General features: G+C 42.1%; 1 protein-coding gene across 2 annotated transcripts; it reads right to left on the bottom strand.

Moving 5' to 3' along the window:
- Positions 1-41,926: 41,926 nt before the first annotated feature.
- FCRL1 (Fc receptor like 1) lies at positions 41,927-56,853 on the bottom strand. 2 transcript variants are annotated; one of them, XM_041003370.1, is made up of 13 exons: positions 56,754-56,797; positions 52,490-52,510; positions 51,879-51,956; positions 49,972-50,061; positions 49,424-49,705; positions 47,634-47,927; positions 47,192-47,470; positions 46,775-46,891; positions 45,844-45,871; positions 44,443-44,525; positions 44,158-44,229; positions 43,189-43,220; positions 41,927-42,297 (listed from the first exon to the last, which is right to left on the bottom strand). In XM_041003370.1, the coding sequence occupies exons 3-13, from the start codon at positions 51,895-51,897 to the stop codon at positions 42,226-42,228; spliced, it is 1,368 nt and encodes a 455-aa protein (XP_040859304.1). In that variant the 5' UTR covers positions 51,898-51,956; positions 52,490-52,510; positions 56,754-56,797; the 3' UTR covers positions 41,927-42,225. The 2 variants fall into 2 exon arrangements, with proteins under 2 accessions (XP_040859304.1, XP_040859305.1); XM_041003371.1 differs by lacking the exons at positions 49,972-50,061; positions 51,879-51,956 and having other exon boundaries at positions 56,754-56,853.
- Positions 56,854-72,089: the final 15,236 nt, after the last annotated feature.

Raw genomic sequence — 72,089 nt, 5'->3', positions numbered from 1 at the left:
TGACTCGTGACCCATGCTAAACTTATTTCCCCCTCATTTCTACAGATTTGGGCTCTACTTAGAAGCCTTAGGAGGGAGACAGCCTCCACGTCGGTACACAATAAAGATTATACTAATCAAAAAACTGAGATTATGGCCTGGAATTGGGAATTATTATGTTAATGGGCCAGTATGGAGAAAAAGGATAATTACCACGTTTGTATAGACTACTCATTATGATAATCAAACTAAATGTGCTTGCCAATGCACAATGAAGCCAGACAGAGTATGATTGGAATTCAAAAGGTCTTCACAGTTACATCTTGATTTATTTTAATAGCAAAATTTCCAAATTTCTTGACATGTAATTGTTATATTTCCTTTTTGCACTTTGACAACCTGTATTTTGTGTATCTGTAATTTCCTTTTTCATTTTTCTTACCCACTCTTATTAGATATTTGCTTATCTCGTTTGTCTTCTTACAGAAGCAGGCTTTGCTGGTATGGGTTTAGCTGATCCTTACTCTTTACCAGTTGCTTTTCATTTATTTTTTACTTTTATTGCAAAGTAATATATACAGAGAGGAGGAGAGACAGAGAAGAAGATCTCCCGACCGTTGATTCACTCCCCAAGCTGCTGCAACGGCTGGAGCTGAGCTGATCTGAAGCCAGAAGCCAAGAACCTCTTCCAGGTCTCCCACACAGGTGCAGGGTCCCAAGGCTTTGGGCCATCCTCGACGCTTTCCCATGTCACAAACAGGGAGCTGGATGGGAAACAGGGTTGCTGGGATTAGAACTGGCACATATATGGGATCCTGGCACTTGCAAGGTGAGAACTTTAGCCACTAGGCTACTGAGCTGGACCCCATTCTGTTACTTTTAATCTTCATACCATTTCTTCCCTCTTTGGAAAAGACAATTTTGTTGTTCCTTTTCCGAAATTATTGGTTTGAATGACAAATCTGTTGATATTAACATTTTTGTATTAATTTGATGAATAATTGCTAATGAATTTCCTGAAGCTTTGCTGAAGCTGTTTTATATTTTTTCACACCACACTTTCATTATCCCGTTGTGTTTTATGATTTCCTTTTTAATTATGGTGCTATTTAGAGTAAATTTGCTTGTCTACTTCAGATTCTAGATTACTTCTGTTATTTTCTTCAAATAAATTCTATTACATTAAAAATTTGAGGGCCTGGCATGGCAGCCTAATGTCTCAAGTCCTTGCCTTGCACACCTAGGGTCCAATATGGGGACTGGTTCTAATTTAAATCAACCTTTTTCCCATCCAGCTCCCTGCTTGTGGCCAGGGAGAGCAGTTGAGGATTGACAAAAACCTCGGAACTCTGCACTTCCATGGTGGACCTGGAAGAAGTTCTTGCCTCCTGGCTTCGGATCGGCTCAGTTCCTGCCATTGTGGACACTTGAGGAGTAAACCAGTGGACAGAAGATCTTCCTGTTTCTTCTCCTTTCTGTACACTGATTTTCTAATAAAAATAAAATAAATAAACTTAAAAAATTTGAAACCTTGCATTGACTTCTTGTAGAATTTTGGATGAACTTATTTGAATATGCCATGTGCACTCTCCAGGACAGTTTTCAAATTTATGTATGCTTATGTATATTTAAAATCATTATCCAAATCTACAAGAGTTGGTCTAGTTTTCTCTGTTGGGTTCCAGAAGGATGCTGCTAAAAATCAGCAACCATTATTGCTGAATTATTTTTTTCTTTCCCCTTATTTCTCATATGTATTTTGAAAGCATATTGTCACATGAGTATGTGAGCATGAAACTAATGATATCACTATAATCTTGATTTTTAACCAGTCTTTAGTTTGAGTGTTTCCTAATTCTTTTTTGCATTTTTTCCGATTTATTTTAAATATGTAACTGATTGTTAAAAATGCAAGTTATGGCTAGTCTTGTGATTAAATAGCTGCAAAGTTCTAAAATTAGATGTCAAGCAGTCATATGTAACTTTGAAAGTGAATGCAGAGCTGTTGGAGGAGAGAGAGTAGGAAGGTTGGTGAGCTTCCTGTTTCAGGCAACCTCAGTGGAGGTTTCTCCTTATTAAAGGTGGATGGGCTTAAAGCCTACTTTTTTTGGCCTTGGCGCTGACAAGCGAGGTGTTTAAATTTTCAATTATTCGAGATCTCTCAGAGAACTTGAGCAAATGTTGCCTACCTTCAGAGGGACACTGTAAATTCTGATCCTATTCCTCTGTGGGAAGTCTACAGGAAAAGATAGAGAGAAAACTGCTTTGATGGTGAGCCTGGGAGAGAGATTTCTAGAGCTTTCTGGTATCCAAGATGAATGTTTCAGCAGAGTGACTTCATAGATCTGGGAAATAAAATCAAAAGGAACCAGGTGCTGTGGTCATTAAGTGTCTTGTCCAATAGACCAAAAGATTTGGAAAGACTGTAGGGATGAAAACAATTGCAGGTAAATATCCTGAATTGACAAAAGGATCACAAGTTATCAGCTACATTGCAGATTCCTTGATATGGGTCAAGGAAATTGAAAAGGGAAGGACTCAGCAGGCGATTTCTGCATGACTTACAATTATCTACCACAGCATTGGAGGTTTCTTGTGCTGCTCTGAAGGCTGTACCTTATACTCTTGTCTGGTTTTAACATATTTGCTTATTTATTTGAGAGGACGGGAGAGAGAGAGAGAGAGACAGAGAGAGAGAGACAGAGGGAGAGTACTTCAACCTACTGGTTCACTCCCCAAATGGCCAAATGGGCAGGACTGCGCCAAACTGAAGGCAAGAGTCTGGACCTCCAACTGTGTCACTCACGTGGTGGCAGGGACACAGGGACAAAAACACGCAGACTATCCTCTGACACTTTCCCAGGCACATTAACGGGTAGGTGGATTGGAGTTGAGCAGCCAGTATTCAAACCAGCACTCACATGGCTTGCCTGTGTTGCAAACGGCAACTTAGCTGACTGCATCAAAACATCATGTTCTTTGGTGGCAATTACTAACTTCCCGAGATGAGTAAGAACATTGATTTACATTTCTTCAAGACAACTCTTTCCTCATCCTTCATTCACGATGTTTTATTCTTCAGTTGAAACAATAACCTTTTGTTTCTGTGCTCATTTTTTCTTTTTATATACCTTATCATTATTTAAACAGCAAAATCATATTATTGTGTTTACTTAAGCTCATTTTTTATATCTTGTAACATATTCCTGTATTTATTTTTCTTCTAACAAAATGACTTCCTATATTAGTGTCTTTAGTGGTGTGTGTGTAAGAGAGTTGCATGTGTGGTGCTAAAGTTCTGAGAACATTTTTATTCATTCTCACAATTAAATAGAAATCTACATAGATACACAATTGGAGGTTTGACTTTTCCTGTGAACATTTCTAAAATATAATTTGCCATTGACTTAAGGTTCTGCTTAAAATGCATATGAGAAATCTGATTCCTGTGACTTGCAAACAACATCTTTATCTTCTTGAATATTTTCTTTGGTCTTTAATATTAATGTATTTTACTTTTATGTTTATGGTTTCCTAGCTTTTGGTTTAGCAAGTGATGACATTTCCAATGTGAAATCATTTACCTCTCTATCTTTCTCTGCTTTTGTTCAGTCTTTGTTATTTTTTATATTAGTGTTTCCCTTTTTTTTCTGTACTGTACAAGTCCTACAGGTATGAACTTCCACTAATACATCCATATTTTTTGAAGATTTATTTTTATTGCAAAGTCAAATATACAGAGAGGAGGAGAGACAGAGAAGATCTTCCATCCTATGATCCAATCCCCTAGTGAACACAGTGGCCAGTGCTGTGCCAATCCTAAGTTAGGAGCCTGGACCTTTGTCCAGGTCTTCCACATGGGTGCAGGAACCCAAGGCTTTGGGCTGTCCTCGATTGCTTTCCCAGGCCACAAGCAGGGAGCTGGATGGGAAGCAGGGCTGCCGGGATTAGAACCGATGCCCATATGGGATCCAGGCACGTTCAAGGCAAGACTTTAGACACTAAGCTACCACACTGGGCCCACATTCATATTTTCAACTTTTCTAATGTTCCTCTCCTCACTTGTTCTTGATAAGCTTCGAAGAGTCTTTGCTGAGCTTCAGCTCACTAGCTTTTCTGTAGTACCATCCTTTCTGCCAGTCAGGTATTTTTATTGATCAGTGTGATTTTTATACTTATGTTCTGTAGTTGACTCTATGTAAAATTGTTGCAGTATGAGGTATGTCTGGAAGAATGGACTAGTCCTCTTAGAACAAAGCCTCTGGAGCTCTCCAGGAAGATCTGCCCTGTTTATCCAGCCACTGGAAGAGTTCTGTGCACTCTGCTCGCCCCTGCTCTACTCTTTCCCAAGAAGTTTCTCTGCCTCCCTCAACAGTAATCTCTGAGTCTTTGGACTGGGGAGAGACTCTCGAGAGTTTTGCAGTACATTTGTTCTCATAATGGTTTGGTTCTGGTGCTTTCTTGATAGTTCTTTCACAAGTAGGACTAATCAGTTCAGAACAAAGTAAGAGAAGGAAACAATATCACCCAGAACGTCCTCCCATTTCTCAAATCCACCTGTTCTTCTCTGAGATGTGTTTGCTTCTGTAATTGTCTTCCACCCTATATATTTTTAGTAAGTTTTCACAAGGTTTTCGTAGCCTCCAACTGCTGTTGCTTATGTGGTTATTTCCCCAGTTTGGGAGGAAAAGGCTAAAGCCATCTTGTTCAGAGTCTCTGGAGTCAAGGATAGACAGCTGGTGACCATTAAAAAGCCAAGGAGAATCTATCTGCCAGAAAAATTTCTTTTTTTCTTTTCTTTTTCTTTTCTTTTTTTTTTTTTTAGCTGAAGCGCATGTGAAAACAGACCATCCTGGGCCTGAGGAAACAACTTAGTATTTGCATATCCTGCAGTCCTCAGCCTCATGTGTCTGAAACAGTGTCACCATCCTGAGCAGGTCATGACAAGATGAGTCAAGATTTCTGAGAAAGAAGTAGCAGGGAAACTTATCAAAGAGTTCGCTGAATGAAGCTGGAAGAGTGAGAAGAATGAGCTACGAGGATGAGGCGGTAGTCTCATCTCTTAGTTGTAATTCTGAGGACTTTCTTGGTGCTGGTCTACCACTTCCACATTTTCTTCAAATTTCTTATCCTGCAGCCCACATCTCCCCAAAGCCTCCAACACTGTCCCATACCTTGTTTTACTGCCACACGGAAGCTTCAAAACATGGTACACTGTGAGATGCATTTCTGAGAACTGTTCCCTCTTTCCCTGTCACAGATACCTTCACGTCTTCAAAGCCCTGAAATGGATTATGACTTATGATCAGAGAGAGAACCTGGAGAATAAAAGTCTCCTTTTCCCAACTGCAGGTCAAATTTCAGCTTAGGAATCCTACTTTTTTTTTCATTCCAAGTCAAATTCAAATATTTCCTAGTGCAGCAACAGTGAATGTTTCTTAGTACAATTCTTACCTTCCTTTGCCCACAGATTTTCAGCGCTATCATATCAGGGAATCTCATTGCCTACTATAAAATTTAACCTGTAATACAAATAGTATTGTTCATGATTCTTTATGGGAGAAAAGCAGGGCTTACTGCAATTTGACATTAAAATAAATCCTAAGTATATTATTTCTAAAGTTTTCTATGGGATAACCACAGAAATTCGTGGTAAAAAAAAAATAACAAAAAACTTTTTCTAATATAAAAAGAAAGGTACCACTTTTACACTTTCTTGGAAATATAAGACTTCTCATTTTTTCAATTCTCCAAATATCTCTAGATAGAAAAGGAAGTGAGAGCCAGCCTCTGGTGGGCATGACCAAAGATTTGGGTTTGGTGTCCCATGAAAGTCCTCAGCTGCTCTGAGTACTCAACCATTCAACCTTCTCTTGCCCTAGATTTCATTCCAAGTTGCTCATTCACCAACTGCCAGCAGCAATGACCATAGCACAGGAAGGGTCTGCCTCATTCAGCTATTTGAGCAGAGACTGTCTCAGCAGCTACCTGAGATCTGTCAACAAGTGGCAAGAAGCAAGAGTTAGAAATTGCTCTTCATATTCAGATGTGAGGATAGAGTGCAGTATGCATTTCTACTTCCAGACTGAGATGTTGGACTCTCTGCGATTGTCCATAGCCGCAATGATGGACTTATGTCTGTGTAATAAGAACTATATAGGGGAACTAAATGATGGGAGAGGGAATTGGGGAGGGGATAAGGGAAATCCAAGGGCCTATGGATCTGTATCATAGTAATAATAATAAGAAGAAGAAGAAGAAGAAGAAATAAAGTAAAAAAAAAACCAGAAATTGCTCTTCAGAATATTTTGTTTAAAAAAGAAAAGTGAGAAATTAAAAGCCTTCTCCATTGGTTGACCTCCAACCATTGTACAGGGGAAAGGGAGGTTACCTTTTTTTCAGTAAGTCTGTTTCTTTAGATAGAAATGTACCATAAGCTGATAAAAACTTCATAGAAACACTGGGACAGCTGAGGGAAAATGTAACCAAGTTGTTGTTTGAGTTTGTGTAGTATAGCAAACTTCTATTCCCCTAAATTAGTGGCACTATCCAAAAAATTGAATTGCATATGTGGACGCTCATTGTAACATTGTTTATCATAGTGAGTAATCATCAATTCTATACAGAACCTCAAGTAATTTGTAAAAATGAGTCACTGAATATTCAAGCATATCAAGTATTATGGTTCCCAAAAAGTCATCCATTGGAAAGGCATGCAGCAGTGTTGAAAGGTCAAATCCTTTTCCTCACTTGAAGGGATACCATGTGTTGCTCTGAAGTTGTTTTGGGTCTCCTGGACCAGTGTCCTATGCATGACTGAGTGTGAGAAATACACCAGGGAATAATCTAGATCAGCTAGACTTTCACACCTCTTGGTTCATGTGCCTTTCTCTAAATTGACAGTATTTGTCGTTCTAAATGTATATACTTGAAAATGTAAGTTTTGATATAAAGCAGTATTGGTATGTGGATGATCCCTCTGAGGAGACAAGGACCCGAGATGTGACAAATGCACAGAGAAACATTGGGACATAGGGGATGCAAAGTGAGTGAAGCAATGCACACTTTATTGAACTCAACAGGATATATATATACTAGGCAGGTCCCCTAGGCGACCACAGAAAGCCCCTCCAAAGATAGCAAACAAGAAAATAAAATAGCAATCACCATAGTGGTAAAGGAGTAGGGATACACTGGGTTACAAGCAACTAATGAGGAAGGAGGTACGGGGAGGCACCGCTCGTCCCCAGCCATGCTTGGCCAGTGAGGCAGCCACAGTCTCACACAAGAAGTCTGCTTCCTGCTAGCATTTTCAATCTGCTGAGAGTATACGAGTTCTGGGGTCCTTGGGCATCCAATGGACTGGTTCAGGAGGGACCACACTGGTATTTGCAATAAAACATTATATCTCTTTTGTAAGTATGCAAAATAAAATCTAAACTCCTGGATACATTATGTTATCATTGTTTTAAAAAGTTTGAGCATAAACAAAGATTCTTTTTTAGTTGCTATTTTTGCAGGGTTTTTTTGCTCCTTTCTCTCTGTGAATCCATGCTTTTATTTATTTGAAAACTGAAGTGCAAATTTGTTTATTTATGATCATCTTTTACTGTCTACACAAAAGTAGATTTGATTTTTATACAAAAGTTCTGTGATCATAAGACTCTGATTTTAGAACCATGCATGATGACTTAATAGCTAAATCCTCGCCTTGCAAATGCTGGGATGCCATATGGGTGCCAGTTTGTGTCTGGATGTTCCACTTCTCATCCAGCTCCCTGCTTGTAGCCTGTGAAAACAGTAGCGGACTCCTGGCTTTAGATCACCTCAGCTTTGGCTGTTGACACCAATTGAGAAGTGAACCAGTAGATAGAAGATCTTTCTTTGCTATCTGTTTTTTCTTCTCTCCATAAATCTGATCTACCTTTCCACTAAAACCAAATAAATCTTTTTACCGAAAAAAAATCAATAAATAAGGACTCTGGTTTAAAAACTTCTTCTGTGATGAATTATCTTTAGAATTATTGTAAATATACCACTGATGAACTACAGAAATATATTAAAGCTTCTACTTGTACATAGGTGGCCTCAGTGGGGCCCAGAGACTCAGGCTAGGGGTCAGCAGAGAAGAAAAGGACTGGGAAATCCCACACATGTTTGGGTCTCAGGCAGACAGGAAGAGAGGAGGCTGGCATGCTGGCATAGTATGCTGGTGGACTGTGCTTGGGGACTCATTACTATACTTGAGTCCTGAGTGGCCTGAGGGGTAGGGTCCTAGGTCAACATGTATGCTAGGACTAGATCTGGGGCCCCAGGTGCGTGGGCAGGGCTCCAGGCCAGCATTCCGTCCCACCAGAAACTGGCTAGGGAATTCATGTGCTTGTGGCTACAGCGGCTGTATACTGATCAGGGAAGGGGGTATAGGATGTTTGGGAGTGGGGACTGGTGAGACACTATATTACAGATGAAAAATGACTTCTGAGTGACTTCTTCAGACAAGGCTACTGTACTTACAGGTAAGCAAGGGGGCTAAGACCCATAGGTTTCAAGGAGGGAAACTGAAGGATCTTTCTGGATCAGACCAACAGATACCACACATAGGACACCAGAGCTGGGCTAGTTAGCATCAACCACTGCCCATGATTGCACAAGAAAGCTAAGGCTGGGGGCCTACCTGGCAGGGCTGGACCACAGTACCCACCAGTGAATGTCTGAGCAGGGGGTGGATTATGTTAGGCTGGGCCATGACACTAACCAGCAAGCAAAAGAACCAAGTTGGAGGGCGGGGGGGGCGCAAATTCTAAGAGGGATATGTGAAACTGCCATACCAGCTGGTTTGCTTGAGGGTTGGGAGTGGTGATAGGCTGAGCTAAGCATGACCATGGAACTCTCTGACATTCATGAGTACTGGGATTGGGAACAGGCCAGGCTGGTCCAGACCGCAGCATCCACAGGAGCACCCAAGAATTGGGAGTAGGGTAGGCTGTGCTGCAATGTCCACCAGCTTACACAAAGGCTGAGACAAGGGGATGGATTATGTTGTATAAGGGCCTAGCACCTGCTGGCATACATGACATCTGGGTCTGGGAGTGGGTCTGGTGGGGGAATTTGGGGAACTTCTCTATTGAACCATAGTTCCCATTGGTAAGCACGTGAGTCAGGGCTGGGTGTTGGTCAGGCTAGGTAGGGCTGTTTCACTTATCAGCAGGTGTGTGGGTTGGCTCTAGAGCAGTGGATCAGGCAGGGCTGTGCCAAACAGTAGCACTCTGGGACATGCAGGAGCCTGGATGGGATGTGGACCATTCTGGGCTAGGCTATCACACCTACCAGTTAGCATGAGAGTCAGCAATGGGGCCAGGCTGGATGCGGCCAGATTTTAGCACCCACCAGAGAGTTGGGACTGGGGGCTGGTTGGGCTAGGCCAAACTGCAGCATCTGAGCTGGGTTAGAGCCACCACCAACATGTGCAAGATCTGTGGCTGGGAGTGAGCCTGGTCGGGAAGCTAAGGGAACATCTAGGATGGGTTGAGGTTCCAACTAGAGAGAATGAAAGCAAGAATGGGGGCAGAGATGTGGGCTGCACATGGCTGAAGTATCCTTTAGCATGGGTGTGGACTGAGTATGGGATGTGCCAGACTGGGCTAGGCTCCAGCACCTGCTGGTGCTCACAAGAGTCAGGGTAGGTGTAGGATAGTCTTGGCTAGGTCTCTGTACCTGCTGGACCATGAGAGAGCTGGGTCTGGGGGTTAATCAGGCATGACTGGGCTATATTACCCAACAGTAAAAACCGGAATGGGTGTGGGCTGGTTGAGCAAGGCCACTGTTCCTGCCAGGACAGGAGGTTAACTAAGTCATTCTGGGCCAAGCACCCACTGGTGTGTGAGATCTGCTACTAGAAGAAGACCTGATAGAGGAGCTTGAAGAATTTCTTTGTCAGGACTCAGTTCCTGCAAGTGAGCACAAGAACTAAGGTTGGGAGCAGCCCAGACCAGGCCAATTTACAGTACCTGCTGCCATATACATGGGTCAAATCTGAGAATGGGATAGACCAGTTCATAGTACCCACTGACAAATGTGAGATCCAGAATGGGTATGGGACAGGCATCAGCCAGTTCATATTAGTGATCCAGGCTGCAGCACCTGCCAGCATGAGCTGCAACTTGGGGCAGACCGGGCTTGGCTAGGATGAAGCACCCATCAGTGAATGCCAAGGTGAGGCAAGCTATGCCAGACTGGGCCCACCAGTACATGTAAGACCTATGGTGAGGAATGGGCAATGAGCCTGGTAGGCAGCAGCAGGGGTTCCCTTGCTAGGTCACTGCTCCTGCTGGTGAGTATGAGAGCTGGGACTTGGGGCCAAGCAGCCTGGCAGGGCTACAACACCCATTGGTCTGCATGTGAGCTGGGTTAGAGGGAGAGTCAGGCTGGCCTAAGCAACCATATCCACTGGTGCATGCATGAGCCAGAGTAAGTGAAGACAACAAAGTGGTTGGGCAAAATAAGTTGGCAAATGATGGAACTAGGCAAATCATTTTTGGCTAGATTGTAGTCCCACCTGGGAAGTGGACCTAGGAAAGTGTGTACACCCCTCTGATGGACTGCAGTCCCACAGTGAGCATTTGAACGGAGCTGGAAGTGAGACCAGCTGGACAGGCAAGAGCATGCACTAGCAAAAGTGTAGGCTGGATATAGGGGCTGGTCTGGCTGAGCAAGGCTGCAGCACTCATTGATGTGCACAACCAAAAGGGGTACAAGACTGACTGGACTAGTCTGCTGCACATATTGGCAAGCTCAGGAACCAGGGTTGGGGGGGGGGCCTGGTGAGGGGATTTGGGGGTCACTTTGATTAGGCTGCAGTTCCCATTAGTGTATGTGAGGGCCAAGTATGAGTGGGCAGGGTTGGACTGGGCCACAGCATCCAATGGTTTGCATATTACATGAGGCTGGAGACAGAACTAATCGGGCAACTGCAACCACCTGTGTGTAGGCTGATTGGGTGACAGAGTAAGCTGGACATCTGGCACACACAAGAGTCTGGTCCTGGGTCACCTCAGGTGAGGTTTTTTGGGGGATTTCCCCGCAGCTGGACCAAGGGTCTCAAAACTACAATCACAGGGAAAATCACAGAATCTGTGATCTGTCTGTGGAGTAATTGACTCAAAATGAAGCTCCTCACTTACTGAAGCCTGTGCAGTGGACAGCATGCTCAGATGCACATGGGGGACATGACATATCATTGAAACCTGCAGAGAACATCTAGTACCATAGATGGCAGTACAAATTAGACATCTCTCCCAGCCAAACTTTGACAGCAAGTATTTGGAGGAGTGAAGCCTTTAGGTAGATTATGCTAGTCAATGGAAAGGAAAGGATTTCCTCAACCGTGGAACAACAAAATCAACAACACCTCAGAACTATTGAAACCACTTGGGCAGTACCCTCGGATCATGCTCCACACTGGAGACCCGAAGGTGACATTGAGTGTCCATCGCACATCCCTGGGTACTGATGCTGTTAGACTGCTGGAAATGGCCCTCTCCCCTTGTTTCTTCCCTTTCTCCAGATCCGGAGGGTGGGGTGGGGATAGAAACAATTGTCTCATCCACTTTCTCTCATTTCTTGTTCCTTCACACCCTAATCAGTGGTTCAAATGGGTGTCATCCTTCTCCACTATGTAAACATCATCAAAAATAATAAAATAAAATAAATATGTCACAGTTTTAATAAAAGTAGTAGGCATAAAAGTTTTGGAAATACATCCTTTAAGAAGATAAACATGGCTCCTTTAAGCATTTTTAAATTGGCTCCTTTGTCCAAGGATAAATGTTTTCAATTGATCTAAGAAATGCTTATTGACAAGCCCTGGAAACTGTGTACTGCCCTTACCAACAGGGATGTGGAGTACAAGCATGTAAAAAGTCAGCCTACAATTCTGCTTTTTTTCGTTTTTACAATGTCAACAATGAGAAACCTTCCATATAATATTTCGTATTACATATAAAATAAATATTATACGCACTATATAATAATTTTAACTACATATAAAATATATATTATACGTAATATAATATTAATTTTAATTATCCTCAAACTTGAAACTGTTACTCTTTTTCAGCATGATTGGAAATTAAGAATTAGAAATCACATAACTTTCAAAGCATTTATCATTAAATATTTAGTCACTCATCTTGCCTTCTTTGGCTTATTATAATGAAAATATTTTTCTAAAACTTGTGAATGATTATTATCTGTGCCTTTCCTCACTCTCTTATAGATATCTTGTTTAATCTGAAGTGCATAGGGAACAGTGGGCAGAATTTAATCAATTCAACCTACTTGACAGCCTTCCTACGAAGCTCACCTTGGGTCAGCATCTGCTTCTCTGGCTATGAATGTGACCCAATAAAGTCAGTGGGTGCTTGCTAGAGAACACTGTGTGGGTGGGCACCGTGTCACTCATGTTTTCATCCCTGTAGGAGTGAGATCACCCTAGGAGTGATGACAATCCCATGGGACAGAATGGCTTTCAGTCCCTGAGGCTAAAAGCTTGGCCAGGTGGTCTTGCCCAAGATACCACTCAAATTTAAATCTTAGGTGAGTCTTTCCTGGACATAAGCATAGATATTTCCACAGATTTTTGTTCTATGTGTATGCTGATAATACAAAAATTGATTTCAATTCCTTGGTTTCAATTCCTTTGTGTTATATCGCTGTAATACTTCTTGCTCACTGTCATGAGAATATTGTTTCTATAATTGAAATCTGGAGCCAGGTGTTATGGCTCAGTGGATAAATCCTTGCCTTACATGCACCAGCATCCCATATGGGTGCTGGTTCGTGCCCTGGCTGCTCCAATTCCATTGCAGCTCCATACTTGAGGCCTGGGAAAGCAGTAGAGGATGGCCCAAAGCCTTGGGACCCTGCATATGCGTAAAAGATCCAAAAGAAGCTCCTGGTTCCTGGCTTTGGATCTGCTCAGCTCCAGTTGACGCGGCCACTTAGAGCGTGGAACAGCAGATCGGAGATCTTTCTCTCTGTATGTCCTTTTCTCTATAAATCTGCCTTTCCAATTTAAACAAAAAGTCTTTTTAAAAAGAATTTGAAATGTATTATGACAGTATAGATTATACTCCACTAACCTGTGTTAAAAATAATATATGGTACCATAATTTTGAGGGGAAAAAAAGAATAAAATATAAAGAATGACCCTTTCCTGATGTTAACATTTACAATGAAGCTGCATTAATGAAGACAGGATGTTAAAGGCAGTTGTGAACAGAAATGTGTCAGAGTAACAGAATAGGGAACACAGATAGACCTATACTACATGCTCAAGGGATTTTTGCTAAGAAAGAAAATGAGTCTGAAAAATAGAAATGAAGCATTTTTCAGTAAATAGCACTTAAAAATTTGGACATCCATCTTTAAATTCAATGGTGGATAAATTTGCTAAATAAAACAGCACATTCCTTGAAATCATTTCTGTGTTCTTACTCTATACAAGATGCATTTAGGTGTTGTGGCAGAATTGGGTTATGCTTTGGCCCAAGACCAGATTTCCGTGTGAGAGCTTATTCGTTTTCCTGCTGCTCCACTTCTGATCCATCTCTCTGCTAATGCTCTTAGGAGGGCAGCAGAGAATGGCCCAAGTAATGGGTCCCTGAAACCTACCTGGAAATGGCTTTGGCCAAACTAGTTCTGTTCTTCGTGCCATTTGTGGAGTGAACCCGCAGGCGGAAGAGGGTCTTTGTCTCCTTCTCTCCCTCTGTAACTCTGTCTTTCTATTAAATAAAATAATATTTTTAAAATTATTAATGTCAAGAAGACATTAATACTTTTGTTAATTTATTTAAATTTATGCAAAGTTGAATGTTCAAAATCCTGGACAATGAAGCAAGTTCAGCTCAAGCTGCAGTTTATGCAAATCTAACCCCAAGTTCTCACAAAAGAGATTAAAATTTTTGAATTCTCTAGGAAACAAAAGACAACAGAATCCAATGGAGAAGGAATAATACAGACTGATTGATTCTGTTCCCATCACAGGACGGGTAAAGGTAAGGTCTTATTCATTCTCCTTTTTCTTCACTCTGCACATGAGAGCTGAAGAGAAAGCAACAAGAACAATAACATCTCTTGCAGCATGCCTGAGATGAGGAACAGTTCAGTGGATATTTAATGTGTAAAAGGAGGTTCTAAGGAAGGAAGATGACGAAAACCAAGTGAGGACGTGTGGTAGTCTGCAGGAGTCCTGGAACACATGCCTGCCACAATGATGGGCCTTGAGCATTTGCCCAAGATTTTATGGGATCTTTAGTGAGACTCCAATCTTTTTTATTTCCACTGGAAACTTGGAAAGTCAGATTTACAGAGAGAAGGAGAGACAGAGATAAAGATCTTCTGTCCACTAGCTCATTCCCCAAATGACCACAACAGGTGAAGCTGAGCTGATCCAAAGCCAGGAGCCAGGAGTCTCTTTGGGGTCTCCCAGGCTGGTGAAGTATACCAAGGCTGTAGACCATCAGGCCACAAGAAGGGAGCTCTATAGGAAATGGCACAGCCAAGACACAAACTGGCACCCATATGGGAACCTGGCACATGCAAGACGAGGTTTTTATCCACTGAGCTATCATGCCAAGATGAGGCTCCATTTTGCTGCTTATCTTCCTTCTGATTTTTCCAGGTACAAAGAGTTCTTCACAGAAGAGTTTGGGAGTTCTGGAGGCAACACACAGAAATAAAGGCCTGAGTGGAACTAGTGCAGTAGCCTAATGGCCAAAGTCGTCGCCTTGCATGTGCTGGGATTCCATATGGGCACCAGTTCTAATCCTGGCAGCCCTGCTTCCCATCTATCCCCCTGCTTGTAGCCTGGGAAAGCAGTAAAGGATGGCCCAAAGCCTTGGGACCCAACACCCATGTGAAAGACCTGAAAGAGGCTCCTGGCTCCTGGCTTTGGATCCACGCAGCTCCAGCGGTTGTGGCCACTTGGGGAGAGAAACTTCAGACAGAGGATCTTTCTCTGTCTCTCCTGCTCTGTGTATCTGACTTCCTAATAGAAATAAATCTTTAAAAAATAAATAAATAAAAGCCTGAGTGAGCATGAAATGCAGCACAGCCAAAAGGGGCAACATGGAGAACTTTTGAGGACTTCAGTTTCCTTGCTGTCCAGAAGTGTTCTTTCAGTATTTGCTGTAAAGGAAAAATAGGAGTGCTGAGCTCTTGAGTCCCCACGTAGACCTCACCCTCAGACTTGGTCCTGGGGCATAGAATTGCAATGCTTAATGCATGGAATTCCATTTTCCTCTTTCTCTTTCCAATGAAACAGTTGCTACTTTCTTTATAAGTTTTTGCCCTTATGGCTTTTCTGATACAACATTCTACCAGGATTCACTTTCCTGTCATTCCTTTATGTTGTTTAGATAACAACCAAGGGTGATTCCTCTTACCAAATGAAAGGAAATTGGAGCACAAATAATGTTATGGAGAACAAGAGAGATCATGCCAGACACAAGTGTAGGATGTAAAAAGGAGTCTTTATTAGCCAAGCTTGGCGGCAGTTCCTGCTACACTCCAGGAACCACTGCACTATGTAGCTGGAGTCAGAGGTTATTAAGCTCCCATTGGTGCACAACAGGCAATGATTTCTTTTCCCCTCAAACAATCCAATCAGCAGACCACATTCTGGTTGGATTGCAATGCAAATCATCCAATCAATTTTAACTTAAAACTCAGAATACACTTTAAGCCAATCAGCTAGCAAGCATGTGTAGAGAAGCACATAGCTGTGGTTTACTATGCCCAGCATTTGGCCAAGGCAAACACTTCCTGGAAATGACAGAATTGCTGAGAGATCAGTCCAAAATGGAGTCACATCTACTCATGGTAATAGGGTGTTGTTAGCTGGTTATACCTTGTCACAATAGTAGATGACTGATTCCAAGTCACATAGCAGTTTATCTTAGTTTGGGATGCCTAGCAATGCTCTCTCCACTTCCTCCAGTTTTGCGTAGTAGGGCTGAATCTATTTCCCTCCCCAGTTCTCAGCTGGGGAACGCTAGAAGATCCACAAGCACATCCCCAAATAGCAGCCAATTTGCTCATTTAATCACGTTAGTGGAATCAGCTTTGTTCAGAGCTGGAGGAAATCAGTGGCGAATATGTAGAGTTCAAAAACAGGAGCAAGTTGAAGAGGGAAAAAAAAAAAAAAACACTTACTAAGCTCTCTTCACCACACGATAAAAGGCAGAGGGATTCTGAAGATGAAATGGGACAGGTAGGTAGCTAGCTTAGGGTTAGGAACTGGAAGCCATTCTTCTCACCCCGTCCCGTTCTATGTCATCCACCTGCCAATCCAAGGACCTTTTCCCCAGCATGCTTCACCTGCAAATCGAAGGTGATGTCATGTAGCCACTCCCTTTTCCATGCTTTTAAGAAGCCTGGCAGTGGGCAGGGGTCATACTCTCTCTTCCTGGAGACAGAGCGGGCAGAAGGTAGAAACCTTTCTTTTTCACACCTCACCCTACCTGGACCTCTCTATCCCTGAACATGGTTCACATGTGTCTGTGATTTTTTTTTTTTTGCCTTTTAAACAAACATTATCACTTTATAAGCCATATTTGTGCCTGTACTTAAAACCCTTTTAAGTAAGAGGCAAGAATCCAGGAAAAATATAACCCAAACAGCCTGCAACAAACAGAGGGATTCAACTTAGAGAAACAGAGGTTTTGATTATTTTCATATGGGACCAATACACTAACCCAGAAGGACTCTTTGGTGACACTAATCATTTTTGTTGGTATTATTGTTTGCTTGAAATTGCTTAGGAATCAGTGGCCTGCAGATCAATGCCTATGTGGTCTGGAAGTTGAATAAATTCAGAGATTATTATACCCTTTGATTTTGCAGGGCTGTTCACAAAGAGTGGTAGAATACTCAGCTCCAGTGGATGCAACTCTAAGCAAGGCTAGCAGAGGACTTAACTTCAGAAACTCAGAACAGAATGGATTGGTGAACATCAGCCAGGAAAGCAGCCCAGCAGCCAAGGACCGCTGGCTCCATTGTAGAGAGCTGGGAGCACAGAGCAAAAGGAAGCATTTGTGATTGTAGTTTCAAAGGCTCTAGAGAAACAGTTAAAGGATATGACTCTGCAATGCTACAGTGTCATTGGGTCACTTCTTGCAAAGCTGCTGTTGAACTGGAAATTTACTAGATTAGGTTGATTAATTCAGTGACTTATCCCATCTCCTCCCCAAGGTTGCAAATCCTTAAAAAAAAAAAATAGTGCACTACTGAGTCTGATATTGTGGCTTAGCAAGTTAAACTACAGCTTGCAACACCAGCATTCTATGTGACTATTGGTTTCATGTTCTAGCTGTGCCACTTCTGATCCAAGTCCCTACCAATGTCTTTGGGAAAGCAGTGGAAGACAACCCAAGTATTTGGGACCCTGTCACCATGTGGGAGATCTAAATGAAGCTTCTGACCTCAAACTAGCCCAGAACTGGTCATTATGGCCATCTGTGGGCAGGGACGAACCAACAGATGGAAAAGCTTTCTCTCTGTGTGTATTTCTCTCTTTCTGAAACTCTGGTTTTCAAAATAAGTAAACAGGTAAATAGGTAATACAATGACCCTTTAATTAAGAAAATTCATCCTGGACTTCAGATATCAAGACTAAATAGTCTCAAGCTTCCCCAATTTTTTCTCTTTGCTTTATATCCCAGATTCTCCCTAACTGTTCAGTACTATTAAAGCAAAAAGTTGTTGGTCCCTCTTCCTGTTTTTGTTTTTAGCTCAGCTTCTACACAGCAACCTGCCTCTAGGTATATCTTACTCTTTCTAAGATCTACTGATTTCCTATCAAGGGAAAGTGTTTTGAGGCCTCCAGTTCACAAAAGATGCCACTTTCCTGGGACGATGCTTCTGATGAGAATCACTTCGAACCACATTACCTGAACCACATAGCTTCTGGATGTTGCAGATCTGGCAGTAAATGATATTCTCATCTATAGATCACACTGCAGGGACAAAACAATGTGCACAGGTGCGCATGGCCAAGTTCAAGCTTCATGTACACCTTCCAAGTCCTCTGCTTCATGACAGTATCCCATCCCCAGCATGATACCAAGGGAATCATCCCATTGCAAATACTGGGAGTAATGAGGTTGAAGTGGGAAAACTACTTCTTGTCTTCTTTTCTTTTGCTCTCTCTCTCTCTCCCTCCCTCTTTTTCTTTCTCATTCTCGCTCTCACTCTCACTCTCTTTCTCCCTGCTTCAACCCCAGAGACACCAACCTCAACAGGAAGACTAACCAGTGTTATACAGCGGCTGCTGCTCCTTGCTGGGATGTGTGCACACTGGGGTTTGGGCTGGAAGCATCTCTGTGAGAAAGTGAGTTAATGGAATGCTGATCCCAAGGCTTGTGAGAGAGAACAGAGAGAGTCTGGTGAGAAGGTGGGCAGAATCCAGGAAGTCACCGTTTCTGCTTGGGTATTGTTATGGCCCTTATGTAGACTACTTACTCTGGCATACTTTTTTGTTCATGTCTACTTCTTCGGAAAGTTACAAGCATGCTAGTAATATTAACTATGTGCTTTTTCTCTTGAAAAAGTTTCAGAGAAAGTCAGTTGCCTCTTATTTTTTTCAAACTTTCTCATACTTGCACATACTTTCCATCTCCTTTTTGTTTCACGCTTTCTTATACTCTGTACATATCTCCCATCTTCTATAAGACAGCAGGAGTTGGAATGGAGGCGGGGGGAGGTTGGACTGAGTCAGGTTGCACAACGCAATAGTGGATGCTGAAGTGGGCGAGCCATGCCAACCTGAGATCAGTGGGTGCAAGGTTTATGAGCCTAAGGGGCAGGGGATCATGCAGGGATCGGGTCACCAGGCTTGGGACACCTGGCCCGGTCCCTGTGCCTGCCTGTGAAGTGGGTGCCAAGTTCGTGAACCTCAGGGGCGGGGGATCTGGCAAAGCTCCAGTTGCCTGGCTCAGGTCCTTTGGGCACACCAGCAAAGAGGGGTGCTGGGTACTTGAGTCCCAGGGGTGGGGGCCTAGAGCCTTGAATCCGCTTGCAAGAATATATCCTCCTCAGTGAGAAAGGCAGAGCAGTGGACATAGAGCCTGATGCATGTGGAGAATATGGCAGCCCATTTGGTACCATCACAGAAGAACAGAGCAAATTGGACAGCGACCCCAGCGACCCCACCAAAAATCTGGGTGAATGGAGACCTGAGGTCAACTGTGCCAGCCAATGGACATTGGGAGGGCTGCTCCACCCTTGAATTGGCCAGTTTCAGGAATTACACTACATTTGACTGTGCTCTCACCTGGACTTTCCGTCAAGCATTTATACTTCTGGTCAGAATCCTTGCAGCTTGGATTCAGTCTACCAAACATGAAAGGCTGGTGTTGACAGAAGCAATATTTCAACCTTTTTAGATTCCCCCCCTCCAAAAAAACATGATAAAATGTTCATCTGAAAATTAGCTTGTTTAGTCTTCGAGGAAAAGAATTAAGATTTGGAGTTATTTATTTATTTATTTATTTACCAAGCCAAATTTCCACTCAAGCATAAAACAAGGGAAAGCTTTTGGCCTGAGAAAGCAATAGAGGATGGCCCAAAGCCTCAAGACCCTGCACCCATGTGGGAGACATGGAAGAAGTTCCTGGCTCCTGGCTTCGGGTTGGCTCAGCTCCAGCTGTTGCAGCCATGTATGAAGTGAATCAGCGAAATCCTACCATTAGCAACAAAATGATCCCAACTGGTAACCACCACGCCTAGTGAAATAAGCCAGTTCCAAAAGAATAAATATCATGTGTTCTCTCTGATGCAAGACAACCATTAGGCAAACTACAAAATAAACAGAAGTGAGAAACCAAGTACATAAACTTTTCCAGATGAGTGGTACAACAGAGACTAGCACACAGGATAACAAAATTATGTTACAATATGCAACTCTGCTCCTGATGAAAGTAGAACTCCCATTACAGAACATGTAAACACGCTTGTACAACATGATGCTAGATATTCTGCCTCCAACCATACCTCATTTGTCATGACACAATTAAATAGCATATAGTTGATCTTGCAACTGTTACGAGGGATCACGCTACTGTAATTTGGGGGCCAGAGAATAGCAGTGCGGAGGGGACAGAAATGGAGATTGGGGAAGGGGGAGAGGAGGGAAAAACCCCTAAACCAACAAACTGCGTCATTGTAAGTAATAAAAATTAATAGAAAATATGAATGGAATTCTGGAAAAATATGAAAAAGGGACCTTTTGTGATTTAAATGAGAAATATTTCCCAAAAACGTTGCAAAATCCAGAACCCATAAAAAATATTACTAAGTTATAATATAAAATTAAATTATATAATAGTTTATATAATCTTTAGTTAATCTTTAATTAAGTAATCTACTTGGAGAAAAAGATACCATAAGTGAATTCACCATAAAGTAGGTTGTGAATTCTAGGAATCTTATACCTCAAAACCGCAACTAACTTGTATCTGAGATTCAAATTTTTCTAAAGTAGTCATTTCAGCTTATAAGCAAATTTAGAGAAAAATAGCTTTGTATGGGTATGTATATAAAAATTACAAATGATGGGAAGAAAGTTATGGCTGAAGATGCAGCCTCATAATGGCCTCCCATTGGGTCCCATTTGGTCGTATCTGCCTGCCATGCACTGTCTTGCAATATAGTGACTATTTCTACCATGTGCTTTTGAGTATGTGACTTGGGCCAATAGTAAGTTCAAAAGGTGGTTTTATGTCAATGCTTGCCCTCCCTTGAGAACTGTTATGGGAATGCTTATGTGCTCAAAATTTGTATACTGAAATCCTAATGCCCTGTGCATTTTTATTTGGAGCTAGTTCCTTTCATTAAGTTTAAGGGATTAAGCTTAAGTGAGGCTGTAAAAAATGAGGCTCTGATATAATAAGACTAACTTTTTTATAAGACATGAAAATAGTCCCGGCATGATAGCCGAGCAGCTAAAGTCCTCACCTCACATGCGCCAGAATCTCATATGGGTGCCGGTTCTAATCCCAGGGCCCCGCTTTCCCTGCTTGTGGCCTTGGAAGGTAGTCAAAAATAGCTCAATGTGTTGGGACCCTGCAACTGCATGTGGGAGACCCAGAAGGGGCTCCTGGCCCTTGGATTTGGATCAGCTCAGCTCCGGCTATTTTGGCTACTTGGGGAGTGAATCAACAGACAGAAAATCTTCCTCTCTCTTTTCCTCTCTGTATATCTGACTTTCCAATTAAAATAAAATAAAATAAAATAAAACAAATCTTAAAAAAATAATAAGACACTAGAGACCGCTATCATTATGTGTAGATTTGCACAGGTAGGAATCAGGTGAACACAGACCATGATGCCTAAGGAAGAGGCCTCAGAATGAAGCCCACGTCACACCAGCTTGATCTAGGACTCCCAACCCCCAGAACTGAGAGGAGCGTAGCTTCTACTGCCCGGTCTGTCAGGTTCTGTCATGGTAGCCCAAGCAAACCAGTAGAGACTCTCTATGTGGTCTTCATGGAAAACAGCAAATAGCTTCTTGGTTCCAGAGGCTAGGCACGTTATGGGGTACTTCTAATGGAACACTATTTTCTTATTATGTAAATGAGAAAATTTACATAATACTGAATTGCCAACCCCATACAGAAAGGTTCTGGAAAATCATGTGCTCCCAAGAGAAGTCAGTGGTGAGGCAAGGTGTTCTAGAGAACGAAAGTCCAGCAAGTTATTCTGGGAGGAGAGCAGTAGAGAAGGATCCAGTAGGTGTAACATCGCAACTGCTCAATCACAGGTGACTTAAAAACTAGAACTTCTTAAAAATAACAATTTTTTTAAAATAAAAAAAAAAACAGAAATTCCATTGTGTAAGTAGAAAATACTAACTTGAATATTTGCTACATGGGAAAAAAAATACAACTGATAAATTTCTAAAATTCGTTTCTCTTGATAGTAGTAAGTCTAAGGAAATATTTAGCAGGATCCAATACGTATACATTAAGATTTGATGTGCCAATAGTTGTCCTGTATACAATAAATACCACTTTACTAAAATAGGTGAAATTGATGTAAGGAAAATTAAAATAATAATTTTTTAAAAATCAGAAATATAACCAAGTGAAATTTGAGGCATTAGTAAGGCAGATATGAAGTCTGGTCTTACTCTGCCCTCTACTGGCCAGGTGAGCGTGATACACCCTTTGGCTTGTAATAACATGGACAACAGCACACACTAAAAATGTTTGGGTTTTTGTTCCTTCATTTGTTTTACTTCTGTTTGAGTACTGTAGGTAGCATATGTTAGCTTACTATACATAACAAGTCCAGTACTTGCTTGCTAGTAAATGTTTCTGAATGATTGATACTAGCAGAGCTCAAAATGAGAAATCAATAGGAAAATGTCCCTGAACTGACTTTACAAATAGCATTACATGTATTCACCTCGATGAACTGCACAATGGAGACTAGCATAGCGAAAAGTGAAGATAGACTGTAGCATGCATCTCTACTTCAGAATAAAATAGAAAAGGAGGATTCCCAATGAAACTATTTAATATATCATTTCAGTAGGAAGCCAGACTTTCTACCACTGTCTATACCTGCAATGTCAGGATACACTTCCACAGCAGAAACATGAACTCGCCACTGTTGCTGAAGGACTATACTCTCATGATAATGTGGGGGAACAGGGAGAAATAAGGGGCTGACCCTATGAAATCACATTATGAAAAATTCAACTAAAATAAAAGAAATATGTTACCAAGAGTCATGTGGAACTACCAAACACATAAACACTTTCACGAAAGTGTTGATTATGTTAAAGTTGGAGGACTTTACACTTCCAGCAATTATTGATGAGGAAGTTTGAGCCATCCCATTTAGTAATGCCAACTGGAAGTGGTGAGGAAAATTTTTTTGAAAGTCTCTATAAAGCAAAATGGTCCCAACTAGAAACCACTACACTTGGCAAAGTAAGCCTAAATGGACAAATATCATATGTTCTCTCTGATATAAGGTAACTTTCATGCAAAATATAAGATCAATAGATAGATATAAACTTGTGTACATATTTTCATCTAGTGGAACTGCTTAGTGGAGACTAACATAGCAAGACATGAAGATACATTGTAATATGCATCTCTAATCCTGAATCAAAAATGGACTCCAGATGAAACTGTTAAACTTCTCTTTCCAGGAGGAGTGAGATTTTAAAAAAGAATACACACACACACAAGTCCACAATATTTATAACCATGTTGTCTTACAGTAGTGTTCAAGTGTTTATATTTAAGCATACAATTGGTGGCCACAATGCCCAACAACTTCCCTGCATATTAACTGCAGATAAGTTAATAAAAAGTATCTTAATGTCTTTCTGGTTTCATAAACAATGGTATGGGGAATTATTACTAACCATCAAGATGCATACATAATAGTGTAATGCCAAGCAATGCCAGTATTTTTTATTTTATATTTGCTTTTCTTTTGATGATGGTCACATAGTTGATTAGAGTGGGAAGGGTCAAGGACTAGGGGGAAATGGGTGAGATCATGGTTTCCAAATTCTTTTCTTCTTCCTGTATCTAGGTCAAGGCAGTAAGGTGACAAGGGGAGAAGTTGCACCCCAACCACATCAGTACCCAGGGATGGGGAACAGTCACCCAATGTCATCCTACGGTCCCTGATGTGGAAAATTCATTCTCTGAGGATTCTTCTAAGAATGTTGTAATTAAGCCCCTGGAATTGAACTACATGCCGTCAACACTTCTTAGTGTTTTGTTAGCTGACTTTCAAGTTAACCAGATGGACGTAATCACCATTTGTTCCCTTTATAAATGAACTACACTGGTGTTTTTCTGACTTCTCTGGGATTTGAATTGCAGTAATATGCAAATTCACCTTAAGTCATGTGATAACAGTTGAAATTGTGCTACAGTAGACCTGTGTACTTCACATACAGAATGTAATGTAATGTATTTCAGTAAACTTTAAAAAATGATATATTAACTACACTTCAAGAAGACAAATTCACATTTTTAAATGGGAAATAGTATTAATGAGCTACATAAAATGTGAACACATGCAAAAGTCACGCTTATTGAAAGATACCTGTCCAAACTGATGTTACTAAATCCACGATTCAGACTTATTATGTAGTACATATTGCTTTCTCTCAGTGATGAAATTTTATAGAATTATTTTTGGTTTTTCAAGAAAACACCATCACAATAAAGAATTTATGACTATAAACCCGAGGATATAACGGCTTTGCTTAGTAACTTTAAGTGTGTGTGTGCTAGGTTTACTGTTTTCTGTATATTTTATTTTGCTTAGTTGAGACAAAAAGTGAGAGTTGATTACAAAGTATATACTTCACACCAGGAGGCCTTTAACTTTGGTATTTAATAAAAGAAGCTATTGGTATTCTCTTGAGAGAGTATTTTAAGGTTATAGTAGGGAATCACAGCTACTCATATGTCTTTGACCAAAACTATTTCTCCACTAGCAGGGAAGGTCGTCCTTTTCAACTGAGTGTGCAGCTTCGGGAGAGATGCGCATGGAGCAGTGAGGGAGGGAGGGAGCACTTACCTAGCCAGCCAGATCAGCTGAATCAACCCTGGCAATCAATGGGGTGACAGATGTTGTGGCCATATTGCCCTCACATCCGTTATTTTCTTAAAAATAAGTCCAACTACCTAGAGGTCATCATACCTCAAGGAGATCCAGGCTACACTGGTCTTTGCTCCTTCTTCCGTCTTCTCCTTCCCCTCCTCCTTTCCCCCATGTCTCTTTTTCTCCTTATTCTCCCCTCCTCCTCCTCCTTTATTGCAAACCCAATCTGCATCAATAATGGAAGAAAATCATAATGAAAACGGGAGGGACAAAACAACTAGAAGGTAACAACTTGATATCTTGCAAAAACAGGGAGTAACACCAGTCACACCAAGCACACTGACGTCCCCCAGCAACTATGACTGTGAAGAAGTTTCTTCCATGGCACCAAGCCTTGACCAAAGAAGACAGTGCTTCAGTCTCAGAGGGTAAAATGTGTCCTGGAATTCTTATCATCACTAGGCAGGAATTATAAGTAAATATTTATGCAAGAAGTTTTGTAAATCTAGTTTATATTTGTCAAGTTAAGAGAGAAAAGCATTAAGATACCAGGACACTCTTCCCTCTTCCCACACCGAGCACTCGGGACACTCCCTATCTTCTGAAATCCCAACATGGGACAGAGCCGTGAGTAACAATTCCCTGCATTCAGTTATCGTCAACTCCACCTGAAACGGAGAGTGATGGCACATGTTTTCACTGGTCCGCCAGGCCACTGTCAGCGCCACAGGAACAGTTTCCAGAATGTTCTGCAGTCAGAGAATTGAAGGATGCTCCTCCTGTATGGGCTGTTATTTTCCTGGGTGACATCTTCATGATAAACCTGATAAAGGATTAGGGGAAAATTTCTCAGGGTCTCAGTGCAGCTCCACCACATTTCTCACCACTGTCCAGGCTCCAAGGGGAGGATGGGACACTGGAACCAACAGACACAGGGGATTGTCAGAGAGGATTTGTGAGACTACAAAAACTCCCAAACACCCACGCTAGGATACCAGCAAATGACCTGGATCCTGGATCATTTTCATTCTTAGATCCTGACCAGAACAGTCAGAGGTGATTGCCAATGATGTATTTAGAAATGTGGGGAAAGGACTGACTTTATGGCACAATTGGTAAGGATATTGCCTGTAACACATTCCATACTGGAGTAGCATGCCACTTGTTATCCAGCTTCCTGTTAATGTGACTGGGAAAGGAGGGATTATGGTCCAACTGCTTGGAACCCTGCTGCTCATGTCAGAAACTTAAAGGAATTACAGACTCCTGGCTTCAGCCTAACCTAGCCCTATCTTATAGATTTATAGATGGCCATTTACAGATGTATCTCCAGCTCTGTTAACCTAGAATGATAGCTTTTTCTTCCAAGATTAATCCCTGAGTCCTCTTTGTGCCAGGAAAATGTGATGTCCCTGTGCCGTTGACATTGAACAGAGCAGGACCAATTTCTGTCTTTTAGTCTCCTGCCCCCAGTTATCTCTAAGCTCATATCAGAGACAGAGATTCCTGGATATATATATGACACATGAAAAAGCCTAAGTATGGGGCATTCTGGAACTGAGGAGTAAACGGGTTCCACTCTTTAATGGGGATTGTGTGTGAGGTTCGTGGTAAGTATTCCCACAAAGATGGGTACCCACAATAACTTGAAGAATATGGATGTAGGTCCTTGGATGCCTGAATTCTGATGCCGGTTGGTTGCTTGGATAGTGATAATGAAAGCATCTATGATGATTCATCCAGCGCATGACACTAAATTATCAAGTTGGCTTAAGTATATTTACTATACAGGCAAGCACATTCTGCACAAAATAAAGTGGGACGTTGGTACAAGGGTCTTCCTCTGCATTGCTCCCAATTACAATCTCAGTAACAATTCTCATATCATTCCATTTCAAGGTTCAATAAACTCACAGTCGTTCCTCTGGTGACTCCAGTTCATTGTAATCTCCACTTTCTCTGACATTTCATCTTAGCCTGATAAGCTGTAGCACAACTTTACCTTCTAATAAGTCCTGTGGTGTTGGGATCTCAGCATGTGAACCCCATGAAATATCACTGAGGGGTAGGTACCTCACCTTTTAGAGTACCCAACTCACTACTATGTGCTAAAGCACATGGTTAGTGTTCAATGACTATTAGCTGACTAATAAAGAAGAGAAGACACATGGGGAGTTTAGTCCATTTTGTGTTTTTATGAAGACACATAGCATTTTGGAATTTCTCAGGCTCAGTTCTTGCTTTCCACAAAGACAGAAGTTGTGGAAAAAAGCAAAAAGATTGATCCTCTATGCCGAAACTTTGGCATTCCCTACTCTCTCCCGAGCTCAGTCCCATTGGCACTCACTGCGTGAATCTGGTTCTTACTGACCCTGCACTCTATTGGAGGCTCTGGCTTCTGATGTTGGGAATCACTGTCTTTGCCTTATACTTGTATGTCACTGAGCCTTCACACAACAGGAATCTGGAACTCTAGGGAACTACTCCAGCCTGGCCCCAGGATTCGCTTATCTCTGAAGATGCAGAAGCAGAGCTGGACATTTGTGGAAGGAGCTGGCTCTTACAGGTCAGGGTCACTGGACCACCCTGGAAGGGCTAAGAGGAACTAGAAAAAGATCTAGAAAGAGGTATCACCACAGTCCTTAGGAATCAAGATTCTTGTGGCAAAGCACTTGATCGGGAGCAACTTCAGCCACCAGGATATGAATGACTAGACACATGTCACCTTGATTATCCCTCTTGCATGTTCAAAGCACCAAACACTAGCTCATATATTTAGCCTTTTGGCAGCTTTGCTTTACCAAGCACCCTCACTACACTGCTAATAATCTCCTGCACAGCTCAGCTCCTGTGGAAGTGAGGATTCACCCTGAACTTTAGTCTTTATTGTTTTCAGTCTTCTTCCAGCTCTGCAATTAGTTTAAAGCAGCACTACAGTAATACCACTGCCATTCAAAGATGCACTGTCGGTAGGAAAGCTTGAAACTTGGTTTGAAGAAAATAACTTCACTTCGTTCTTGTAGTAGATTAACGTGTCAGATACTTGAGTCATCTTATCCCTTACATGCCAGAGAAATGGCATCTCCTTCAAAGAAAGAGGGGGTCATCATGAGGGAAACTGGATTTTCCATTTCTTCAGAGAATTCGTGTGTCTGACTATTCCCTTGCCCAATGACAGTGAAATGGCAGCAAGCATGACCTCTAAATCCTTAGACAACAGAAATGCCAATCCCTGCCAGCGTTACTCCTTCTTCCTGTCTCAGCTCAGTCTTCTTTCAAAATGTTCTCTCCAGGAATTGCTCTCCTTAGATTGACAACAAGTTCCTCAATTTCTGCCTTGTCACTTTACTTCTTTATTTATAATGCAAGATCGTGTGCTACTTCTTAGGTGTGTGGTCTTGGATGAAACACTCTACCTCTCTGTACCTTGCTTTTCTCCCTTGAGAAGTAAAGAGTGAAGAATGCTAGCCTCTCCATCATGGTAAAGAAGCTTATCAAGATGTGGGAACTGTGCTTACACAGATGCTCCACCCAGTGAGCTGTGAATAGGTGCACCTTTGAGAGAGAGTGTCTGTTGCAGAAGACAATGATGGCCAAAATAACATCATTTAAGTCTAAGATGGTGTAGATTTGGGAAGAAGCCTCAAAGAAATGGATGAAAGGGACTTGGCGTCAAAACTTATGACAGTGATGTTGTGAGGAGTTGGATGAGATTATAGGTATATATGGTTATATCCCTGTTGGGATGAGAAAAAAAAAAATGGGAGTTCCTTTAGAAATGTGCAAGATGCTTGTTTCTGCCCGAAAGTTGCCTTTAGTACAAAATTCTAGTCCCATCCTTTTGGGTTTCCAGGGGTATCATGAGAATAGAAAGAAATTGCCTATCTCACTCTTCCAATGTTTTTGTTTTTTGTTTTTTTTTTTTTTTATCGTGAGCAGGTTCAGTGGGATTGCAGTTCTGAACCTCTGACGGGTTTTATCCCCACACTCTGATAGTTCCTTGAACTGTGCTTAAAAGACATAGCTTTGACCATTTCCTTGGTCTTCCTCTCTTTGCACCCTATCACTGACCGTTGGGGGAGGTTTTTGACTTCGGCAAATCTTGCTTTGCTCAGAACTTTGTCCCTGTGGAACTTTTTTATGAGACTAGAACAGAGGCTTTCTTCTTTGTTGCTGTTTTCTTCATAACAATGTCTTAGGGAGTGTATGCAAACTGAGGCACATCTCTCAGGAAACTCCAAGAGGTTAGACTAGAGTTTACAGCAATCTCTCCAATGCCTGCTGCCTGGAGGACGTTGGGAGGCCTCAACTGGCATGGGGCTGGCTTTGTAGTGGCAGTCTTTGTGGTGCAGGCATGAAGGCTCAATTCTGTGATACATTAAATCAAAGTGGAGTGAAAGGAGTCAGAAGCCCTAGCAAAGCAGGATGATGAAACCAGGCTGCTTCGTCTCTGAGAAATTCCAAGTCCTCTAGCAACTAGGATGGATGGAAAGTAAATAAGCAGTCACCATGGGTGAGAATAACTGTCCTTAGGAGTTCCGACGCCCCAAGAGTACAGAAGAAAGTTGCACTAGGCACGTGTGTGTGTGGTGAGGGTGGAGAGGGTTGGGAAGTATGAAGAAGGTTAGATTGTAAACATGGAAGGCCTTAGAAAAAATGAAATAAGACCACAAGAGTTTAAGTAAGAACAAGATGCCTATACATCTGAAGAACTTTTTTTGTCTCTAGAATATCACTGGAAAGTGTTTCTACTAGCTATAAGGCAAAAGTCGAAGTCCAATGATATTTCTTAGATGTTTTCATGCAAAGAAGAGTTTCCAGATGGTGAACATAACATACAGGTGTGGTTAGAAGGGAGCATGAGGAAAAAGACTGCTTAATTAAGGAGTTGGTGGGGAGAGAAATCTCAGCTACAATGCCAAGTGGTGTTTTCACTCCGTAGAGGAGAAGGTGTGGGAGCCTCACCAGGTCAGAGACCTTTCACGGAGTTAAGCCTGGGGTTCAAAAGCCAGGTGGCTGCCCAACTCACAGAGCAGATATAAAGCAAAGCCATGATTTGAATCTGGGGTATGAGGCTATGTAACTTTTCTTTTCACTGCATGATTCCAAACTAAGTTCTCCTTTATTGTTTTCTGAAGGTAAATTTCAAGATTCTAGAGAATATCCCAGCCTTTTGAGAAAATGAAAGGACACTATTAAGCATTTACTGCTCTGATATCTGAACAGTTGTGAATGACTCACTTCCAGGAGCCTGCCCAATGTCACACTAAAACTGGGAAATATCACAATTCACACTCATGGTCAAAAACCACATGAGTGTTAATGAAGATATCCTCTAATTTACACATAGGAAGTCAAACTTGGAGAATGACAAGGTAGGGCTCACATACTACAAGGTAGGGCTCAGGCACTTTAGGTGGGACAGAACGAATGTTCTGCTTGCTCTTGGACAAGCACCAAGCAGGGCTCCCGTATCTCTGAACATTTTGATTCATTCAAGTTTGAGCAGTGATCCGCTTGTCTCAGCACATTGCTCATTTGAACGCCTTAACTCAGATGGGCAAGGGAGCAATTTCTTTTTAGTTAATTTGTTTATGTGTTCGTTTATTTTAATGATACAAATCCGTAGGCTCAAGAATTTTCTCTCACACCTCCCCAACTCCCCTGTATTATTTCAATAGTTTAGTCCTTCAAAAAACAGTCACAAGTCCATCATTCTGCTATTTATGTGTATCCTAACATTGTAGGCATACACAATTACAAAAAAAAAAAAAAAAAGTTTTCTTCATTGACTTCCTTTATTGAGCACTGTTTTAAACCAAACAGAGTGAGGTGAAGTTTGTTTTAGTGATGCAGGTTTTAAAAAATAGCATGTGTAAAACAAATTCAGAACTAAAGGATGAATCCAGAAGAGGAGTTAGCCAACCATGCCTGTGAGTCAGTCTGTGCTCTGTTTGATAAGTGACGTGTAATTGGAACACAGCTGGCCAGTCCATTTGCATGTGGTCTGGGCAGCTCTTCTGAGATTGGGAGAGAGCTGATAGTTATGAGGATCCGGAAAAGCTTGAACTATTAACTCACTATTGTCTTATAGGAAATGTTGGCTGACTTCTGATTAAGAGCTAAGATGGTAAATGCTGAATCTAACCACTCACAAGTTTTCAGCCCCAAGGCTTTTTTCTATTAATAACTTGTCACATTTTGAGGACATTCTATGTTCAGTAAGACCATGTTAAGAGGTTATAGTGAATCCAGCACATTAGCCTAGTGGCTAAGGCACTCGCCTTGCACATGCCAGGATCCCATGAGCACCGGTTTATATCCCCACTGTTCCACTTCCTTTCCAGCTCCCTGCTTGTGGCCTAGAAAAGCAGTGGAAGATGACCCAAAACCTTGAAACCCTGCATTCATGTGGGAGACCTGGAAGAAGCCCCAGGTCCCTGGCTTCAGATCAGCTCAGCCCTGGCCACTGCAGCCACTTAGGGAGGAAACCAGTGGATGGAAGATCTTCTTCTCTGTCTCTCCTTCTCTCTGTAAATCTGACTTTGCAAAATAAATAAATCTAAGAGAGGGAGAGAGAGAGAGAGAAATAGAGGGGGGAGGGGAAGCAGAGAGAGAGGTTATAGCAATACAGGCACAAAGAACATCCTCTGTAAATCAGCCTACCCATCTTCATGTCCTCTTTCAGATGCTACTCCTCTACCCCCTGCCTCACATCTGGTTCCTTGACAAAAAAGACCAGTACCTTGGTCTTCAGAAGGCTGGGAAGAGTCCACCACCCATGTGAGCAGGCATGCTTGGCCCAGCAGTTGTAACACCTCAGAGCGCCAGCCCAGGACAGCAATGATAAAGCAGTATGTGTAGAATGCTGTGTTGGCTGAGTGATTGGTAGATCAGAGGTCAGAACCACAAAGACAAGGGACTCACCTGCCTCTTCATTGATTGGTGCTGTGACAGGGCTTCAAAAACCAGAGGTTTGCTTTCACATATAGACATTTATACTTCTGATGAATTCCTTAAGAACTGCTTTCCTATTCCTCTAGTCTATTAGTGTCAACAAGTCAGTCTCCTTCAAACTGATAAACACTCATTCTTTGTACCAGTTACAAGCCTGGTCCCTTACAAGGGGATTTCCAGAAAAAAAGTCTGATGGTGGATGGATGTTGGGTACTTAATGATTGCCTCCTTTATTTCATTTTTGCCCTCTCCTTTCCCCATCATCCTCCTTCATGCCTAAGTTTTTCAAGGAGCAGACACATTGCCTCACACAGGTTCTAACCCTGTCTCTGTGCCACATTTTACATTGGAACCCTTATACTCCAGTCGCTAGTTTTCATTTAGTGCCTGTTAAGTACAGAGAAAGATTTGCTCCCTCACAGCAGTCCCTTATTCCCCCACAATTAAAAGAGCAAGTAAATGATCTTTTTTTAAAAAAGATTAATTTTTATTATGTTTTTATTGGAAAGGCAGATATACAGAGAGGAGAGACAGAGAGGAAGATCTTCCGTCCAATGATTCATTCCCCAAATGAGCGCAACGGCCAATGCTATGCCGATCCGAAGCCAGGAGCCTCCTCCGGGGTCTCCCACACGGGTGCAGGGTCCCAAAGCTCTGGGCCGTCCTCGTCTGCTTTCCTGGGCCACAGGCAGGGAGCTGGAAGGGAAGCGGGGCCGCTGGGATAGAACTGGCGCCCATATGGGATCCCGGGCGTGCAAGGCGAGGACCTTAACCACTTGCGCCACCGCGCCGGGCCCAAGTAAATGATCTTAACACATCTTCTGAGTTCAAATCCTACAGCTCAAGGTTTGATTAATGTTGTTTTTTTTTTCAATGGAGGAATGGGGAAGTCACAATCGACAAACGAATGGTGACGTGGCCTATCGAGAATATGCAGGATTAGAACGTGCTGCAATTTGGTTTTCCTTTATACACTCACTGCTTTGCATCAGCCTCTGAAACTGAGCGGAGTTAGACCTGAGTGTTCCCATTGGCCCTCTGATAGGGCCTCACTCCTTTCAGGACCACTGCTCCCACCTCAGTTTGAACTAAGACAACAGAAACTCACCAGAGATGACCAGCAATGCCCACAGCAGCATGAGAATCAGATGCAGCCAGGTGACATGCTCCTTCAGTCACCAGCAGGGCAGCCTATGAGCATGCAACAAAAGGTGTTTTTGAGAATAGGTTCTGTATCATTAGCAAAACAAGAAGTGGAAAAGATCTGCCGTGCTTAGCCACCAACTTTTGTACTATAAGTGCCAATAGAATGAAAAATGATTCTCTCACTGTAAGAAAAGTTTCACATGTTGATGAATGATGGAAATTTGCACTGAGATACAGCCCTTCACAAGTCTGACACAGTGCTCACCACGTCTTTTCATACTCCAAGCAACGTGAAGTCAGCACTACCTCCTTGACACAGTTGGGAAACAAGTGTCCTTTCCCTCCTAGGTGGTTGGTGACAAGCTACCTCTGAGTCATTTCTAAACGTTGCTTGTGGTTCTGGAGGCTGGAATGCACGATCCAGGCACCAGTGGAGTCACTGAGGGTCTATTCCCTGTGTCTTTTGTAGTGGAAGGAGAAATGACTTCATTTAGTCTTTTGCGTGAAAGCATTAATGACACTTGTAAGAGTTCTACCCTTGCGGCCTAAAGCCCTACTTCTTGGTATATGCTGCCTTGGGAATTAAAACTAGATATCGACATAGAGATTTGGGGGGAGATACAAACATTCAGATGTTCAGCAACAAGTTAGTTGACCAAGATCAACAGTCAATACCTAGCAATATTAGAGCTGGGATTCCCATCCAGGAAATCAAATCACACAGTATGGCTCTTAAATACAGTGTTATGTTGCTATGATATAGTCCTCTAAGTTCTTTAATTCACTAAGGCCACTATTTCAATAGTTGTTTTACTGGCTTTTTTCTTCCTTTCTTTCTTTTCTTTCTTTTTGTTTTGTTTAAGGTTTACTTATTTTACTTGAAAGTTGGAGTTACAAAGAGATAGAACAAAAGAGAGATCTTCCATCTACTGGTTCGCTCTTCCAAATGGCTACAATAGCCAAAGCTGAGGTGGTAAGAAGCTAGGAACCAGGAGCTTCTTCCAGATCTCCCATGAGGATGCAGGCGTCCGTTCGCATGGAGCTGGATTAGAAGAGGAGCAGGAAGGACTAGAACTGGTGCTCATATGGGATACCTGTGCCAAGTGTGGAGGACTAGCTTACAATCCCATTGCACCAGCCCCAATGGCTTAGCTTTCTTAGATGAAATTTCCTTGACTCAGTTTCTAACTTTCTATAAAAGGATTTTGCTAAGCATCAAAATACTTTGCGTCATTTATAATGCTGCCACCTTTCCTATTTGTAATCCATATTTTATTTATACAACAGGAGAATCCTCATATAGTTATTTGAAAAATAAAGCCTTTATCATGCCAGGAGCAACTGCCATTATGATTAAGTGCAGTTTCCCTAAATATTAATTCCAGTAGTCTCCCTTTACCTGTTTCTTCAGTTACACAGTCAACTTTAATCTAAGATATCAAATGAAAATGTTCATAAAGGGACAACTGACAAGTTTTAAATTGCACACCATTTTGACTAGAGTGGTGAATTTTCACACCATTCTGCTCCATCTACCCAGGAATATGGACCACCCTTTTGTCCAATGCATCTATGTTCTATTGCTTTCCTCTTGTCAGCCATTTCATTGCTATCACAGCAAATGAACGAAGTTAGAGTTCTTGCAGTGTTTATCTTCAAGTCAGCTTTATTTGACATAATGGTCCTAGACCACAAGAGTAGTGATATTGGCAATTTTTTAGTTTGTTATTAATATTCTATTTTGTTAGTTATTGTTGTTAATCTCTTGCTGCACCTAATTTATAAAGTAAGCTTTATTACATAAGCATTCATGTATAGGAAAAGTATGGCGTATGAGCATGCAGAGTTTGATGCTATCTGAGGTGTCAGGCATGTACAGGAGGGAGGACTTGAAAGATATCTAATGAAAGTCTACTTATAACAGTATGATCAGAATCAAGTTATTCAGGAAGACTATAAGTGCCATTTTGGACTTCACGCAATAGAAAACTTTAAATCACACAACCATAAGTGTTGATGACCTGGGGACTAATGCACAGTGAGGTATGCATAGATCCAGTGTTATCTGTTCAGGAGAATACCTAACATCTTATTACTTGCATGTGCCTACTTTAGGAAACACTGGTGTATATGCATTGCCCATCATTAGAGCTTTGTTTATAATAGTGTAGAAAGAAAATACTGAAAACTCTCAACAATGGTCAGTTTAAGAATAAACTATGAGTAAAGTGATGAGGGAGATTAGCCAGTCATTAAAATGATCCTGAAGGATAATATTTAATAGTAACATAAAGTGCTTAGGATATAAGGGGGTAAAGTGGCTACAAAATGCAATCTATCTGCTGGACATACCTCCATCTCCTTCCACCTACCTTAGTTAAAAATGCCTGGAATAACAAATATTGGAACAAAAGGATATTTCAAAAAAGTCCACAGATAATGTGTATTATGAAAAACGTATTGTGGATTTCAAAGTACGTTGCACCAAAATAAACTTATACTTTAATTCCATTTTTGCATTATATTTTAAAAGCACCTTTGTGTTGGCATAATCTGAATGATGGAATTCAAGGTGGTTTTTATTTCCCTTTTTTAGTTTATTCATGATTTCTAGTATTCATGGGCCAGACACACACTAATAAAGTGTATTTTAAAAACTCATAAAATAATAGTCTTTACACTATGGGGTTCTGTGATTCTATAATCATCTTTCCCTTGTAGCCAATAACGTTTTCACTACTCCATTATTTTTCAGATTAACACCATAATTGTATTTTGAATCTTCTGTTTCCTTTCAGCATCCTGTGTATCTGATAACACACAAAAGGTAAACATTTTAAGTTGAAGAACATGAAAAGGAAATTGTAATTTCTGTTGGGAACCTACTCTGAAATGGTTGTAAAGTAGCTCAGGAAGAATCTTATTCTTTGTATCCCACCCCACTGTCTTAGTTCTGTGTCCTTACCCAATGGGCACATTTGTAACTTTGCCCTATCTTATCAAGCCTTATGATAGTGAATCCTCCGAAATACGTCAGTAATATTTTGTCTTGTTTTCATGCCATCAGTGGTAGAAACTTCCTGTGAAACACAGATAAATCTGCCATTATGATATTTGGTGTTACCAGAAATGCCTGATGGGTTCTTTCCTTTGCTTAGTATAGAAATAAAAAGTCGGGAATCTGTTGCAGACAGAAAAGTTTATTTGCGAAGGGACCAGGTGAGCAGGGAAGGGAGAGGGAAGGGGCAGCACCTCCAGAGAGAAAGCCGGGAGGTGGGGTGCCTCTCAAAAGAGGAAGGAGAGACACCAAAGGTTTCAAAAAGGGTCTTAGGATTTTAAGCATTCCCTGACCCCTCCTTGTTAGGCGGGAAACCTACAGGTAAGATGTTCCCCATTGGTGGTCTCTTAATTAGTTAGAAAATGGGTGGGCAATGTTGGTGCAGCCCACAGTGCAATGAAGGTGTGGCCAAGACCTCAGCAGGCCTGGATGGGCTCATTTGGGAAATGACAATGGTACGTTTCATTGAAATGGTTAATTAATACATTTGTGTCTTTCACCGTAACTTCCTGGCGATCTAAGATAGCAAACTAAACAATGAAATTTAAAGTTTCGTTCCTCCAAAGTCACACTACATTTTTGGAGAAGAAATGGAAAGGTCAAAATGAAACCCCACTGGAGAAATAAGAAGTGAAGAAAGCTGGTTCTGGCAAACTGGGATCAACTAAAAAACTAATAATATTCTCATTGTAGATGCTTACAAGTGATCAACAAATGTTGCAGAATTTTTAAATGTTCAACTAAGTACATAAGAAAGCAGGGGAACCCCAGAACCTATGAAACTAAATAATAAAACAAAATGAAATATGCTTTAAAAAAGAAAGAAAGACGAAAGACGGGGAATCCCACACACAGTTAAAAAGGAACTAAAAAAAGTGTTAAGCATGTAAATTGACATTACTATTCTCCTGGGATGAGGGGGGCAAAAAAGTCTATGTAAGGTAATTTTGGGGTGCAGAGCTTAGCATTAGAATTCCTGTAGAAATAGGACACAAAAGAAACCTGAAATGGAAAACTTGCATGAAATATGGATTTTCTTAAGACTTCCATTCTTTTTCTCCCCAAAGACTCAAGTGAGTGGCTAGTGAGGAGAATCATCCACCAACACAGATGATAAGTAGTCTTAACTCTCTACTAACTCTGAGGAACAGAAAATTTCCCCCTTGAATAACAAAACTCCTTAAGTCTACCTTAATGAGTACACTCTGGGAAATCCCAAGTAAAGAATTACCATAATAATTGGACTTATGCCAGTAACCCTCCCAGGGTGCAGCAGAAACAAATGCAGACTGCCTTTTGTCAGGATGATGTAACAAGGCCACAGACCAGGACATAACAGTCTCCATTCTCCCCCTTTAAAAAAAAAAAAAAAAAGTTAAATGCTGTTTATCTCCTCCAAACGTCATATTAAATTTTGTCCCCAGTGGAACAACATTGGCAGGGGATGGTGTATTCAGCAGTTAATTGATTCATTAAACAGAACTGATATCTTTCTCACAAGAGTGAGCCTTATCTTTATAGGACTGGGTCAGTTACCTTGAAAGCAGATGGTTACAAGTTCATCTTGCTTCGTTTTCTCTTGCTTCTTCCCTCGCTATATGATCTCTCATTCCTAAGCACGTGCCTGACCTGCTTTTCCGCTGCGCATGGTGTGGCATGAGGCCTTCACCAGAAGCTGAGCAAATACCAGCACTGCACTCGTCAATTCCAGAAGCATGAATAATGATAGACCTCTTTCCTTTATAAATGACCCAGTCTCTGGCATTCTGTTATAGCAACAGAAAGTAGTCTGAGGCCGTTATACATGAGTGGCAATAATTTTGGGAGGCTTCTATGATTCTGCTAAGAATCTTTATCTATTTACTAGAGCAAAAATTAAAAAAAAAAAAAAAACCTAAATGTACAGACAGAGTCCCTGAGGCTATTAGCATACCTGATGCTGCAGGCAGTCTACAAAAACAACTCGATAAAGTAGGGAGTGTGATTTATGTCTGGAGTGCTGAGTTCACAGACTGTTGGCACTGGAAACCAAGCTCAAACAGCAGAATCGGTTAAGCAGAGAAATGAATCCATGAATTTAAAGACGAGTTACTTACTTTACCCAGTTGCAGAAGAGAAATTGAATGAAAAGCAAAGAAGAGAGCCTATGAGATGGATAGTATAACATCAACAGAGCTAACATTCACATTGTAATGCTGTCAAAAAGAGAGGAGATTTAAAAAGGACAGAAAGCTTATTTAGTGAAATAATGACGGGAGATATTCCAAACCTAGGAAAACTTAGAAACAACTGGATACAGAAAGCTCAAATATTTCTGATTAAATTTAAATCAAGTAAGACTACACAAATATACATAATAAATGACAAAAATGACTGCTGGCAGCAAGAGAAAAGAAGATCCTCAAAACACAACCTATGCGGTTGTATTTGGATAGATCTTTTTTAAGACTAGGAGACCTTAGACTAATATATTAAAAATGCTGAGAGAAAAAAAAATATGTCAACCCCAAGTGCTTTATCCAGCAAAATCATCCCTCAATAATAAAGATTTCCACACAAGCAAAAATTGAGAAACTTCATTTCCAACAGATTTTCCTTACAAGAGATGCTAAGGGGAGTTCTCCAACCTGAAATGCAAGAATAACAATTGAAGTATTAAATCCGTAACAGTAAAAATATAAAATAAAAAAATAACAATAGCAAAAAAAAAAAATACAAAAAAGGACGGTAGCAATATGTTTTTAGCATACATTGTATTCCAGACAGTGCTCTAAGCATTTACATATAGAATTTTACTTACTCATCAAAGCAACACTATATTTAGTTACAGCTATTATGTGAACAATGCATCAATTTGACCCAAAACCCAGTCAGAATGGTCAAGGAAACAAGTAAATCCAGACAATCATTTCTCACAGGCCATGTTTTAATCAATTGCAGATAGTATGTCTCACCAGGAAAATTACAACCACTAAAATAGGAACTAGATTAAATAATAAAACAATTTAGCCCAAGATGGAACTAGAAAACAGAGATAAAGATTCTAATTTACTCAGAATGCAAATCTGGAAGAATAAGAGCAATGGAAATACAATGAGAATTGGTAAGCTTCCAATGTGATTTTCTAAAGGAAAGAATTAAAGTAATATTGAGAAAGCATAATAATAATAATAAATAATATTTACATAGTTTCTAACCTTGAAGAAAGATGCAAGTCATCAGATTTAAAAGGTATTCATCTCAGTTAAAGTAAATTTACATCTAGCTACATGATAGTGAAATTACATAATACCAAACATTGGATGTCTTTACATAGCCAGAGAGAAAAGGCAGACTAACCACAAAGAATAATTATTCAACTAACATGATTTTTCAAAGGCAAGAACAGAAACTAGAAGATCATGGAACAATTTATTATGAACACTTTCAAGCCTTTAAATAAAATACCAATTTAAAATCTGCTTTTGGAATGATTTGGACAAATGAACTCATAGACTGTATCATTAAAAACTAGAAAATTCAACAAACAAAATAAGACATCAAAGACTGGAATTTAAAAAGCTATTTGTAGGCTTAATACAAGTTTTAAGGTAAGGGGCTGATTGTACAAAGAGGTTGAATTTTCTAATCACATAGTACTCTAATTCCGTAGTGCACAATTTTGAATCTCAGATCCCTTCCTGAGCTCCAAATAACCAGAGGGGCATAAAAAAAAAGAAAAAAGATGGAGAATGCCTTACATATCCAAAAAAAGGAAAATAAAAACTTCCAAGGGCCAGAAACTCAAAGCAGGAATTTAAGTTGAATAAAATCAGCTCCCTGCTGATGTGCCTGGGAAAGCAGTGGAGGATGGCCCAAATGTCTTAAGGCAGATGAAATGGAAAGTGAGACTTCCTAATTTGGACTGTATTTAGTGCATTGGAGGAACAATGTGGCTACTGTAGCTGAAGTGGAGTTTGCAAACAAAGACAGGAGGATATGTAATATTAAATAGAGTCCAAATTCAGATTTATGTTTGATTTAAATGAGATAAGGTAACATAAAATTAAAATGGAAAAGAACAGACTGTAATATAAACAATAGTGTATAATTTATATTCGCTTCAAAAAGCTAGATATCTACCTCATAACATGTTTTAAATTCTAAAAACATACATTAATGTAAAGACAGAAACCAATGAAGTTATATTCTTTACTTATAGTAAACATATACATGAAATATTGATGAATATAAAGCAAAACTATGAAAGTGTTATGAGAATGTTACAAAATACAAAAGAGAATATAATTACATGATGTAGAAGATAACATAAAGGAAAATCAGCCAGGCACAGACAGTGAAATACAGTTGTGCAAAAACTAATTTTTTGTATTTTAAAATTCACTGCAAACAGTGAAGTAAAAGATTAGGCACAAGCAGTTGCCTTGTGTCCAGTGAAAGAAGAGTTAAAAGTCATAATAGCTAGAAATGATTCCTTGAAAGGAAGAAATAACTGAGAATGTATATGAGAGCCTTTCTGGAGTAACGAAAATATTCTATCCCAAATTAGAAATTTGGATTTGTCAAATGCATCAGGGTATCCTGTTAGTGGAACTGTGTGCCAGAATCCGTGCCTACCAGAGTGTAAGCTGTGCTTCAACTTACAGTTACCATAAAAGCCGTAAGAAGAAGAGAAATGAACTCACAGAGAATGAGAAAGGCTAAATCCAGGAAACTTCAAATGAGCTGCAAATTAACAGTAAATTTATGGAAAGAGGCTCACTGGCACCAGTAATTTAAGGAATGTGAGGAGCATGAACAATCAAACCTTTCTAGCCTCAATTAATTCTCTTACACATTGTTACTGCATATGTAAATTGATAGAGCCATAATGAAGATGCATTTAAAAGCATTTGACAAAAACATTTAATGTGCATGGTCTAAAAACCCCAGGTTTATAGATTCATCCTTCAGATAACCTGTCAGGAAGACATAAATATGCGTATACAAGTATACTCGCTTGAGCACTGCTTATATACTGTACCATTTCTGGGAGCCGACTTAATGTCTATGGATGGTGAAAAGCATTAGAATATGTTATAGCACTTAATGCCACTGAACACATAAAAATAGCTAGCATAACCAATTTTGTGATTTGTATTTAACACAGTAAAATATATATCATGATTAATCTGCATAACAGAAGACAATTCAGCCTTTCAAGATAGGGTAATATGTCTAATACAGAATTAAAATACTTCACAGTAGTTTTTAAAATAGATATACTCCTAAATATCTACATATTTACATGTACCGATCAAGTGTTTATCCAAAAATGTAGAAATGCTGAATTTTTCACAATGGTTTTCACTTTGTGATGTTAGCTTGTTGGACCAATTCGGTTTTTATTTCATGAACTTGTAAATCATTTTAGGTTGTGAAGACACAGTCTTCAAACCACTTTGCCACACTTTAAAAGTACATGAATAAAACAATAAACGCCGTATTTGTAAAGCTCTCAGAGACTGACAAACACAAAACGTCGGATGTGGTGAAACTTACAAATGGATCTTTACGTTGGCCTTTGTATATAAAATATGTCTTTGGAATTGAAACTAATCATGATAACCTCTGATGAAACTTTGTTTAAAAACTGATTTTAGATGGAAAACAAGATGTGGCAGGGTAGGACTTTCTCGCTGTGTGAGTGCAGAAAGCATTTGCATGAATTGGTGGGCATAGCTAACTTTGGGTTCATGCACTTTAAGCCTCACTGTCTCTCCACGTTAAGATCCCAATTTCTCTTACCCCACACTATTTACTCACGTAAAAAGAAGTAAGAGAGGGCCTAGTGCGGTAGCCTAGTGACTAAAGTCCTCGCCTTGCACATGCTGGGATCCCCGATGATGCCGATTCAAATCCCAGCAGTCCCAATTTCCATCCAGCTCCCTGCTTGTGGCCTGGGAAAGCAGTTGAGGACGGCCCAAAGCCTTGGGACCCTGCACCCGTGTGGGAGACTAAGAGCCTTTGGGCTCCTGGTTTCATATCAGCAAGGCGCCAACCCTTGCGGCCACTTGAGGAGTGAATCATCGGATGGAAAATCTTGCTCTCTATCTCTGCTCCTCTCTGTATATCTGACTTTCCAATAAAAATAAAATAAATCTTAAAAAAATTACAGAGACACACACACAAAAAGAAGAAAACAATTTGACCTGCTCCCAAAGGAACCAGCAAGAGTCTGGTGTGGGTAACCAAGTCCCTCTCACTACTATTTCTGTGTTGGTTCTTCTGGGTGATTCCTCCAAGGTCTGGGCCACTGGTGCCAGCTTCATGGTAGGAGAAGAAATAGTGTCCTGCAGGAAAGCACCTGGGTGAGGTGTGGTGGGAGCGTATCTTCCAGGAACTCTGAAGAACATATTGGATCCAAGGCTCAGAGACAGATGTCTTTCAAAGAACAATCTTGCATCACGTTACATTGCATCTTCATAGTCCTCATCTGTAAAGTCTTCCTTCCTCACCACAGCATAAACATCTGAGGATGCCTGGAAGAAAACACACAGGAATAGGACCAGAGCAAGGAAGACAAGTAGAATCTGCCCTCCACTGGTCCTTCCCCACCCTTCAGTGCTCCCCCCATCCTCTCATGGCACACAAGGCAGCAATACATGCCAACGTGTTGGAGAATGTGGCTCCACACCTGCATTTTTTCAAAGGCCCTGAATTCTACAGGTGGGCAGTGCAAGTGCTCCTGATGGGAGACAAACTGATTCAAGTGTACAAGACCCTTGCTCATTCCGTGGGCCATTGTTGGGTAAATCTAGGAACAGTCATTATTTAGGAATGTCAGGTTTATTCACAAACTAACTTTAGCATGTCACTGGGGTTTACCAAGGACTGGAGTGCCATCCTGGGTTTTCTGGCAGCCACATCACACTAAATAAAACTGAAAAACATCCACTGTCTTTATACACATGCACGGAGTTGCAATTCCTGTAGGTGTTACAAAGTATTTTTGCATTATCAATGGTAGCCTGAATTGTTCAAGGCTAACAAATGAATAGGTTCTCATGACACAATCTTTTTTAGCTTAGCTACATTCAATACTGATACAGCTTGCTCCAGCTGGTTTGTTAACTTCACTATACAGTGTCAAGTGTGTGGCTCACTGGCAGACTAAGATAAAGGTTTTCAAGTAAATGTAGTTTCTATACTAGGTATGAACTGAGACTGAACTGTTAGACATCCCAATGTCTATAGCTGTAGTGAATGCATATCACCTCATTGTTGTAACTAAATTCTTTTGCCTCCAAATGTGTTGGGAGGCAAAGGATGATGAGACCTTTTGCTCCTCCTAAGTGTCTGTAATTTTAAAATTTTGAGAACCAGCCCTCAGAGAGGGCAGAAAGAGAACATGAGAAAGGACTCTCACTCACCTGATTTTCCATACATGTTCTGGGAGGCTCAACTGTGGACAGAAAGATAACGTCTGTGAGATTTGATGTATGTCTTAAAGTCTTTTACTGAACTCATGCTAATAAAGCCTGCCTCTTCTATCACCTAGCTCCACAGATTGATTTCAATCAATATTTTCCATCTTGTTTTTCTTCCTATACCAATGTGGTTCTCTTGGTATCCAGAGAAACACTGGCAGTCTGTGGGGGAGGGTTCAAGTAGGCTTCATATCCTTTGTCAGGAGGCCTCCCAATATTTGTGGGCCATTTTTGTACAATATAAAACAACATCAGCAAGCAGGCAGCTGTGCTGGTGTTGCAGGGATTTGCAGAGCTACTCAAAGAGGGCATCACCTCCAATGGTGCCGAATGACCAGAAAGTGGAGCATAAAGTAGGCCAGGATAGCATCATGGTTAGGCTGTATTCCTGCAGCTACCAGACCACAGTTCAGTCTTTAGCTAGGTACAACATGTATATAATCAGCTCTAAGGGCAGCCGCAACTCCACTACTGGGAGTTGCTATGATATCATGCTCAACCACTAACTGTCTTTTTGGTTCCAGGAAACAGAAACATCAGAAACAAATTCAGGGGCCCAGCGCGGTGGCGCAAGTGGTTAAAGGTCCTCGCCTTGCACGCCCGGGATCCCATATGGGCGCCAGTTCTATCCCGGCGGCCCCACTTCCCTTCCAGCTCCCTGCCTGTGGCCCGGGAGGGCAGTCGAGGACGGTCCAAGGCTTTGGGACCCTGCACCTGTGTGGGAGACCCGGAAGAGGCTCCTGGCTTCGGATCGGCATAGCATCGGCCATTGCGCTCACTTGGGGAGTGAATCTTCGGACGGAGGATCTTCCTCTCTGTCTCTCCTCTCTGTATATCCGCCTTTCCAATAAAAAAATAATAATAAAAAAAATAAAATCTTAAAGAAACAAATTCAGTGAGACTATGTCTTACTTGGTGCTGAGTTCAATTCCTGCTGGATTTCATATACCAATGAATAAACCCCATCGCCACTTGCAGTATTCACTGAAAAAGAAGGAAAGCACCACAGCACTGACATAGTCCATTCTCTCACTTAACTCACTTGATGTCTACCACCAATCATAGCCACTAACATAGATGAGTCATGTATTTGTAGAGGAGTTTGAAGCATAACCAAGCAGGGCTAGCAAACATCACACCATGGCCCCGTCCCAACTTGTGTACTCATATTGGGTCAGGGTCCTAGGGCAGTCTCACCATTTTCATATACAGGCTGCAAGTTTTCTGGAGCAAGTGAGTTGAGGTGAATAGATTCTTGCTGTACAGGGCTAGGGAAACTCCTGCAAATACAGAAACACATGTTATCTGTTTTAGGTAGAAACTCAGATATCCAAGACTCTGCCATATAAGAGTTTAAGAACTGAAGGACAGAGCTTTAGAAAGGATCTTGATCTATAAGTAAGCAAGTCTATACATATATTCTCATAGATAAACCAGAAAGTTTGTACCAAAAAGTGAAGATATATTATATTATGCATTAATACTCCCAAATAAAAAGGGGAACTCTCAGTGAAACTGATAAATATACCTCGACAATTTGATACTAGATTTGCTGCCATTGTTATTACCTACAATGCCAGGACACACTTGAATAGCAGAATGTTAGACTTGTGTTGGTTAGTAAGGGACTATAGCACTATAATAATATGGGGTTAGATGGTAGACGGGGAAAATGGAGTAGAAGGAAGAGGAAGGGGAGGGAGAATCCCTAAACCTACAAAAGTGTATCATGGAAATTAATAATAGCAATTAACATTGAAAAAAGAAAGGGTCTTAAACAGAACACTGATTCCCATGAAAATTGGCCATAAGGAGGCACAGTTCTGGGGTGCAAGCCACAGCTGTCCCTTGTGCATGGGCTGGGTGAGGCACTGGAGAGTGCACACTACTCCATGTGTGTGAGATCCTTCCTTGTCTGACCCACCGTGATATTCCACACCCCTGGACAGTGCACTTTCTAGGTGCCCAGTGCATATGAAATAACAGAAATATTGATTCATCTCAGATGGTCAGGCACAAAAGAAATTCAAGGAAGGAGCAGAAGACAATGGCCATGTGTATACCCCAGAAAGAGGAAAAATCTGTTTGTTGTTGGCATAAACAGTAACACACTAGAAATATCAAACATTGGATTTCAATTATTTTCATCCTCTAAGCTTCTAAAGAATTTCATAACAATTTGTGTTATGTTTATTACTCTGTCTTACATCTCAGACATTTGTTTATATCATGTTTATTTTAAAATGTTTCAGATATTTTCATATTTTTACATCTCTGAGCAGTCAGTGGAAGAACTTACAGACCAACAGGTAATGGTTGACTGAATAAATACATCATTCTGGTCAGATTAATGTCACTTTCTTTTTGTTGAAGGGAATCAACTGGAAAAACCATGAAAGGATTTAAAGTTAATGTTAAAAAAAAGAGAGAGAGAGAGAGAGAAATAACATATAAATATTCAAGGTTGCCAGTAGGAGAACCTAGGTGAGTTTGGGTCATGAGATAGGATAAAAACTCATCAGAGAACACAACTGAAATTTTTAAAGTTTTTTTTTTTATTATTATGAACATACAAAAAAAAAGAGAGAGAGGCCTCACCTTTGTGGATTCCTGGTTGAGCATCTTCCTGTAAGTCAGACAAAGGAGTGAACTCATCAGTGGCTTCCTCCATACTGCCATTGTGTGGGGACATGCCCCATTCCAGGACATCCCAGCAACCATTTACAGAGCTCTCACCTCACAAACAAGCAGATTCATATCCAAAAGGGCCAATAAATACTAGAGCTGAACCCTGTGTCTACATTTTGGTTTTTTTGGTGGGGGAATGATACCACCCAAACTTACCACAACAAAAGTCCTTGGACAAGTTATATTATGGATAAGATAAGATGCTGGAAAAGCTTGGAAATTAAATAATAATCTCCTATTGTTTTCTTTTGCCCCTTCTCTAACATGGTTAATGGAGAATATAAGACCAAGGCTAATATACAAAAAATACTGCCAATTATGATGTGGTGGGAAGCTACACGAACCAGAACTGATAATAGAACGACAGACTATGTGACACGGGGAATCAAACTCTTTTAAAAGATGACATCTCTGCTGAACAGTGAGAAAGATCACAAAATGAGTACAGCATGTGGCTACAGGTTCTGAGCATCTCAGAGAGAAGGGAAAGTGTGGGACGATACTGTGAGATGAACAGAACCAGGGCATGGCCTTTAGAGCTGCAGCTGCTGTGGGTTTTTCTCCTTTGGTGGCTGATTAATTATGTTTTAACTGATTGCATTCTGTATGAGAATTAAATCACAGAAGCACAAGACAGCAGCTGAATCTCAACCGAGAGTGTACGAGGGACGAGAGTTTTCCTAAAGCTCTTCCTACACACTGGGAGCAAGCTGTGAGCAAGACAGGCAAGGCAGCTCACAGCACGTACTCATTTTGAAGCATGTTTATCACAAATCACCTTGTGTCCATAAGAAACAAAGGGTCACAGTAACAAACTACACTGAACTATTCAAATACTCACCTATCTTTTTCCTGAACAAGCAGCAAACTAACAGAGCCATAGCAGCTGGGACAAGACTGCCCAGCAGCCCCTCAAGGACTCCTGCAGTAAGACGATCACTTGTGCCTCCAGTGGACGCTGTGGAAAGAGACCTGGACATGAGACGTTGAGAGGGAGGATTCCCAGTTTGGAATAAAGAGCTCTTAGGCAGGCACTGTGCCCAAAATCTGCTCTTTCAAGGATATTTTTTATTTATGTATCTAGGAACTTACAGGCTATCAATTTAGTGAAAGGAGAAGACAGGCCCTTAGCCTGCATGACAACACCACCAGCTATCTTTGATAGCACATGAACGGAAGCAGTGTGGTATCACTGAGCCACTATCAGGAATCTGGGAAGGAAACATTGACCAGGATAATTCCACAATCAGAGCTGTACCTTTAACATTGAGTGTCACCGCTTCACTGCGCTGGACCTCATGGCCATTGTCAACTTCACAGGAGTAGTTTCCAGAATGTTCTGCAGTCAGCGAGAGGTTGAAGGACACTCCTCGCCCAGACAGGCCTGGGCTCTTCTCCAAAGTAATATTTTCATGATAGAACCGGTATAGGATCACAGGAGAATCTCCGAGGGCTTCACAATGCAGCTCTACTACGTCTCCCACCACAGTCTGGTCCTGGGGAGCCTTGAGGGTGAGGACAGGACGAGACACTGGAACTGAGAGAGATGATGGAGTGTCAGGGAGGGTTGTGAATGACATGACAGACTCATAAGCACTGTCCACAAAGGCTCAGGCTCACTGAACTTCTTCAAGTTGCCCCAGGGACGCATGCAGCCCAGTTTAAGGTTTGGCAGCTGAGCAGCAGGAGATAGGATTTACCTCTGACCTTGACGCTCACCAGCCCACTGAGGCTGGGACCAGAGCCAGAGCCATTGTCAGCCGCACAGTAATACCGGTCAGTATCACTCTCTCTCGCTGAAAGGACCTCAAATTCCGCTCTCTGTGAAAACTGAATCTTTGTTTCCAGTCTCAGACTTGGGGCCCCTTTGTACCAGCTGAAGGTGATGTTTCCTGTGCCTTCAGCAACTGAGCAGATGAAAATCAATTTGTCTCCTTTCATCACCTGTCCCCCAGGAGGCCAAATCTCCAAGCTCACATCAGAGACAGGGACTCCTGCATGAACACAAGATGTTGTAGGAGGATCTTTAATAGGGAGACAAGGGGTCAGCATGATGATCCTGAAAGCAAAGGTTGTAATGACAAAGTCAATGATTTATGTTGTTGAAACTGTGGCAGGCAAGAAGGGGTGCTTTACAGTTCTGTATATAAATTGAAATTGAAATTGATATGTCAATGAAGTAGTTCTACCTTTAGACCAGAGATGGTCTCCCCAAGAAACCATTAAATTTATCTGGACAATAAGTTACTGGACTCTATGCTTGATATAGGTATGCAAAGAAAGAATCTTGACTTAATTGAAACTGTAATGCTGCAACAAGGTGGAGGAATCCACCATGGGGGGAGGACATGGGAGGGTTGGGGGAATCCCAGACACTATGAAACTGTGTCACATAATGCAACATAATTAATATAAAAAATAATTTAAAGCCTTGGGATGAAGCTTAGCTGGATTTACCTTCAGACCAGAGATGGTCTCACCAAGAAATCGTTGAACCCACTAGGATAATAAGAAACTAGACTTTATGCTTGGTAAATATTTCCAATGAAAGAACCACAACTGAATTGGAACTGTGGTAATGCAACAAGGTGGAGAAATCCACCATGGGGAGAGGGTTCGGGGAGGGGCGGGGGAAATCCCAATGCCCATAACACTGTGTCACATAATGCAATACAATTAATAAAAAAAAATTAAAAGCAAAAAAAAAAAAAGAAGTGCTTTAATGATTTGGAATTCGCGTTAGTTGGGTCAATGGAGGAAGTGTAAGAAAGATAATAGAATAAAGTGTTATCTTCCTTCCTATGGTAATGAACTCACTACTCTGACCTTCCAGGCTCTCATTTTTTGAAAGCCTCAATAATACAGTATAGTGATTACCATAGCTGCAAACCCAGCTGCTTGGGTTTGAGTGCTGATTCCAACCCTTATGGTCTGTGTGTGCTCAAATTAACTTCTCTGAAGCTTCATTTCCCATCTGTAAAATGGAGGCGGTAATGATAGTTATCTCTGTCAGTTGTGGAGGATCAAGAAACAGTGTACATGAAACCCTTGAACATGGCCTAATGCATATGAGTTGTTGAGTGGATTTGTTGTGGCTGTGGTCAACTTTCACCAGTGTTGAGATTTTGCAAGGTTGGGAAAACCTAGCCTGCAATAGGCAGTAGACTTTGGCATTTGGCATACTGTGTATATGCAAAGCTAAGAATGAGTGAGGATGACATGCTCAGAGTCACAAAGTACCTTTTTTTTTTTTTGGCCATTTATCTTTCAAGACTGAATTTTACTTCCCTTCTCTAATAGTCTACTGCACCCACTTCTTGCCCTCAGCCTTCTGTTACCACTTCACCATGTTGAGCCTACAGAGAGAAGGATACCAGAAAGGATGGAAGGTCCCCTCTGTCATGTCCACCATCCCAGGGGGCAGGAGATGTCCTGGTTCCACTCTCCTCCCCCAACTCTGACCCCACAAGCACAGTTCCTGGTTACTCACTCTGCACATTTAAGTAGGTGTTCATGCTCTTTTTTGCAACGTCTTGGTCCACAGCATATGCCTCACACAAGTAAGAGCCTGAGTCTTCCTTCTTTATGATTGGGATGTGGAGTTTTGAGGAGCTACTGCGTGGCTGTAGGATTTGGCCATTTTTCTCGAAGCGAAACTGGAGCTGGAGCTGAGGCTTCTGTGGAGCGGACCCAATCTTACAAATCATGGTCACTGGGCTCCCCTCGATAGGACTGGGTTGGTCGAATGTCAACACAGGTGTTGGAAACTGTTCTAGAGAGAAGAATTAGAACATAGCTTTGACATTTCAGACCCACATTCTCTCTTTCAAAGACGGAATACGGGACCCCTGAATACACCATCCCCGCATCCCAGCTCCCTGATCTAGGACTTCTGTACGAATTTTTCTAGAAACCTGGATATAAGGATCAAATTTAATCCATATCTCAAGTCTCGTATGTCCTCATTTGGGCATTAAGGGCTGTTTGGGAAGAATAAAGATGGCTAAAGTTGTTTTCTGCCCCCACTTATCTCCTTACCTCTCTCAGCTGCACAGCCGCACCCAATGTCACAATCTTCGACAGCAGTGGCTGTTTGGGCATTTGATAATCTACCTCTCAGACTGTGCCCTTCAGAACATTTTTAAAGTTTTAGTTATGTAAGAGGAGTAACTTTAATGTATTACATATATACTGTTTTAAGAGTTTAGTTATACTTTACATCCTACCATCCCTGTCTTTCTGGCTCTCATTCTTCTCCTCCTTCTTCTTATTTGTTCTCTTAATTTATACAATGGCATACCTTCACCTTATAAGCACCCGTTTGATCCTCCAGCAAGTAAATAATTCAACAAGTTGTAAGTAGAAGAAGCACTGTTCCTCACGAGTACAGACAAGCGCTATAAACAGAAATCAAATCTCAAAATGTCAACTTCACTCACATGCACTACATTTTTTTACTCTGTGTGTTAATTACCACAAGCCAGGGCAACTGTGATATTTGTCTTTTGGGGACTGGGTTATCCACTAAGCATAATGGTCTCTAATTGCATCCAATTTCTTGCAAAACAAGATTTATTTTTTAAAATTTATTTTTATTGGAAAGGCAGGTTTACAGAGAGGAGAAGAGACAGAGAGAAAGATCTTCAGTCCACTAGTTTACCCCCAAGTGTCCTCAACAGCCTGAGCTTAGCCGATCAGAAGCCAGGAGTCAGGAGGTTCTTCTGGGTCTCCCATGTGGGTGCAGGGTCCCAAGGCCTTGGGCCATCCTCTGTTACTTTCTCGGGCCACAAAGAATGTTGCTGGATGGAAAGTGGAGCAGCTGGGACATGAAGTGGCATGCATATGGGATCCTAGCAGACGCAAGGTGAGGATTTAGCCACTAGCGTATCACACTGGGTCGGATTTCTTTGTTTTTTTTTTTTCTTTTGTGTGAGTGTGTGTGTGTGTGTAAACAGTATTTTGTTGTATATCCATATCACAAAATTCCAAGTGCTGGGCCTGGTGTGATGTCTCAGTGGCTAAATTCTCACTTTGCATGCACCAGGATCCCATATGGGTGCTGGTTTGTGTCCCAGATGATAGACTTCCCAACCAATTCCCTGCTTTAGCCTGGGAAAGTAGGAGAGAATGATCCAAAACATTGAGACGCTGTGCCTGTTTGGGAGATTCAGAAGAGGCCCCTGGCTCCTGACTTCAGATTGGCTCAGCCCCAGTCGTTGCAGCCACTTGGGGATTGAACCAGCCGAGAGATCTTGCTCTCTGTCTCTTCTCTCTGTAAACCTGCCTTTCCAATAAAAATAAAAAACATTTTAAAAAACTGCAAGTATTCTCGATACCAGATGGGTGATTTCTAGACCTGTATCTGCAATCTCCAAGCCTTCCTACCGAACAGGTTTTCCCCTAGGACCTTCAAAGCATCACTTTCATTCTTGGCACCAATGTTTGCTTGTCGTGGGGTATAGAAGATCCCATCCATGAGACTCGCTGTTCTATTCTTGATTGCCACGGGCCTGAGGGGAAGCACCTGTCATCTGACTGTCTTTTGAGCAAGGATGGGTAGGTAACTGGACAGGCCTGATTATAAGGGTCTGCATTTCCATATGGAGCTCAGTCATGCAGTTCAGGGCTTGTTTTAGTTAATTTTTCACGTGGAAAATACCTAGTGGCAGAAATGGTTTCTGCATCTTTGATGTGGTTTTGGATTTCTAAGGTTAGGATTGGGAACCTGGGCTTGTAGGTAGAAGATGTCAAACCTGAGGCAGGCATAGCATTAACATGTGGTCTAAGGTAGAAAAAGGTCAGGTGAGAAATCCAGAAATCCTAGTTGAACAGCTCCATGGTACAGGAGTTCTTGGTTTTGAACTCCCCAGTTGCACTTGCAAGTGGCAGGACAACCTTTTTTAAGCCCATGCTTAGCAGTTTATGTACAAACAAGCAATTCTTACCTATGTTAGATCTGAACATGCTTTAATGAAAGATTCCATTTTGGGGAAGGAAAATTTTCTCCCCTGGTAAAGACAAAACTTCAAAACAGGATGAGAGTGTTGAGTTAAGTTTGCATAATGTTTGAGACAAAGAAAATGTAAGTGGGGCAACAGATGTGGCTGCAGTAAAGCTAAAAATAAAAAAGGAGACAGCAGTACCACTTCATTCCTTTCACCTGTGGCCTGAGACTTGATTACAGAGTGTTCTCAGTGAATGTGTGTCCCTAATGGGGTGCAAAAGGTCTTATGAAGTTGGAGGGATGGAGATTCTTCTGACAGGAATCTTCAGCGCCCTCTGCCGTCCATGTGCATATGTCATCTCCCTCACTGTGTTGGGACTTCCCAGAAATAAGACTGTGTTCTTTATGAGTCTGCTCACCTAGTAGAGCAGACACAAGCTAAGTGCAGAAACTGGGGTGAATACAGAGCAGCTGGGGCCCAGGGGAGCTACTGATGTTTGTACATCTCAGCAGGTGTCACCCAGATGTCTCTCGGACAGGCAGACTGTCCACCGCTGCTATGAGTGACCAAGCACCCATAGACCATGAAGAAGAAAGGGAAGTGAAACTCACCGGTTGGTTCACAAAGTAGAGCTGCAAAAGAATTCAGGAGAAGTGAATACAGAGCAGCAAATCCACAAGAACATGAATTTCAACTCCTACAAGTACACCCCAATAATATACCTTCTTCCTGTGCCCCTCGCATGTCTCTACTGGCTTTCCTTCCTCAACTTTTCCCCTTTTTTCCTTCCTTTCTTCTGTCTCTCTGCTTGTGCTCCTCCTGTTTCCTTCCTTTACTTTTCCTTCCATCTCTCTTCTTTCACACATTTCTCTTCATGCACAGAACAGCACCTGACTTTCTTGTGGTCATAAAATAATTTCCAATGACTTTTGTTACCTGTGATGAGCAAAAGGTGCCTTGGACCTTAACAACTAGCAGGTGCCTCTTCCAGCCTCTCATTCTCCCTCCCATCACCTCTTAAATGTAACAGTGATTCAGAAATAACAGATAAACAATGCAGACAGTGCACAATCTCATACTCAAGACTAGGGGCACCTTTGTTTACCAACCTCAGCTCGAGAAGCTAGAGAAGTGCAGAGGAAAAAAAATTCAGATTTCTCTAACTAGTCTCTCCTTTGTCAGTATTTGGCGCTCTCATGTTATGACATAGTGGTCAAAAAGGTTTTGAAGCTCAATAGCATAGGTTTGAATCCTCACTCTTCCTCTTACAAGCTGTGTGATCCTGGGAAAAATGCTTCACTTCTGTGTTTTAATTTATTTTCTATGAAACATGCCTACCTCACAGACTTTTCATGAGGGTTAAATAACTTGATAATCACAAACTGCATAAAAAGTGCCTAGATTTTGCTTAACATTCAGTAAATATTGTCTCATTATGATCCATTTAGTAATCTGGAATACCTATTTGTCTAGAATAAATGTGGTTCTTTGGTTTTTGTTTTTGAGTAACAAGCTCCTTAGAGGGAAGAAGAAATTGATGGAAATGAATTAGGATAATAATCATGTTTTCTGTAAGCTTCTGGAAAGTTTTGATTGCTTTCCATAGGCCAGGCATTGTGCATGAAACAGGGTTATAGGAATGAACAAGAATATTGGTCTTGTCTTCCAAGGAATTTATATTATAATGAGAGTGAAAACCAATTAGAAATTAATATGCAATGTTATTTCAGGGATTGATTAGTGCTGTAGGGAAAAAAAGCAGATAATTGAATTTCAGAATATCTTAGGACAGTCTCTTCTCTGCATATCTAACTTTCCAATGAAAGTAAATAAATCAATCTTTTTTTAAAAAATTAAAAGCATTAAAATACGGTGTTCTGGGAACCAAGCGAAAAAGTAATCGTTTGTGTCAAGTGCCCCCCCAAAGGTAGAGTAGACTAAGGAATGAAAGTTGTCAGGAGGCAACTTGGAGGAGGTAGTGGTACCAAGAGTAATTTCAATGAAGTGCTAATTTGAAAGATTGAAGCAGGTTCAAGAAAGGGTTCAGAAGCCCAAGGGCTTATGATGGTTCAACATCGGCAGTGATTAGGAATATTGGATTTGGCCATAAGATGATTTCAAGCATGAGGGAATTTCAGACATGTCAGAAAAATTGCCGTTTTGATTGTGCTGGTGATCATAATAGCACTCCAAAGCTCTGTCGAAAATTCAGATGTCTTCAAAAAAGCAAATTTCAATGTACTACTGTGAAAAAAAAAGCTTAAAGAGAGGAGGAAGTGAAACAAAACTTAAGACGTGATAAACGGAAACAGAGAAATGAAACAAAATGGAGGAGACCATCAGGTAACAATACAGTAGCATGTTTTATGGAAATAATCTAGAACAGAGAAATATTTTGATAATGAAATAGCTTTTGAAAAGAAGAGGGCTTTGTGTCCCGTGCACCATTGGAGAGTTTGTGTATTCAGAGTTGGGCAAAGAGAATGGAATGTGTGACTGCAAAGATAGCAGGACTATTAGATAAAGTTGTGGAAAAAAATGAAAAAAAAATTATTGTTGCTCCTATGAAATATTTGGCAGGGATATAAATTCAGTTAAGAGGCACAGTTTTCAGGTGAAAGGAAGAAGTACAAAATAGTGGTCATCAAGAACAGAAAAATGGGGTCTGGCTCATGGCTTAACTGGCTTATCTTCCACCCACAAATACTGGCATCCCACTAGGGGGGCAGTTCATGTCCTGACTGCTTCACTTCCCATCTAGCTCCTTGCTTATGTCCTGGGAAAGCATGGAGGATGGCCCAAGGCTTGGGGCCCTGCACCCAAGTAGGAGACCCAAACTAGGCTCCTGGATCCTGGCTTCAGATCAGCTCACAGCTCCAGGCATTGTGGTCATTTGGGGAGTGAACTACCAGATGAAAGCTCTTTCTCTCTTTCTCCCTATAAATCTGTTTTTCCAATGAAAAGAAATAAATCTTAAACACATTCACACAGAGAAAAATAGGACTAAAAAAATGTAAGTGGTCTGCCTGTTACTGTAAAAGGACACCTAAGATTTGGAATCCTACATTTAAAGGAGAACAGGTTAATGGAGGACGAGAGAGGTACCTTTTTTAAAAAAAAGTTAGATGAATCCAGTTAAGCACAGGTGTAAATACAGAAAAGTAAGTTTGTTAGGCGAGTGCTACTAGAAAAGAAAAATGAAGGTGTACCCTAAGGAGTGTCATGGTGACTACAGAATCTGAGGCATCTGAGAAGTGAGCACAGACATTGTAGTACCTGATCATGGAAACGTAACCAATCCCTAGAGATGGAAAGGCAGAGGAAGTGAGACAGAAATTCAAGGAAATAAAAGGAGTAGATGTTGGCAAAGGAGGTATTCCTAAGGTTTAAAAAATTAAAAGCATTAGAATACAGTGTTCTGGGAACCAAGCGAAAAAGTATTCCTAGAAAAGGGAGTACTTATCTGTGTCAAGTGCTCCCTCAAGAGACAGAGTAAACTAAGGAATGGAAATTGTCAGGAGGCAACTTGGAGGGGGGGAATGGTAGGAAGGGGGAATTAACAAGGAATGATATCAAATAATAGAAATCATAGGAAGTGGGAGGGGCTGGCCCATGGATCAACAAGCTAATGCCCCATAGTAGCAGCACCCCAAATATTCACTGGTGTGTGTCCCAGGTGCTCCACTTCCTAGCCAGCTCTCTTTATGGCCCAGAAAAACAATCGAAGATGGTCCAAGCCCTGGGGACCCTGTAGCTAGGTGGGAGACCTGGAAAATGCTCCTGGCTTTGGATCTGCTCAGTTCAGCTCTTGTCATTGTGGCCATTTGGGAAGTGAATGAGCAAACGGAAGGCTATGTCTATCTTTTCTTCTCTCTGTAAATGTGGCTTTCAAGTAAACGTAAATAATTTTAAGTGGGAGGAGCTGAGATGCTAATTGTATGGATATTCTTTGTGGCTATTGAAAATGCTAAGAATTTTCAATAGAAGGATTAATGGCGGTAGGGGCCACTATTGTGGTGCAGCAAATTAACCTGCCACCAGCAATGATGGCATGCGGTGTGAGTTCAAGTCCTTGCCGTTCCACTCTCAATCCAACTCCCTTCCAGAGCATGTGAGAAAGCATCAGAAGATTGCCCAAGTATTTAGACCCCCACACCCATGTGGCAAATACAGAAGGAGTTCCAGGTTACTGCCTTCAGCTTGGTCCAGCCCTAGATGTTGTGTTCATTGGGATATGTGCCAGCGAATGGAATCTCTATATCTGTCCTCTCTGTGTGTCAAAAAAGAATTACTGTTGGAAAGAGATATCAATAGCCAGCATTTCCTATCAGATAAAACTAAAATGATCTCTTGGGCTTGGCACAATGGCTCAGTGGCTAAAATCTTCACCTTCCATGCACTGGGATCCCATATGTGCACCAGTTTGTGTCCTGGCTGCTCAATATCTCATACAGCTCGCTACTTGGGACCTGGGAAAGCACTGGAGGATGGTCCAATGCCAACAGTCCCTGCTCCCATGTATGGGAGACTTAGAAGAGGCTCCTGGCTCCTGGCTCCTGGCTTTGGATTGACTCAACTCCGGCCATTGTGGAGTGAACTTGGGGCAGTGAACCAGTGTATGGAAGATCTTTCTGTCTGTATCTCCTTCTCTCTGTAAATCTAACTTTCCAATAAAAACAAATAAATCTTTTAAAAAATTAAAATGATCTCTTTTTTTCAAAAGTTTTGCTTTCCGGTACCGCCTGACGCTGAGCTTTGGTTAGAATTAGAGACCTCAGCATTCCAAGTACCTCTCAGCATCACCAGGTAGGCATTAGTCCCCATAGCTCTCCATGAAGAGGTCTCCCTTACCCAGCTCTTCGTTACCCTACTCACCGTAGATCAAGAGCAGGAGGCTCAGCAGCATGAGGACCAGTCAGGGTCAGTAATTGTAGATGCCTGTTATCAGAAAAAGAATTCACCTCAGAGTGACAAGACGGCAGCTTGCCAGAGGTTTCAGGAAGTCAGAGTCAGAAGTCAGCACACATTTACAAAAGCAGAACTCTTCAATGGTCAGTCTCTATTTCCGCTCCAATGGAGAGTAAGAAACGTAAAGGTGCTTCTCTTTATAGTTTGGTTCAATTCTACAACTTAAAAAGATACTAACCATGAATATACGTGGGCTTTTTTCAAGAACTCAAGTATCTTAGAATAAGTTTCTCAAATGTAATCTCTCACATTTGTGAATTTCATCAGGAATAGCCTTGCCTGAAACTCATATGGCATATTTTTCATTTTTCAGAAACTCATTCACTTGAGAGACAAAGAGAATGAGAGAGAGCGAGAGAGACTGGTTTAGGCCATAAATGTTTGCAATGTTCAGGGCTAAGCCAAGCTGTAGCCAGGAGCCTGGAACTTATCCAGATTTCAAATGTGAGTGTAGGGGCAGGATAGCTTCTCTGCTGCAGGCACTTTAGCAGGAAGCTAGGTCAGGGGTGAAGCTGCTAGATCATGAACTGGCACCCATGTGGCATACTGGCATCAGAGTCAGTTTCACCTGCTGTACACAGTGCTGCTGCCCACACGTTTCATTCTTGATAAGGTTGTCTCCCTCCTTGACTGGGTTTCATTAGCAGTCACTAGCACAATCACACTATGTAAATGTGCCAGCCACTCAGCCAGAAACCAATGGGGCCTTCTTCCAGGTAGTATGTCTGAGGGTTGTAGGCTGATTTGTCAAGCTATTCATGGATATACAAGCTTCCCAGATTTACAACTTCAGTATATCAGTAAATAATCAGGAGGAGCAAAACAAACAAAATCATGGGCAATTATAATCTGAAAGACATTTTCAAGTGAATTACAGAAAATAAGCATATACAATTACTGGTGGGTCATTAGCCTTACCCAAAACCATGCTACCTATAATCTCTCCCATAGCTTCCTTAAGCATGTTGGACCCACCTGTTCTCAATACCAAAAGCCTGTATGTAATTCAGTGATACATTAGAGAACAACCCACATAATTTTCAATGCTTCTTGAATCTGTGAGTATCTTAAATCAAGAATAACCAACATGGAGAAGGCAAACTATTAGGTGATTTGCAAAGAAAGAATCCAGTGTTCATATCCAAGCTTAATTATTGAGTCCTAATTGAGATGACACCTCATTCTCTTTCTCTTTAGAAATACACAGATGGATAACAACCTGATCCAATTTTCCAATAACTCATAATAGCTCTCGGGTTGGGGCAAGTATTCTAATAAATCTATCAAGGATTCCTTAGATGTAGAAGAGTATCCCACTACCAGTTTGTATAGACGTCAAGATTAAGATCCAATGATTTTACTGTGTTGGAGACTACTCTCAATTACCACAAATGTAAAGGGCCCAAGCACTTTGATCACATTCTGCTGCTTTTCCACGTGCATGAGAGGGAAGTCAATTCAAAGTGCAGTGACCATTAGCTGGCAGAACCTGAACTCACAATGCCACACCAGCATCTGAATTTGACAAATGTTGAGAATCAGAAACCAAAAGAAAAAAAAAAAAAACAACAACAGTTTTGCACTGAAAGTCATCTGCTTAGTGATGACGCCACAGAGAGGAAAGGTTCCCGCCACCCCGGGTAACACACACTGGAAGTCCACTGGAGCTGGAGACACAACCTCTTATCTCCAGAAAAGTTTTGTTGCCCAGAAAAACACTTCCCTGCCTGCTCCTCAGGGATTCAGTGATGCTCGGCTGCAGGTGAGTGCTCCAGCCCCTCAATCTGCATCTATGTGATATTGTTGCCTGCAATTCACACACAAAGCACTCACAATCCTGGCATGAAGCTGCATCCTCTGAGCAGCCTCGGGTTCAGAAAAGTCTCCCAAAGGCCAGAAGTTGCTGGATGATCATAGCGGTGTCCCTGACACATGCAGTTACAGCTGCACCGAAAGCTGGCAGCTGAGGTGCCAGTCTGGTGGCCCAGGGCCACACAACCAAGCAGCTCCCTCAACACCTCAGGGTAATCTGTCAGCAAGAAAGGATGCAGATCCCTGCCTTCACATGAGTTCATTTCCTAGGGCCCCTTTTCTGAGACCTACCTAGAACCTCTGGGCAGCAGAGAACACCAGCCACAAAGGCGATGCTCAGCGTGTATATGTTTCCACCCACAAATACCTGACATCTGCTCCCTACACAGAGTGTACACATGACAGGGCACACATGTCCACACCATCGAACCACTGATTCTGTCTCCCAGGAGAGTGTCCAGATGTCCCCTTCCACCGTGATGCTGAGATCAGCCCTTGGATAGCCAGGCTGGCCCTACACCAGCCCACCAGACAGGAGAGAGCAGTTTCCTGGACAAGGGTGGAACCAGGAAGTTATGCCTACAATGCGGCTGCCGGACAAACTTTTGCTCCAAAGGAAAATGTGTTTCCTGTTGTATTGTTCTCAGTATCACTCTCAGCAATAACCCAGCTGCAAAACACACACATTTATCCCTGTTCCGGCTCCCAATTCCAGAGCAAGGAGGCTGAGAAGGGAGGGTAGGGAGCAAGGAGACTTGGGGGTCAGACATGTCCTGAAACCCTGAGTAGGCAAAACGGATCCCCCTAGGCCAAGGCTGTTCCAGCATCTGGGTCCCTCAGAGGTCTGAATCGCTCTGTGCTTCAGACATTTGATGCAAAGGAAGCCCTTCCTTCCTGTCCAGCTCCTTTACTTCGGATGTTTCTTTCCCTCTCTGCTAAGTCACAAAGGGAGGTCAAGTTTGCAGGGACTGGGAACCAGGTGAGGAATTCCCTCGCTGAATCCTCTGGGATAGCTGACAAGTAGCTCCCTTCTCTCCTCTGTCCCATGCAGGACAGCTCCCGGAGAAGGGCATGAAGGACCCTGGGCACTCGTCCTGGCCTGTGGCATGGGGACATCACAAGTGCATTGGCTCCTGGGAGAAAGGATGCTAAGGGGATCAGGAGGCTGAGCAGCACCAGCCCAGGGAACCACAGGCTGGGTCAGAATTGCACCCACCTTCCCTTAAGTTCCACCCACCAAAGCAGAACTTCTCCCTCCTGTCCCTAAGGACCTGGTATTATTCATGATGACTCTTCATGCAACTGTGACTTATACAGACTTAGGTATTCACGTGAGTCACCCATTTTCAGCATCCAATGTCAAGGGGTGCAGCCAGTTGATGGCTAGGACCTGCTTGCCAGGTTAATCTGCAGCATAGGCAGCTCCCTCCAATTATTGAGCGCGCAGAAAAGGGAACTGAGCCGTTTGTACCAGATCCAACCTGTTCCTACCACGCTATGTTAGGTTATTGAATTATAGGGAAACTTTGAGCTCCAGTAGCTCCTTTCTGCCTCCTGAAACTTAATGGTTTTGTACTGCTTGGAAATACTGTAATGTGCTGCCCTCCAATTCATGTCATTGGAGGATGAGAGCTTTAAACCCCTGATTTTGGCCTGGATGTACACTGGTTGATAGCAATGTAATAGGAGCTTTTATAACCAAACTACGCCAATGAAACAAACAAAAAACCCTAAACTCCTCCTCTCACCCTACACGAGTGTCTGATGTGATCTCTCACACTCCACAACACTGATGGCCAGGGTAGTTCTCCCCTGTCACCACCTGAGCTCTAGGCTGTCCTGTGCCTCAAGGAGAAGATGCACTTCCCAGCTGTTGCCAGCAGCCCAGCCCTAGCTGCCTGAAGAGTGGCTCTCCCTCCCCAGCTTTCTCCCTTGGGACAGCAGATCCCTGCAGCCCCATCCTCCTCCTGACAGGCCCTAACACCCATGTCTGCTTCTCAAAATTGATCATGTCATGGTGACAAAAATCAATGAATTAAAAACACTGAAAGTCCATGGCCCAGCATGATAGCATAGCTGTGCAAGTTCTTGCCTTGAACATGCCGGGATCCCATATGGGCACCGGTTCTTATCCTGGTGCCATTGCTTCCCATCCAGCTCCCTGCCTGTGACCTGGGAAACAGTCAAGGATGGCCCAAAGGCCTTGGAACTCTGCACCCACTTAGGAGACCAGGAAGGATTTCCTGGCTCCTGCTTCTGGCTTTGAATTGGTTCAGCTCCAGGCTTTGTGACTGCTTGGGCAGTGAACCATTGGATGGAAGATCTTCCTCTCTTTTTCTCTTCCTCTCTATATAGTTACCTTTCCAGCAACAACAACAACAAAAAAAATCTTCAAAAAAAAAAAACACTCCAAGTCGAACGTTATTGGTAACAATTTTAATGGTAAAATCCAATGGTTAACAGCATTAAACTTCTGGAAATGAGAGATATTTTCATAGCAGAAGAAATGTTCAGTGAATGTCAATTTCTGGAATGAGTTGGGCGGTTTCGTTTATCTTCTTGTAGCTGAAGTAAGTTTTGTAAAATGTCAAATTTCTAGAAACCAGACTTATTTTCTTGGATCAGAAGAAAACTTTGCTTACCATTAAATTTTCAGATGGAAGAAGTGTTTTGTCATAACCGAAGAAAAGTTCAATGAAAGTTAAACTAGGGAGAGTAATTTCCATGTTTGAAACATTTCAGTTAAGGTTAAATAGTTGGAAAAGAACATTGTATGCTTTTTTTGTTTTTTTTATGTTTTTTTTTTTTGTTAGTTTGTTATTTTTTCGGGGTTTTTTGTTTTTTTTTGGTGGATGAAAATTGGTTAACATTACAATTCTGAAACAAGTGTTTGTCACCGCGAAGGGACATTTTGATTAGAGTTACAATTCTGGCGAGATGCTCTCAGAGCTGAAAGAATTTCAGTCAATATAAAAGTCTAGAAAGGAAAGTAGCTTTTAGTCGTATGACTATAGTCAATTAACATTGAAAATCTGGGAAAGATGGTTGTGTTCCTAAAGCAGAAGAAAATTTTGACTAATGTTAACATTCTTGAAACAAGTGTCTCTTTTCAGGATAAAGAAACTTCCAGAAAGGGGACTTGTTTTGTGAGCAAAAGAAAAGTTTGATTCAACTTAAATTCTGGAAAGCAGTGTCCTTTTTTTTTTTTTTTCATTGCAGAAGACAATGTTGATTAAGAGTCAACTTATTACAAATAGACAAAATTGGAAGGTTGCAATAAAATTGGGGTTATGGTTGAAATTCTAGAAAGGGGAGTTATTCTTTGTCACACAATAAATTTTGATGAACATTAAAATGCTAGGAATGAGAGTCCTCTTCCATAGCTGAAGAAGCTTTTTTGTTAAGGTTAAACATTTTCAAGGCAGAACATACTTTGGATTAACACCACATTTCTGAGAAACAGGAGTTTTCATAAGTGTAGGAAATTGCGGTGAAGGTTGAAAATCTAGAAAGCAGAATTGTTTTTCATGAGAGAAGAAAATTATGATGCACATGAAAGCTTTGTGAACGAGTGTCCTTTTTCAAAGATGAAGAACAGTAGAGTCAAGGTTAAACATTGAGGAAGGAGAGTTACATTCTTGAAGACAACTTGGAGTCATTACAATTCTGCAAAGCAGTTTTCATAGCTATAAGAAATTGGTGAAGATTGAAATTCTAGAATGGAGATTTGGGGTTTTTTTTTTTTTTTTTTGCTGGCACAATCAATTTTGATTAGCATTACACCCTTGGGCAGCAGTGTTGTTTCTGAAAGCTGAAGATCATTTTGGTGAGGTAAGACAGCTAGAAAGGAGAGTTGTTTTCACAGCAGAAGACAAAGTGGATTATCCTGACGTTTCTGCAAAGCAGAGACATTTGCAGAGCTGCAGAAAGGTTTGGTGAAGATTGAAATTCTAGAATGGAGAGTTGTTTTTGTCACACAAGATGATATTGGTTCATGTTTAAATGCAGGGAAGAGGGTCCTGTGGATGGCGGTAGAAAATTCTGTCAAGGTTAAGTTGCTCCAAAGGAGAGCTGTTCTCAGGCAGAAGATCATTTTCATTAACATGGAAATTGGGGGTCGGGATGCAGAGTTTTCACAGAGTAGGGAGTTTTGGTTTTGGTTGACATTCTAGAAAGGAATGTTAGTTTGTGTGGCAGAAGATCATGTAGATTGACATTAAAAGTTTTCCAATGAGCTTTTGTTTTTCATAGGTAAGGAATATTTTGATTAAGGTTAAACTTGCAGAAAGCAGTGTTCCTTTGACAGCAGAAGAAATTGTTGATTCACATGAAAAATCTGGAGAGAAATGTCCTCTTTCATAGCTCAAGAACATTTGGATTACATTTAAAATACTGGTAAGGAGAGATGTTGCTTTGTGGCAAGACAGAATTTGGTTAGTATTAGCATTCTGACAGCAACTATTCCTTTTCAAAGCACATTACCAGCAAATCCAAGTCTTCAGCTCAAATGGAATCAAAACATATCCAAGAAATGAACACAAGGTATGGATGACCACAGGCACGGATGTCTGATGGATTCTCAATTTGTCAATTGACCACAGGCACGGATGTCTGATGGATTCTCAATTTGTCAGAGGAAGACAAATACAGAATGAGAAGCTGACTATTCTCAACTGGACATTCTCCAGGTTTCTGAATGACAGACCCGGTGATGTGACTCTCCAAAGGAAAGACCTGTTGATCTCCTGCCTAACTAAACTAACTGACAGCAGAGGTGGACATACTGAATTCGTTGCCTCCACATGGGATGTGATAGGAAGCACCCAGGACTATGTCTGTGCAATGCTCTTGGGGAGATGTTTCACCTGAAAGGAATCATGAAGAACTACTCAGCAACGCCAGAAAATAGACCACTGAGTTAGAAAACTGACCTGGCATGGCCATCAATGGCACCACAACTATGAGGAGGTGCATTTGTTTCAACAGGACTAAAGAAATGCATACTCCTCTAAGTGCAACATGGCTCTTCTACTCTTGGTTGTGTTACTCCTTGAAGAAGACATGCCAGGTCAGTTGTCCCACTCAATGGTCTATATTCTGTTTTCAGGTAATTTCCTCATGATTCCATCCAGGCTAAACCTCTTCAGCAAGAGCATTGCCTGCTGAATCCTGGCTGCTCCTGGAGCATCCCATGTGGAGACAGTGCATATTCAGTTGGGCTGTTGTCACGTGGCAGCTGGTCTTGATGCTGCTTCTTTGCAGGATGGGAATGAGAGTGAGGACTCCCAAGGTCTGATCTCTGGGCCTTGGTCTGCTCAGGTGTTTAACCCAAGTGGAGGCTGATGGACTCTGATGTCTCTCCTCCAACCTGCCTGTGGCAATGGAAGTTACCAAGGATGGAAGGTAATACTGAAATTCATTCCTCAGTGAAGGATTTTCCATTGTTCTCACTTGATGTTTTGTGAGTTTTTCTTCAAGTGTCAAAGCTCATTTGGACATATCAATCTGCAATATCCTTTCATCACTTCAGCGATCTTTGGCATCTGAGAGGGAGAAAGAAAGAGAGAGAAATCAAATGAGAATCTTGTTGCAGGGAGTGTTGATAGATGAGCCTGGAAGTCTAGCTCAGTGGTGACAGAGGTCAGGGGAGGAAGTGAGCTCTAAGGGAGAGGATGACCTGAGGGCCTCAGGCCTGCTGCAGGAGCTTGTGACACAAGTAGAGCAGACCCTCCCAGAATCTGCACCTGAGCCTGGGTCAAGGAATGTACAGGTCTTACCTACCTTCAACCTGCTAGTTGTGGGATCACCTACTTTCATGCTAATTTGCTCATTGTGACACAAAGGGATGGTGATACCCAATTCTCTCTGAGGGTTGCTGTCAATAATCATCTAACATGATCAGAATCCAACTGTTTCAGGAGGCAGAGGAACCATTGCAGACATAGCCACATGGTCAAGCCATGGACAAAACCAAGATGTGAGAGTCAGCATGGACTTTAGAACCATCCAAGCTCCTCTGCATCCTGTGAAACAAGGTGATGGGGCTGATATTAATCAGGACCACACAGTGTGGTATTGACAACCCTCTACTCACACACAGGCTATGGGTCAATTCCATAAAAATTGGAGAAAGGATCTAATCTCAAGACCAAACCATGTTGTAGACAATATTGGAACACCCCAGCAAGGATTTTTGTGTGACTTTTATAGTAAAGTGTTAGGTGTCTTGTAAAGGTGCTCAAGAAAATCAAACAAACAAAAAAACACAAAATCAAATTGAATGAAGAGAGTAGCATGGTAACCATGGCCCAGCAGAATCTCCTAAACCCTTGCAGGTGATCCCACACCAGCCTATGTCTTGAGGCACTTCTAGGAAGACTCTTAATAGCCAGAACAAGGAATCTCTGAGGACAAAAGGATTAGCTTGTGTTTGAAAAGATTCAACCTCCTCCATTTTGGCTTCTCTGAAATTTCCTTTGGGAGAGATGCCTGTACAGGATGCACATAAGGGAATCCAGTGTAAAGAAAGGCCTCAAGAAATATCCATATTCAGGTACATCCTGAGTGTGAGTTTCACTTTGTGATCATGTTTAACATCTCAGGGTGCTATGTAGATGATAATGAGCACTAGGGTGCTGGGTGTGCCCTGGAGGTGCAACAGTGTGAGGAGGGCAGAACTCAAAGTGCCAATAGGACATGCAAACAAAAAGGGCTTGACACAGTGGCAGCCTCTGGGACACTCAGGTCAGATCAGACATAGGTTGTATCAGCTGTTGGAGACAACAGAGAGAAGGAGAGTGATCTCAACTTGAGAGTACTAAGTGTGTTACTACTAGTGAATCTAAGAACAGATGTGATTACCTCTGCATCCTACATTGGAAGGCCCAGGTATCTGCATGATGGTTTCCACTTCCTTGTTTGCAGCTCTCCTTTCATTAGCAGGTGGTCAGTGACTCCACACTCCTGGTTGCTGGCGTGTGAGCATCCATGAGCATCCCCCTTGAGGCTCAGTAGAAAGGGAGTGTACAATCACAACTCTGAAAAGAAAACCACAGCCATTGTTGTGGAAGTCCTTTCTGAAGTGAGTGTGTCCCATGCAGGTGGGACAACAGATAAGGAAATCAGCCTTGGAGAAGAAGGTGCAAAGGTGTGATGCAGTGTATGGGGAATCATCAGTCATGAGACCCCTTCCACTAAGAATTCATGATGAAAGTGAGCTATGGTAAAAAATGTCTAAAATTAACCAAAGTGGTGGTTAAAGGATGGTCACTTCCTTGCCTCCCACATCACACACTCATCAGAGATCCTGGCAGGGACAGGCCCCTAGACTCTGAGGAATATTGATTGCATCCTCAAAACGAACATCCGACTTGAGGATGTTCACACTGATGATGCAGAGAAGAATTCTCAGTTCAGACATATCAGGTCATCATAAGGAGGGAAAAGCCTTTTACCTGATGAATCGAATAGGACTTCATTTGCTTTCTTCACCTGGTGCTCACTGCTGACACTACAGAAATAAAGAAGAGCAAAACACAAAATCTCAATCTGCTAGGTGGGATGCCGCAAATTTCCAGAGTGGAACAACAGTAATGTTGGGTGATTCTGAGATCACCCACAGAGCCCTTCAAGGTGTGATTGTGGCTCAGAATTTTGGAGCTCTGTCTTTTGTATCTCTTCAGGCATCTGACTGGCAGGCACGGGCCGAGGGTCAACAGGCTCCTGTGTGGGTACAGAGCCCAGAGGCACAGTGACTTCCTCTCCCCACATGAGGAGCAGGTGGCCATTTTATTTTGCCTGGTGACTTTCCCAGCAATGAAACACCTGCCAACAAGCTAAGGTGAACCATCCAGAAGAAAACCATGCACCTCACTCAGCTCTTCACCTTCACAGATGACAGTGACAGTGCGGGGCATGTCTAGGCCTGGTTAGGTCACTCAGGGCAAGACAGATGGAACCAACTCCAGAAAGCACAGAGGATGTAGCTGGTGGAGGGAATGAAGCTGCTTTGGCCAGCAGTTTCTCTGCATCCTTCTCAAAGAATGTGACTGCTTCTGAACTCCCCTGAGTTCTTCCACAACCTCTCACTTTTCACCCTCCCATGACTGCTCCTGTTCTCTGTTTGTTACCTGAGGGCCAGAAATTTCAGGGATCTTTGTTCTTGGTCTTTCTGATGGTCTTGAAAATCTATCAACAAATTCAGAAAAAGTCACTCACACACCAGACAGTTCCATTCAACCTAGAGGAACACAGTGGGAGTTACCTGTGCCTAGAGAAGACTCAACTCTTTACTCTGAAGAAACATACTCCTTGGCCATGTGGTCCTTCAGCACAATTGCCTGATGTGATAGATGACCACAGCTCCCTGCAGGTAGAGCTACGCCAAGTGTTTCCAATGTGCAGGAGAGTGATAGGTGCAGCAATATTTCTCTAGCCACCCTCTCTGTTGATGTTGCATCCTCCTTCCCTCCACGGCAGTTTCTAGGCTCAGAACGCTAAGACCCAACTTGGCTAAGAGGAAACATATGCTGTTTCTGAGTAGAGGAACAGGCCTTTCCCATGATGTCTCTGTCCAACTCTTCATTTCCCTCTACAAATATCTAAAGCCTGTGCCTGCTCATCCAAGGAGAATTCTCTGCATGTACCAAGGTTAATGAAGAGTTCCATGGCATCCCCCAGATTCGACCCCATATGTCCCTCCTCCAACCCCAGCTGGAGTCAAAGCACATTCTCAAGTGCTTCTGGGTCGATTGCTATAGCTGCCATGCAGTACACTTTCAACCTTTGCAGAGATGACAGAACAGAAATCCAGGAAGGGAAAATGACTGAACACCTTCTCTGAAGTCAGTGTGAGCACAAATCTCAGCACCCTCCTGGTTAGCACAGGCTCCTTCCTGGCTACGCAGCTCCTCCTGTCACAGCCTCCTGGGCAGACACTGGAGACTGTGATTGTGCAAACACTGCCTGGCCTAGGGAAGATGGAGTGGGTGATGTTCCACAGCCTCTGTCCTAGCAGGCTTTCCCTGCTTTAGTCTCACTGTACCTTGGCTGAGTTTGTGGGCGTGGTGCTCTGCCAGATGATGTCCTTCAGACAGGTGATCCCAGAGGCCCTGGTTCTGGCAGCTCTCAGGGCTGTCCCATGTGAGCAGATCCTTGAGATGCTGATGGAATAAGACAGAGGCATCTCTCCTTTGCTGTGGCTTCTGCTTTAATTGGCTCAGTTCTTTAATGTGAGCTTGTATGAAAATATCGAATTCCCTAAGGTGGGATAGAAGGAGAGAGTCACAATTTGAAGTCAGTAGAGGAGTGATTGCCAGGCCTTTGAGAGACTAGAAGAACAATTCCTTGAAGTGTTTGAGACATGATTGTGTCTTACTGTTGGCAAGGACACATCAAAATACCTGAAGCTAGTATGGCTACCACCAGCCTGTAGTCTCTGGTGATTCTTGAGGCTTTGGACCATGTGACCTAATGCTGTGCTAGGAGCTCATGTCTGGGTCTTGTTACCTTCCCTATGTGTCACCATTGATAAGAGAATCAGATAGAGTCAGCAGATGTCTAACCACACAGGACAGAAGTCAAGGTGTCAGAAAAGAGGCCATCCTGAAGGACAGGTTCAGACTAATTCTGTCAAGACCAGAGGACACAGGGCCTTGTGCAGAGGCCTTTGGCATGCCTGGTGGAATGAATGAGATAACCAGCACTTGTGTTTGTCCTTGCACTGCAAATGGGCTTCACTGCCCTTGAAGGTCTCAGCTGTGTCTTACCTGTCCAGGTCATTCGTGTGATGAGGTTTTCCTCTCTCCTTCACTGTGCTCATCACCATCATGATCTGTGGGGTACATATAATCAGTCAGACACGGAGAAGTTCTGCTCACTGATGACAAGCATGGCCACTCTCTGGACACAGAAGCTTTTGTTATGGATGTGTATATTGAGGGAATCTCTGAGGAAGTCATCTCAATGATTTCAAATTTTACCATTATGCCCTGAATGATTTTATGACCCTGCAGAGAAAGTGTCTTTTTCCTCCAGTGTCTCCATCACAGACTTCTCTTCTTAAAGTCAGGGAAGTGCTCACAAATGTCTGTTGTTCTCTAGAACACCAGATGTTGTCCAGTGTTCTGCTGGATGTCTGCATCTGCTCCCTACTCCAGCCACAGTGCTGGTGCCCAGGACCAGGCTCTGTACCCCAGCACAGCTCTGTCATGCAGCCACTCCCTTTCTCTAAGACAAATAGAGCCATCACCCAGTACACACGCCTAGGCACCTTGTGGAGATCACAGGTCAGCCTCTGGGTAATAAATGGGAACCATTTCCTCAAAAAGAAACAGGCAAGATTTCAGTGTGACCCTCTCTATAATGCTTCCTATCCTACTTCACACTGAGAGAGGCATCGTCCTTTTGAACATTCTGGAAATTATCCTTGTTTTTAGTGCTGTAGCTACTAAGACAGGTATGGAAAACCCCCGCCACTGTGATAGATCATAGATGAATAATCAGTAATTAAGGAGAAATAAATCTGACGTTGACCAGGCTCAGTAATGCATCATCAAGGACAGGACCTGCAAACTGTCACTGTTCATCCAGGGTTTCCATCACTCGAATCCACCCATCCTTCATTTAAACTTGGACCTCTACTCTGGTGAGGCTGTCCTCAATCCCTCCATTCAGACAATCCTTAACTAAAGAAAGTTGTGGCCTGGCAGTTGTTACAGCCATGATGGGTGAGGAGGTTGGTGAGATGCTGTTGGAGGTGGTAGGCTGCGTGTCTCCCCTCTTGTGAGTTCTGCCTCAGCTGACTCAACTCTAGGTCCTGATCTTGAAGGAGGATTTTGGATTCTCTAAGTGATGAGAGAGAGAGAAATGGATCTATGCAAAACTGAAGAGGCTGGATCACATGGCTTTGAGGTTCCTGTAAGACGATCACTAAGGTGCCCCACATGAATGCTAGTCTCAGTGTGTTGCCCTGCCTGAGCAAAACATAAAAGGGAAGATGAAACCTAACCCCACCCTGGGGTCAGACTCTGCTGCAGTAAGGTTCCTGGGTGCTTTCTCATGTCTTTCTTCTGTCATGGGAGCCAGGAGTCTTCTGAGAGTTGCTTCAGTAGAAGCTCCTCCAGTTTCCAAGTTTAGCCATGGGCATGTCAATGTAAAAATGCATATAGTGCTTTGTGCAGTAATGGGCATTAAACCACAAAAGAAATGTGACTTGACACAGCTGGTGTTCAGGATAAAAAAAAAAAAAAAGAAAAGAAAAGAAAGAAAAAGATCGGTTTCCAGATTGGGAATCTGAGAACAAGAGAGGTGGTGTTTTACTCAGGACAGATGACAAATGTTAGTCAGCAGAACATTAACAATAACAGAGGAGGAGAGGATGACTCAACCATATTGTCAGAGTCATTCACACCCTCCTTCCGTGTGTTCACACTGCATGGATGCTGTCTCCTCACCAAACAGTCCCTGTTCCTACTGCAGAAAGGAGGGAGTTGTACACAGTGACCTCCTTCCTGTCATTCTCCCTTGTCTTCACACCCTCTCTGGCCCTAATGTAACTGCTACTGGAGTCATTGGAGAGAAGTCACTTTGGGAGTGGAGCATCTTGTGATAATTGACCCTGAGTTGTTCCTTTTCATTTGGGTACTTCATGTCCATTCACAGTATCTTGTGGAAAGGAAATGAGACTTGCAACAATTGTGTCTATCATGTTCTATTTCTTTGTATTTACTTTAGAAATACTTGTGAGGTAAATACCCACCCTGCTCTTGGCACAAATGAATTCTCAGCTCTGCCAGTTGCACTGCCCACCAGAGAGATTCATGCAGCTTGACCTGCTGCCTGCCCTTACCTCAGCTTCTTGGTGACGGGTGGGCTTTCTGCCAGCTGCTCCTCCTTGCACTCTGGCTTCTGCCCTGGCACAGGCTCCATGATGACTTTGTACGGCTCCCATTCTGAGAAAACACAGACCATTCTGCCTCAGTAGACAGCTGCACAGGCCACTGAGATGGTTGTCTTCAGCAGAAGAGACAGGGTCCACCCTGGAATGAACCTGGTGTCCCTCTGTGAGCAGACTTCCATATCTATTTCTCAGCGGCTCAGATGTGTACATTTATAATGCTGAGCATAGAGCAGATCAGCAAAGGAAAGTTATTCACACCATGCAGCCTGACTGGATGACACAAATGGTGTTGGGCAGAGACAATCCATACCCAGTGGTGTGTCTTTGAGACCTGAGTCACTTTACCAAGCTTGTGGTCTGCCAAGCCAAACACTAAGCTTGGGCACGAGTCTCCAGTGTATGTGGGAAACACCAGGGATGGCATAGGAGAAGGTTCTTGTGTGCTGGCACTGCAAAACCAGTGCACCAAAGTCTCAGTGATAAAGCAAGAATCATCTGAGAGCATAAATCTTAGACCACAAATACCTGAAACAAACAACTCATTCACTAATATATTGATGGATCACCTAACAAAGTCCACTGGGAGTCTAATACCATTCAAACACATGAACAGGAATTACCCGTTGGTTCTATATCACTTGGTGGGTTGATTCTGGGTCAGAGAGGTGGTTACTGCTCTGTAAGATATTAAGAATGAAACGTGGCCAGGGTTCTGGAGACCAGCCCAGCAGCCCTGCTCTCTACACACTGTATTATCACAATGAAGTCTATGGTCTAAAGTTTATCCCTGTTTTCATGTGATTCTACTGAGGAGTGGAAACGGTACCACTCCAGCATAGCTTATGTTTTCTTAGAACACAACTCTTCCTTTCCCTTTTTCACCTGCTTCAACCTTTTCTATGAGAAACATTTCCTCCAGTTTCCCTTCAAAAGAAAGCTGCATGAATGACAGAAGCCTGCTCCTAGTCAGAGATGCCACGATCTCCCTGTTGTCAAGCCCCTGTTTCCTAGGACTCCTTTGTCCCCACTCTCAGGCTGATAGAGAAGGCAATCCAGCCTGAAACATGGCCTGAAGAGAAGAAGCTCAGTTTCCTCGAGTAGGACTTCCCTCTCGCAGCTTCAATGCCCACTCTTCTCCTGTGTCCCCCATGCAAGAATAGTGTCAGAGAAGAGCAGATGTGTTTGTGCTTTTATCCCCTAGATCCTGTACAGACCATCACATTTCCATCAGTTTCACCAGCTCACTGATGTGCCAGATGAACCTCTGTGGAGACTAACAAGATGGTCATGATGATGTTACATGTCTGCAGGCTTTCCTGGGTCCACGGAGAATCCCAGCACAAGACTCTTCCAAATGTTCGAGAAATAAATAAGCTGTCCTGTACCCATAGCAGGAATCAGTCACAGGGATTCTAACCCAAGTCCCAATCCACTCTTCATCTCATTCCTCAGAAGCAAGACCACCACTCATCATCTCCAGAACTTACGGTATTTTTGTAGCTGTTTGGCCAGGGCATAGGCAGTAGCCTCAG

Source organism: Ochotona curzoniae, unplaced genomic scaffold (genome assembly GCF_017591425.1).
Source record: "Ochotona curzoniae isolate NIBS_2020 unplaced genomic scaffold, NIBS_Ocur_1.0 scaffold_2683, whole genome shotgun sequence".
Classification (NCBI taxonomy): domain Eukaryota; kingdom Metazoa; phylum Chordata; class Mammalia; order Lagomorpha; family Ochotonidae; genus Ochotona; species Ochotona curzoniae.
Note: the sequence above shows the minus strand (reverse complement) of the source record. Positions and strands in the feature narration are given on the sequence as shown.

What these genes read in the sequence shown, in the direction of transcription:
- FCRL1 (XM_041003370.1), bottom strand. An exon ending in GGTGACACTCAATGTTAAAG is followed by an intron (nt 46,892 to 47,191) that starts GTACAGCTCTGA and finishes CTCTTTCCACAG; the next exon opens with CGTCCACTGGAGGCACAAGT. An exon ending in GGAATTGAACTCAGCACCAA is followed by an intron (nt 43,221 to 44,157) that starts GTAAGACATAGT and finishes TTCTGTCCACAG; the next exon opens with TTGAGCCTCCCAGAACATGT.